Genomic DNA, 72,089 nt, shown 5'->3' with positions numbered 1-72,089 from the left:
TGAGGCTAATCATATCAACTTACTGCTAAGAGATTTGAATTAACCTGAAACTTGGAGATCACGAAATAATAAAAAAAATTCAACAGCAATATTATCGTTTATACTTGAAATATATTCCCAGAATACAAAAGGGATTGTGATCTAATTAAAATGCAATTCCTATAATTATGTCTTTCAAATTCCGAAAAGATACATTCGTCAACGGCCAAAGAGGAAAAATATTTTCACCGCCCACCCCCCACAAAAAAAAAAAAAAAGGAAAAAAAACAGTGCCTACCTTCTATATATTTCTGAAAATAGAGAAGTATTGTTATCTACGAAGGGTTACTCATGCTTCCTGTATTTTTTAGGTCATTAATTAACAGCTCCCTGATCAGCGAAAGCCGAAAGGGGTGACTTCACATTGTTTCCTGAGACACGAAACAAAGGGTAAAATTATACAGAAAAAAAAAAGATAATATATATTCAAAAAAGATAAAACAAACCGAGAAGGTAATGTCACACTTTTTTACCTTTCTGCCTAACGCTAAACATGGTTATAATAAAATGAAAGAGAACTAAGATATTGGCACGGCTCAATCAAAGCAAATTAAAACTCCTCCATTCATAGAGGATTTTTTTATTTATTTGTCTGAGGGAACCAGGCCAATATCAGAATTACTGTTTCATAGGAAGGGGAATCTTGAAGCAACGACTGTTTTATTTTCGTATGATTTATAGGCTACGGGTTCAAGTCATGGAATTAGCAATTGATAATGCAGGTTGTCTACATTATACTCCTTAGAATGCGATCCCTTCACGAACCCTGATGAACTCGGGATGCTTTGTGTATTGGTCGGCCCTTCTTTGTTTCACAGGAAAAAATAATGTAATCATCCAAAATATGACCTAACCCTAAGATATATAACTGTTCTGCGCTAGAAACCCTAGAGAGAAAATATCACTACTATATATAGTCTTGAGTGTGAGACAGAAACAAAAGAAGGTGAAGGTTGAGAGAAATAAAGAGGCTAAGCTAAATTGAAAGGGAATGGAGAGATTGGAGTGCGGAGAAGAGAAGGAAGAGGGTGGAGAATGTCACCGGGGAAAATTTAAGGATGGGCAAGAAAAGAGAAGGCTTTATGTACACTGCACTTATAACTGCGACTACCAAGGCAGAAATACAGGTCCAGTGCATTTAACTCCATTATTCTCTCCTCTCTCACCCGTTAAAGTAATACGGGCTAGCTAGTTTTAGGACTGGTCATTCAAAAATAGTCAGCATTTGCAAAGTTATTGAAATATAGCCACTACTTTGCTGCAATATGGACCGGTCCAGCATAATATTCTGAAGATTGGTGCACATATGTATGAACTTCCAGCATATTGTGCTGGAACTCTAACACGCAGAAAGTTCCAGCATAATATACTGGAGATTATTGTTAGAACATGCGCAGCGGAAGCAAGTATACAAACCAGGCATCAAATACATGTAAACTAGACAATGCTATAATCACAAGATTAGAAGTACTAACCTCTTGAAATCATTGCACAAATCTTCTAAACAGCAAGAATCCAGGGTTGCGGTCTTCTGCTATATGCCTAGTAAAGCCTTGAACGATTTTGCTTTTGGGTGGGCAATAACAATACAACTCTAAAAAGTGAGTTATTGGATGAAATTAGTCTTCCTTTAATGGAGTTATTTTTTGGCCGAAAATTCTCCTCCAAAAACGTGTAGGATTATGCTTTTACAAGTAGAATCCTACTCCAACTCTCCTGGATGACTTTTCTCCCAAGTCACTTTTTACCCAAGTTTTGTCCAGGCTTTTACTTGGTATAGTAGGGACCACAGAAATAATAAGAGGCTACCAATTATAGCATTAATTCGAAATTAGCATGAATTAATTCTTACTATAATTAATTGCAATTTATTCCATTAAAAACTGCAATTGAACTCCTCAATATGAATTTCGAAAATTCAATAATACTTATTTTAACTCCCCATGTTAAGATCTTAAATACCAGTTAATTAAATTAAATTACTACAAATTTAGTTTAATCAACTAATTAAATCTTTTATAATTCCGCTTAAACTATTTCATGTGACGGATACAAAATCCACCAGCCGAGTTTTCACATGAAAACTTATAAGCTTACATAAAGGAGTATCATCAAACTCAAAACCGAGTCATGGATTCTATCAACCAATTATTATTCATAAATATTTTTCGTTATTGTCCAATCTATTATGCATACACTAACTCTGAATAGAGTCGTACCTTTTGATAAATCAAAACAATAAATAAATTGCATTGATCATAATAATTATATCAAGATTAGGAGTATAAGCACATTTAATGAATTAGAGAAAATGTTTTATATATTCAATACAAGAACATCTTTTCTCTACTTGGTCCGTTCAATATACACTGAGTATACTAGCACAAGAAGTCGGAGCAAAACTACTTCCATAATCAAGACAAATTATACTATAATCTTGTGCTATAATCATCAAGATTATTTGTCCAACAATATCTTTGATTGTGAACATAGTTTATTAATTATGAGAACCAACAATTTAATCTTTTGTGCATGAGCAAAGACTCCATACACTAAATTGTCTACTACATAACTAAAAGGACACACATGTAACAAATGATCTATTTAACATAGTACTTTATTGAATTGAATAAATTAAAGAATAAAATACAATACTATGTCTAAACTGCAAGGTTAATAGTATATCCTAACAATCTCCCACTTAGACTCATAACCATGCATCTAGTACTCTAACACCCATTCTGTAGCACCCCGGAAAATTTCGAAGTACTTAAGCGCTATTAAGAAAGTTGATGTGTGCTAATTGTACTATTTTATGTGCAAACGAGGACTATTAATATGATGGATACTAATTGAATATGATAATAAGTGTATGATGTGTATTTGAAGTGATATAGGTCATAAGGAGAGCCCTTGGGGCAAATTAGATGGAAATTATATGGTAGACTAAAGTTCCAAATGAGTACGCACAAGACCTAACTTTGGACGAGCATACCGATATATGTATAAGGAGTTATGTGATTTACAACATATAAAATGAAAGTTCTTTGAGTATAGTTTCTAACGCTTCAAACTGTTTGTCATTTGGATATTCCTACAAGAAGTTATGACTAAATTATCAAAGGCTAGCGGAGGAGCCTGCGGATGCGAAGCATCCAAGGCCGCGTCCGAGGGGCTGGCAGTGAAGTGATGCCATAGCATCCGGATCAGCATCCGAGCTCTTGAGAGGAGTGAAATGGGGATGCGAAGCATCCGAGGCCACATCTGAAATCTGGGCCTATAAACACAATTTCGGGGTCCATTTTCCCCATTTCATTTGGACGAATCTTGGGGTTCTTCTTCACTCTCTCAAGACCTCCAACTCCTCCATCTTCAAGGTAAGCAATCCCCATTATCTTGGTATGAAATTCCATCATTTCTACACTAGTATTGACGAAATCTACATATAAAATACTTAGATCTTCAAGAGATTTCTTCAAGAACTCAAAGGAGGGTTTTGCAAGATTTCTTCCAAAAAGGTAATCCTACACCCTTAGACTTACATGTATGGATTTATTAAGGAGATATGAGTATGAATAAGTATTGGAACTCTTGGTATGGATATTGGAAGCCATAAGTTCCCCATTTAATTACATAACTATTGTAGAGATTGAAAGATGATTATTTAATGGAACTTTGTTGGTTGGGTGTGGATGGATGATCATATATATGATGTTGGAAGTTATAAATTGGTTAATCATGATGGTAGGATAAATTATTAATGAATGGTGGTAGTTGGATAAGCTAACCATATGGTGAAGAGATGTAGAGGTTTATGCCTACAAGGTATTTGATAATATGCCTAAATGGCTTAAGTTATGGAATTTGTTACTAATATTGGTTCCATTGGATGTTGCTATTGTAGATTGAAGGTCCTTAGCGTTGTGGATCATTGTAGACATTGACATGTTGGTGATGTTGAGCATTTTAATCAACATTGGAATGATGGAAGAGGATTAAAAGCTAGTGAATATTAATAAAACGAAAGCGAGGTAAGTTGATTAAAACTTACTCTTCTTGAGGGACTTTCTCTAAAAGCATGTTTCAAGTTAATACTTAAGTTGTTTGCAAATGTGCTTTCATGCTTGTGGGGATAAAAAGGTACGGATGTCTCCATATACTAATACTATATTGCATATGTAGTGTCATGCCGTTTTGTAAAATTTTATTGTAAATCTTGTTGGCTAAATGACACTCAAGGTAAGTGTTATAAGTTGTTATCAAAACTTATGTACTGACAAGGGTATACATGTTTGAGTGCTAAAGAAAAGTTTTCATGGAAAGTATTTCTTTTAGAAATTGATGTGCAGAACAACCCTTGTGGTATCTTTTAAAGATTGATGTTAAATTGCTAAAGGCTTTAGCATGAAAAAGGTTGTTTATTTAAATTTTGTTCAAATGATAAAGATTTTATATAAATGCTATGATTTGATAAAAAATAGATCCTTTGAAGCTACTATGCTATGAATCTATTTTTGAAGTATCAAATGTTTCGGCAGACTTGTGTTCACCAAGATTGACTTCGGATATATGGTATTCGTTGTCATGAAACTACACGTGCCGGTGTAGGCGTAGATGGCCACTTTGTGGTATAGACTACGGCAGAGTGCTCTCCCTCGAGAGAGTACTATTTTGTGCTATTATTAGCATGGCTGAGTCGTTTGTACGGCACTACGATGAGACGACCTGAGCAAGTAGGGTATATGATACTTGCCGCTAGGTAGATAACCTAGTTGACCTACTTATGTTAGTGATGGTATGGTACTCCCAATGAAAGGTAAGGATGAATTTCTTATGATTAGGCCTAAGGAGCCGAAAGCGATTTCGATGACTTAAAGTATATGAAATGATTTTGTACGATTTATCCAAAATCTTGGATTGATATAAATGATTTAAAAGTTTATATTGTGAGTTATATTTCACTTGATTGTTATTTAAAATAATAAGGGTCATGAATTGATAAAATTTCTTATTGTTTTATATCAAATATTGGTGCATTAATTTTTATAAAGTTTGTCCCAAGAACTTAAGTAGAGAGAGTCTATGACACTTATTGAGTACTGACGTGGTGTACTCAGCCCTTAGGGGCCCCTCTCCAGGGCCCTGCTTACTTTACATGTTTCAGGATGATGTAAGATGCATGGCATGCGGTCAGTCAAGGATGACTCTCTTTTCAAGGTATTATGAAGCACCACCTTTATTTCGTGGTAGCTATCATGTTCTTCTTTATTTAATTTTGATGGAATTTCTCCAACCATTGGTTTTATTCTTTGTTATAGAGGCTCCATAGATGGTTGTGAAAGGTTGTAGTAACGGTGTTGTACATGACATTCATGAAAGTATATTTATTTTACTTACTCTCATTGTTATTATCATGAAAGAGCGTCATGTGTGATTTTGAATTGGAAAATATTTTATCATTTAACTTGAAAATGTATATGGTTTTCGAGGAGCTTCCGCAGTTAAATTGGTTTTCATGCATATGATTTGGGTGCATCATATGGGTTAGTTCACTCGGATTGGGTAGTGTGCCGGGTGCCGGTCACGTAGATTTGGGTCATGACACATTCCTTCTACATGCTTGTCAAAAAGATTTTGTGTCAAGCTCTTCTTAAACGGGTCTGCCAAATTGTCCTCTGACGCAATCTTCAACACTCTTGCATCACCTCTCTGAGTTATGTCCCGAATTAAGTGATATTTATGCTCAATATGTTTACTCCTTTTATGGCTTCTTGGTTCCTTCGAGTTTGCAACTGCACCACTATTGTCACAATAAAGTACAATTGGTGCTTGAACCGAAGGAACTATATTAAGCTCTTTCAGAAAGTTTTTGAGCCAAATAGCCTCTTTAGCTGCCTCAGATGCAGCCACATATTCGACTTCCATGGTGGAATCAGCAACACATGATTGCTTGATGCTCCTCCAACTTATGGCTCCACCTCCTAAGGTAAAAACATATCCTAAGGTAAATTTTCTAGAGTCTCTATCTGACTGGAAATCTGAATCAGTATAGCTAGTGGGTGCAAGATCATTTGAGTGATACACCAACATATAATCCCTAGTCCTTTTCAAGTACTTGATTATATGCTTAACGACAATCCAGTGTTCTCGTCCAGGATTAGACTAAAATCTACTAACCATGCCAACAACAAAGCAGATGTTAGGTCTAGTACATAGCATAGCATACATAAGACTCCCTATAGCAGAAGCATAAGGGACCGCCTTCATCTTTTCTATCTCATCAATCATTTTTGGGGATTAATTTTCGATAGAGAGATTCCATGTCTAAAAGGGAGAAACCCTTTCTTGGAATCTTGCAAGCTAAACCTGGTGAGAATAGTATCAATATAAAGTGCTTGGGACAATCCTAATATCCTTTGCTTGCGATCTTGCATAAGCTTGATCCCAACGATATGTGCTGCCTGTCCCAAGTCTTTCATATCGAAACGTGAGGACAACCATTTCTTTACTGAATTCAACATGCTCACATTATTTCCATTGAGCAAAATATCATCTACGTACAAAATAAAAAATGTAACTTTATCTCCATTCCACTTCTTATAGACACAACACTCATTTTCACATTGATCAAAACTGAAGGTTTTAATCGATGCGTCAAAACAAGTGTTCCATACCCTAGAAGCTTGTTTCAATCCATAAATGGATTTCTTTAATTTACACAGCGGGTACAGTATGTTTCCAAAATAGGATACAAATCAAATCATCTCGTTAAGCTCCAATTTCAGTAAAAATCCTTTGAAAAATAACTTTCTAACAGTTTTAATAAAGGTTCAATGTAGTTTATAGTGAAAGTGATGAAAATCATAATCGATACCTCAGGCAAAATAATTCATAAACAGTCATTCTGTAAAACCTCTCGGTCATTCATATACATCACATAACATGAAAATTTCAGTGGAAATAACAAAACCAAATCAGTAATTTAATTCCAAACATCTCGTAAAATTCCAGTTTCAATGAAAGTTGTTCAAAATATTTGTTTAAAATTTTCAATAGAGGCTCAGTATAAAGATGAGTGAAAATAGTAATTTCATAAAACAAGCCCCTAAGGCAAAGCATCACTCGTATACATGTATAAATAGCCCCTCGGGCAAGCCTCTCAGTCACTTGTGACTCAACTCTCATCAATCAAGCACTCACACTTAGCACTCACGCTCAATGGGTACCATATAATAACTGTTGTGGCGTGCAGCTCGAGCCATATATCGCTGCGGTGTGCAGCCCGATCCATATATATAGTCGACTGCGCTCACTAGGGGTGTGCAGACTCTGGAGGGGCTCCTACGGCTCAAGCGCTATATCGCTGTGGCGTGCAGCCCGATCCATAAATATATAATCCTCACAACCAGGCCATCGCCCTCCCTCAGTCATCAACCTCACAATCAGGCCCTCGGCCTCTCTCTCAGCCATCAACCTCACAAGCCACTCGGACTATCTGTAAAACAGAGCGTTCAGCCCAAAATATCATTTATAGTATCAAAACTGAGTAAATAAGGCTGAGTTATGAAATCAGTAAAACACAGCATGACTGGATACAATTATTAAGTCAAAACAGTGAGGAATAGTAGTAAAAATAAGGATCCAAAACAGTTGGCACGAGGCCCAAATATGGCATTCCGCCCAAAACATAGCAATACTTTTCCAAACACAATGATATCAAACAGTTTTCAATCAAATACGCGACTGAACAGTCGTACGGGACGGACTAAGTCACAATCCCCAACGATGAACAACCCCACGCTCGTCATCTAGCGTGCGCGTCACCTCAAAGTAGCACAACGATGTGAAATCCGGGGTTTCATACCCTCAGGACAACATTTACAATCATTACTTACCTCAAACTGGACGAAAATCCTACTCCGCGGTGCCCTTGCCTCTTCGACTCGGCCTCTACTCGTCTCGAATCTATCCAAAATTAGATTCATAACATCAATATACGCTAAGGGAGCAAAGCTCACGCGAAGATAATCAAATTACATCAAAATCCCGAAATTGGTCAAACCCGACCTCCAGACCCACATCTCGGATTTCGATAAAAATTATAAAACTAGAATCCTTACACTCTCACGAGTTCATACATACCAAATGCATCAAAATCTGACCACAAACGACCCCTCAAATCCTCAAATCAAAGTCTCCAATTTCAAGCTCTAATTCCCCAATTTTAGGGTTTAAATCCCACTAATTTCATATCTATTTAGGTAGAAATCACCATAGAATCGAGTATTGAGTTCAAAAATTTTACCTCCAAGTGTTTCCCTTCGATTCCCTCTTCAATCCTCTCAAAAAGCTTCAAAACCGCTCAACAATGGTGGAAAATAGAGCAAAAATCTCGAAGGCAACTATTTAAACATTCTTCCCAGGGATAAACTCCTTCTTCGCGAACGCGGTCAAAGCCTCGCGTTCGTGAAGCACAAAAAGATCACAAATCAACTTTCCACTTACGCGAACGTGAACTCAACCTCGTGAACGCGATGCCTAAATCAGCTTAGCCTACGAGAACGCGTTCCTCCAGTCGCGAACGCGATGCCTTAGGGCCTAATGCCCAAGTTTGCTTCACCTTTCTACGCGAACGCGAACTATGTCACGTGTTCGCGATGCACATTCAGACTCAACCTTAGTGAACGCGGGACCAACATCGCGAACGTGAAGAGTAACTGGCCTGCCTCACTCAATATTTCTTCATGAACGTGAGGACCCTCTCGCGAACGCAAAGAGCAAAACTCTGCAACAGAAACCTGAAGAAATCTACAACTTCCAAAAACAAGAATTTGCTCCGTTAACCTTCCGAAACTCACCCGAGGGCCTTGAGACCTCAACCAAACATGCCAACACATCCCATAACGTTATTCAAACTTGCTCCAACCTTCGGAACACTCAAAATAATATAAAAACATCAAATCACCCTCAGATTCAAGCCTAAGAACTTCAAAACTTCTAAATTTCGCTTTCAATCAAAAAGTCTATCAAACCTCGTCCGAATGACTTGAAATTTTGCACACACGTCCCAAATGACACATCAGACCTACTCTAACTTGCGAAATTCCATTCCGACCCCTATATCGAAATTTCCACTACCAACCGGAAAACGCCAAAATTCCAATTTCTTGAATTCAAAGCCTAAATCTACTCCGGACCTCCAAAATATATTCCGATCACACTCCTAAGTCTCAAATCACCTAATGAAGCTATCTGAACCATCAGAATTCACATCCGAGACCTTTTTCACATAAGTCGACATCCGGGTGACTTTTCCAACTTAAGCTTACTCAAAAGAGACTAAGTGTCTCATTTCTCTACAAAACCACTCCAAACCCGAACCAACCACCACAATACCATATAATACAACTGAAGAAGCAGAAATTGGGGAAACGAGGCTAAAACTCTCGAAACGACCGATCGGATTGTTACATATTTATATATATTGTACTTAAATTTATTATAATCACACTTTACAACAGCAGAAGGTACTTAATTACTGTAAAAACACCAAAGGTGGAAAATTGAAAAAGAAGTTGACAAAAAAAAAAGGAGAACATAAGATTACCCCTGGAGTGCCTGTTTGGCTCATTTCCTTTTGATGCTTTCTACATAGGAAAAGCTTATAATATGGTCAAGAGTAAAGGTGTAAATGTTCCAATGTTATTCGAAATTTCTTAATTTCATCATTATTAGATTTTTAGCTCATTCATATTCTTATCGTTAGCAAATCGTCTCGTATTTACTCTTATCATTAACGAAACTCCAACATGGAATGTGTATAGTGCACTCTACATATCCAAATTCTTTGAAAAATTATCAATATTTACCCCTTAACTATTGACCAATATTTGAAATTATCCTCGGGTTAGAGCTATGTTAGAGTTAAAGGCAAAATTAAGATTCTTTTCTAACGCGAAGATAATATTAGATAAAGATCAGAATTTAATAATGACAAAGTTTCTCAATTTCAAATAGTTTGCATGGGTCATACCTTTACGCTTAATAAGTCTTGCATTATTAGATAAAAAATTTAATAATTGTAATAAAGCAACAGAAGTAGAAGAACAATATTGCAGAGAAAGAGAGGAAATTCTTATTAAATTTTGGGATGATCTACAATGGGGTAAGACCCCTCTATTTATAGGGGAAAAATGACTTAGTCACAAAGTAAAACTCTCTACAAGATAGACATTCACTCTAAATAGAATTCTATTCATAACACTCCCCCTTGAATATCTACTCAATAAGTAATGTGCCTCGTTAAAACCTTAACTAAAATAAAACCCAATGGGAAAAAATTCTAGAAAAGAAAAAAGAGTACACATGTTTAATAATACGCCCTTTTGGTTGTCTCGTTAAAAACCTTGCAAGGAAAACCCTGTGGGATAAAACCTTGCAAGGGAAAAAGAGTGCAACGCGTATTAACTCCCCCTGATGAGAGCATCAATTCACATCCTTGAGCCTTCACATCCCAATCTTGTGCACTAGCTTCTTGAAGGTTGACGTCGGTAGAGATTTTGTGAACAAATCAGCCATATTATCACTTGAACGAATCTGTTGCACATTGATATCACCATTCTTTTGAAGATCATAAGTAAAAAATAACTTGGGTGAAATATGCTTTGTCCTATCTCCTTTTATGAATCCTCCCTTCAACTGAGCTATGCATGCTGCATTGTCTTCATAAAAATCGTGGGTAGTTTGTCACATTTCAAACCATATTTGTCTCGAATAAGATGTATTATAGACCTCAACCCCACACATTCTCGACTTGCTTCATGAATAGCAATTATCTCAGCATGATTAGATGAAGTAGCCACAGTTGATTGCTTAGTCGATCGTCAATATATAGCAGTGCCTCCACAGGTAAACAAATAACCTGCTTGAGATCGAGCCTTGTGTGGGTCAGATAAATACCCAGTATCAGCATAACCAACAAGATCAGGACTGCAATTATTGCCATAAAATAAGCCCATATCGGTAGTCCCTTTTAGATACCGTAATATGTGTTTGATTCCATTCTAATGTCTGTTTGATTTTATTCTAATGTCTCCTTGTAGGAGCAGAGCTATATCTTGCTAAGACATTAACTGAAAAAGTTATGTCAGGCCTTGTAGTATTAGCAAGATACATTAGTGCACCAATTGCACTAAGATATGGTACTTCAGGACCAAGTAGCTCTTCATTCTCTTCTTTAGGTCGGAATGGATCCTTATTCACATCAAGTGATCGAACAACCATCAGAGTACTTAATGGATGTGCTCCATCCATGTAACACCGTTTCAATACCTTTTCTATGTAGGCAGATTGATGAATAAATATTTTGTTTCCAAATGTTCAATTTGCAAACCAAGACATAATTTTGTCTTTCCGAGATCTTTTATCTCGAATTCCTTCTTTAAATAATCAATTGCCTTTTGGAGTTCTATAGGAGTTCCAATAAGGTTTATGTCATTAACATATACGGTAAGTACAACAAATTCCGATGTTGTTTTCTTTATAAAAACACATGGGCAAATGGTATCATTTATATAGCCTCCATTTAATAAATACTCACTAAGACGATTATACCACATTCGTCCTGATTGCTTTAGACCATACAAAGATCTTTGCAATTTGATTGAAAACATTTCTCGGGACTTTGAATTATGTGCGTCAGGCAATTTAAATCCCTGGGGAATTTTTATATATATCTCATAATCAAGTAAGCCATATAGGTAGGCGGTAATCACATCTATTAAATGCATGTCAAGCTTTTCATGGACAGCAAAACTAATGAGATAACGGAACGTTATAGCATCCATAACGGGTGAATATGTCTCTTCATAATCGACACCAGGCCTTTGCAAAAATCCTTGTGCAACAAGGCGTGCCTTATATCTTTGTACCTCATTTTTTTCATTTCTCTTACGTACAAAGACCCATTTATAGCCAACAGGCTTAACACCATTAGGTGTTTGGACTACAGGCCCAAAAACTTCACGTTTTGCAAGTAAATTCAACTCTGATTGGATTGCTTCTTGCCATTTTGGCCAATCACGTCTTTGTCGACATTCTCCAACATATTGATGTTCAAGATCCTCACTATCTTGCATAATGCTAGATGCAACATTATATGCAAAGACATAATCCACCACTATATCCACTCGATTCAAATTTGTCTCAATATCGATTGGATTTATTGATAGTTCCTTATTTTCTTGAGTCTCTCAGTGGTTTCCTCATGAATCTCAGAATTTATTAAATCATGGATTTCTTTATGAGACTCTTTCGTAGTGTCATCTTGATCATTTGTTTTCCTTTTTCTAGGATTTCGATCCTTAGAACCTAATGGTCTACCACGTTTTAGGCGTGCTTTTGACTCATTAACTATGACACTAGAAGATCGTCCAATAGGGACATCAATACGGATTGGAACATTCTCTGCAGGGATATGTGATTTTGTTATCCTTTTCAGATCCGTAAATGTGTCTGGCATTTGATTTGCTATTCTCTGCAAATGGATAATCTTTTGCACCCCTTTTTCACAAATAGAAGCACTGGATCAAGATGAGATAATGATGGATTTTTTCACAAAATTTCCCATTTGGTTTCGCCAACTTCTTCCCCTTATTTTGGGAAAAGTGTCTTATAGAATCGACAGTCTATAAATCGTGCAGTGAACAAATCCCATATTAATGTTTTGAGATAGCAAATAATGAAGGGCGATTCAAACCCAACATATATTCCTAACCTTCTTTGGGGGGCCATTTTGCTGCGATATGGCGGGGCTACAGGCACATATACTGCGCATCCAAAAATTCTTAAATGTTATATATTAGGTTCATGACGCAAAACTAATTGCAACGGGGAATATTTATGATAATTTGTTGGTCTGAGACGAACTAGCATTGCTGCATGTAAAATGGCATGACCCCAACAGAAGTGGGTAACCTCGTTTCCACGAGTAACGGTCTTACTATCAATTGCAGATGTTTAATTAAAGACTCTGCAAGGCCATTTTGAGTGTGAACATGAGCTACAAGATGTTCCACTTTTATCCCAATTGATAAGCAATAATCATTAAATGTTTGGGATGAAAACTCAGCAGCATTATCAAGTCTAATAGACTTAATTGGATTATCAAGAAATTGTGTCCGTAATCTGATTATTTGTGCCATTAATTTTGCAAACGCCAGGTTGCGAGATGAAAATAGGCACACATGAGACCATCTTGAAGATGCATCTATTAAGACCATAAAATATCTAAACGGCCCACTAGGTGGGTGAATAAGTCCACAAATGTCCCCTTGTATACGTTCCAAAAACGCAGCGGACTCAATCCCAACCTTTGTTGGTGATGGTCTAATAATTAACTTACCTTGATAACAAGAAGTGCAAGAAAATTCATTATTTAAAAGAATATTTAATTTTTTTAATGGATGCTCATTTGAGTTTTCTATAATTCATCTCATCATAATTGACCCAGGGTATCCCAATCGATCATGCCAAAGTACAAACGTATTGGAATCAGTAACCTTTTGGTTTACGGTAGAATGTGCCTCAATTGCACTAATTCTTGTTCAATACAGGCCACAAGATAAAGATGGGAACTTCTCAATAACCCTCTTTTGGCCAGAGACATTCTTGGTAATGATGAAATATTCAAGATTACTCTCATCTATTGTCTCAATATAATATCTATTTCGGCGAATATCTTCAAAACTCAACAAGTTCCTCTTGGACTTGGAGGAGAACATTGCATTCTCTATGATAAGTATTGTTCCTTTAGGCAGGGTTATAGTAGCTCTTCTAGAGCCTTCAATTAATTTACTACTACCAGAAATTATAGTAACATCTGCCTTACACATAATTAAATGAGAGAAATATTTCTTTTCTTTGAATATTGTATGTATTGTACATGAATCAACTAAACAAATATTTTTGCAATTGAACTTTGATCCAATTTTGCTTTGAGAGATATCCATATATGCTTAATCTTCTTAAAGAATTTCTTGAGACGGTAGAGTCTCGTGCTGATAACTTGTAATAAAACAATAAAAGTAGAAGAATAATATTGCAGAGAAAGAGAGAAAGGAAATTATTATTGAATTTTGGGATGATTTACAATGGGGTAAGACCCCTCTATTTATAGGGGAAAAATGACTTAGCCACAAAGTAAAACTCTCTACAAGATAGACATTCACTCTAAATAGAATTCTATTCATAACACTCCCTTTCAATAATTAATAGAAAAATTTGGATCAAGATTTTAAAAAATCAAAAAGAGATGAAAGGTCGGCTATATATCTATAGGAGTTAATATTAATAATTGAAAAATGTTTCTTTTATTATCACAAAGAGCATGTCAGGTTTTTTCTTTCGATAAGTAAATTTTAGAAATTTTGAGCGGATCAAATGTATAAATTTGTTTCATTTGTTTGTTGAAAATAAAACCTTGAACTGAGAATATACAGGAAAATACTGCAAATGCAAATCGTGGGGCTGACTGACTTTTTTCTTAAGAATTAACCTAAATAGTCATCCACAGAACCATTTAAATAAAAAGTCGCCAGTTATACAATATACGTATAATTCATGTATTATATATAAATAATTGTATATAATTAATATATAATTTATATATATCGAATAAAATATTTTAACAGTTAATGCGATAGCGGTCTTGAAAGTAAATTCAGAAAAAATTAAGACCTTTTAAGCAGTAATTGTTGTCCCATCTCATAGTCTGGTAAAAATTGCACGGGACACCCTATTTGGTCGCCCCCATTTAACCTATACCCATTTTTTTTTTAAAACTTTTAACTTGTACCCACTTTTTAAACAACTTCAGCCTCAGTTCTCCTCCTTCTCCTCCTCAAAGTTATATCCGCCTTCAACCTCTTGAGATTAAACTTCTACTTCATTTTTCTCCAGGCAAACAATCATCGGCAGGAGAACAATATTATAGATCTCTACGTTCTGCTTCTCAGATATGCAAGGTAAACATATATTTCCATGTTGATAACTTCTTGAGGGCATATTAACACCTATATATGAGTAATTTTTTTTATATTTCTGTTGGTGCTGCCAGTATTTTATCAGAAACTATACCTTTCCACCGAGACTACATTACTTCAAGTGATACAGAAAAGAGACCTTACAAAAAGGTAATTAAGCAGTGTCTCTAATATCTAATTTGTGAAAGTTGCATGTTCATATTTTCAGCCTCATGGATGTTAAATTAATCATTAGTGGGATGTGATTTCAGAAATTACTGGATGTCGTTCGTGAGCTAGAGTCCTTAAGGCCAGAAGTTGAAAAGGAAATTACCAAAGTGAACAAATAACTTCTAGAGCTGAGGTTCTCCAGTTACAAAACAAAAATTTCAGCTCTAGCCAGTTACAAAAACAAAAACTTCAGCTCTAGAGCTGAAGTTCGCCAGTTACAAAACAAAAACTTTAGCACACTTGGTTCAGCACACTTGGGTCTCGTCTACTAGAATGCTGAAGTTTTGCGTGATTGTCTTTGCTACTTCAGCCTCGTATGTTGAAGTTACGCGAAAAAGTGGATACGCTTGCAATTTTTTTTGCAAAGCAGGCACAAATTAAAACGTGATCCAAAAAATGGGTATAGATGCAAATGCCCCATAATTTGTCCTTTGACTTATGGAAAGGGCCCATAGATTGAACCTACGATTAGGTAGATTAGAATGATTAATTCCTAACCAATGAGATGTGATGTTTAAGAGGGAGATAAATGATAGTTTAGACGAATATTTTCAAGGGTAAGACTATTAAATATTTTTTTTAAAGTATATAAAAAAAACTTTTAAAAAAAAACAAATAGCATGGAGCGAATATAACGGTTTGGTAAGGGACCTCGAAGGTTATTAGATTTGCCACATAACTAGCTACAGCCAATACATATAAAGTTAAATGATTTATAGCCAAATAGAATACTATGACAGTCAACACCAAAGGTTGTGGTTAAGGTTGTGGTTAAGGATATTCATGGTTCAATTTGATTCGATTTCCTTTTAAAAAAACAAAATTAATTAAGTCAATTTTTTTAATATCGGAATCAAATCAAACATATTAATTCGGGATTTTATTAGTTTGGTTTTTATCAATTTTGTCGGTTTATTTGGTTTTTATCGATTTTTCTTAAATATGAAACTTACATGATAACATACATACTCTGGAGGCTATATTCCAATATAACACTAGCAAATCAATTACTCTTTGAGAAAATATGTTATTTACCAAGATATCTTAATGTAATGACATTATATAGTGATAATTTTTTTAGGGTCCAATTAAAGATAAGTTACTTATAACATAAAGTAGAATCTTGGACATAGCAAAATAAAAACTACCAATCCAACTAGAATGTAAATGTAATGAATAGATTACTAAATTTGCAAAAAACTAAACTATATACCAAGAGTGCAAATGATTAATATGTGTCACAAAAAAATTACAAATATATATATATATATATATATATATATATATATATATATGTGTGTGTGTGTGTGTGTGTGTGTGTGTGTGTGTGTGTGTGTGTAATATTGTCACGACCCAAAAATCACAAGTCGTGATTGCACCTAACTCGACCCGCTAGTTAAGTCAACAAACACGAAAAACACAATACGACTGAGATAATAAGAAAGTAGAGACTAGCTAATTGAACCCTTACAAGTTTACCAAGACCTGGTAGTACGAATCACGAGGTTCTAAGGTTTGGAAGTTCAAGACTGATACAGATAAATATACATTCTGTTTGAAGGTTAATAAACAGATTTAACAATAATCTAAACTACCAAGAACAAGTGGCAGTTATATCCAAACGCACGAACCTCTTCCGAATCAGCATCCAACATCACTAGCAGCTCCACTCCAAAATCTGCACGGGACATGCAGAAGTGCAGTATCAGTACAACCGACCCCATGTACTGGTAAGTATTTTGTCTCACCTCGTCGAAGTAGTGACGAGGTTTTGAGTTAAAAGATGCTTATTATCATAACATGTACATTAATTTAACAGTAAAAGCAGTTCAAAACATAACAGATAAAAGTATCATAAACAACTCGGCGAGACAGTCAATAACTACTAACAGGAACCACAGAAGAATATTTACGACCTTTCCTGGTATGAGATATATGTCCAAAATGTAAATTGTCAAATCATATGGCACGGTAACACCCTTCGTGCTTTTAACTCATCCTCACCATGTATAAATAAATTTTTGTAACAATTCAATTAGTACGGCAATATCCTTCGTACGTTCAACTCATCTTTCCAAATGATCGTATAACATAGCCAACCATATCACAGAAACACAATAATAGGAATTACTAAGTAGGGAATACGCAAATAGCAACAATGGATAAGGATATACATATGGGCAATGATAAAGAACTAAACGGAAAGCACATGAGTAATAACAACAACTGGAAAGCAAGGAATATTATCTTTAATTAACTAGCACATTGGAGGCTTAAGTACAATTATAACAATTAAGACGGAAACGCATGATCTTTGCAAGTTAACAAGTAAGGGCATGAATGACTAGCATGGAGGAGGGCTTAAACTAAAGTGCAACAGAATAGATACAACATGAGTACAATTATAAAAGCAGAAAAATAGGCATGGTATTCGCAAGTTAAGCAAGTAAAAGACATAGACAGTGCAACAACAATTGAGATAAAGGTCATGTATAGGACAATAACAACAAATCACATAAATACGTAAATACAACAATAACAGCTCAAGGTAAGGGCACAAACGTATACACGGAAAATAGATATCACATAATAATACATGTCCCTCGTCCTCACTTTCACGGAATGACCCTTTGTGCCATGACCTCACCATAACATACAAGCAAAACAATACAAATGAAATGGCACGGCATGACTCTTCGTGCTTTTGCTCTCAATAATGTGGCACGGAATCATCCTTCATGCTTTTACTCTCAATAATATGGCACGGTATCACCCTTCGTGCTTTTACTCTCAATAATATGGTACGGCATCACCCTTCGTGCTTCTACTCTCAATAATATGGCACGGCATCACCCTTCGTACTTTACACTCTCAATAATGTAGCGCGACATAATCCTTCATTCTTTACATTATCCCTCACATGATAATGTATAAACAATGGCACGACATCACCCTTCGTGCTTTACACTCTTCCTTACCAAGCATATATAAAACAAGGACAAGCAAGGCAGGAATAAATGACATCAAGGAGAGTGTTTTTAATAGATATTCCAAATAATTCTCAATCACAACTTTCCAATTCAACAATGGTTCAATAATCCTCAAGAACCGTATTATTCCAATACTTCCACAAATCTCATAAATGGTCCACAACACAAGTATAGAGTCTAGCATCTCAGAATATCGTTTATAGTAATATAGTAATTATTTCGCATAGAATTGGTCGAATTAGACACATTAATGTACTCTTACAATTTTCATCAAGTTTGATCAAGTTATAACAAACTAAGTCTTGATATCTACCACTTAATATTATGTCCTTAATATCTAAGAGTCAAGTAAGGTATTTAACAGAATGTCACAAAATTCTACAAACACAAATATAACATAATCCACCCCCCGAGCATGATTAACCCTGGCACATACATATACGCTCGTCACCTCATATATGTATCACCCCCGCATGTAGTAAACAATGGAAAATAGGAGGAAAAATTCCCTCAACAAAGCTAGGCAAAACACTTACCTCAATTCGGCTATTCCAATACTCAGTTTAGCCTTTTCCTCTACAAATTCATCTCCGCTCATCTCAATCTAGCCCAAGACGACTTGAATACATCACATAATTCAAAAAGAAACAATTCCAATTAATAAAGCTATGTTTTTTATTCAATAAAGGTCAACAAAAGTCAACTCCCCGGGCCTGCACCTCGAAATCCGATAAAATTTACAAAACCCGAACACCTACTCCGATACGAGTTTAGAGATACCAAAATTATTCGTCCTTCAAATCATGATTTTTTCGTTTTTGAAAGGTTTCAAAAAAAAATCACAAATTCCCAACTTAATTCACTAATTAGATGATGAAATTAGCAATGGATTCATGAAATATGATAAGATTCGGGATGAGAACACTTATCCCGATGATTTACTTGAAAACCCCACAAAAAATCTCCCAAAGCCGAGGTCTACAACTCCCAAAATGATAAAAATGGCTAACCCTCGATTTGGGATTATATTCTGTCTGCCGAGGGATTTATGAATCGCGATCTCGGAGATTAGGTCGCGATCGCGGAGAAGAGGATTAAAGATGTCAAGAAATACCCTTCGCGATCGCGAGAGAAGAGACGTGAACGCGATGAACAATGGGCAGGAGCTTACGCGAACGGGGGGCAATTGATGCGAACGTGAAGAGGAAATAGCAAATTGTCTCAGCTCCTAATTTCTACTATGCGAACACGAGGGAACAGATGCGAACACGAAGAAGAAGAAGAAAGCAGATCTTCGCGATCGCGAGAGGTACTATACGAACACGATGAAGGAAAAAGGGGCAGACCAACAGAATACTACGCGATCGCGACTGGAGCTACGCGATCGCGAAAGAGGGCAACAGACACCAAAAACCAGCAATCTGAAACTATGAAAAATCATTCTGAAACCAATCTGAAACTCACTCGAGCCCTCGGGGCTCCAAACTAAATATGCACACAAGTCTAAAAACACAACATGAACTCGCTCGCGCGCTTAAATCATCAAAATAACTTCTAATACTACGAATCGGACGCCAAAATGTATGAAAATCAAACTTAAACTTCAAGAACTTCTAGAATCACAACCGAGCATCTGAACCCTATCAAATCAACTCTGAATGGCGCCAAACTTTGCAGACAAGTTCCATATGACAAGACGAACCTACTCAAAACTTCAAATCACACATGGCAATCTCGAAACGATGAATCACACCTCAAGCCGAAATCAATAAACTTTGGAACTTCAACTTCCACAACTGATGCTGAAACCTATCAAATCACCTCCGATTGACATCAAAATTTCCACACAAGTCACATTTGACATTACGGACCTATTCTAACTTCCGGAATCAGAATTCAACCCCGATATCAAAAAGTCCACTCCCGGTCAAACTTCCCAAAAATCTAACTTTTGCCATTTCATGCCAAATTCAACTACAGACCTCCAAATCACAATCCGGACACGCTCCTAAATCCAAAATCTCCCAACGAAACTAACGGAACTGACAAAACTCCATTCCGAGGTCAAATGCTAAAAGGTCAAACTTGGTCAACTCTTCCAACTTAGTACTCAACTCTCAAAGTTCATCCTTCCAAATTGCTTCTGGATAACCTGAAAACCAATATCAATGATTTATGCAAGTCATAATACATCATGCGGAGATACTCGAGCCCTTTAAATACCAAGCGAAGTGCAGATACTCAAAAAGACCAATCGGGCCGTCACAAATATTAAATTTTAAATAGATATTTTTTAGCCGGTTTCATATGATATTTTTTTTATCTTTTTTGTTTAAAATTAAAACCAAAACATTATTAGTTTTTTCGCTGGTTTGGTTCAACTTTTAGTGTAATTCGATTTTGTATTAACACCCCTAGTTGTCGTGAAGTGGTACTCTTCTATTCCTAATCAGGAATTTCGAGTTCAAACTCTAAGTATGAAATGTCTTTGGGAAGAAGCACTTTAAAGTGAGACTTCACAATGTAAATTTGGATTAGTTGCTACCTCATATGGATATCGAACAACAAATTTATATTTAAAAAAAAAAAAAGAGAGAGAGAGAGAGAATGCTACGACAATCGCAGCCTAACTGTTTGATTACTTATGACATAAGTCCTCCAACCTTCAACTTAATTTAGAGAACGCGTTTTAAATTTGAATAATCAGCTGTCTTAATGACCTAATAATAATCAGTTTTTCCAATAATAAGCAGAAACTACTCCATAATAATACATATATTCTTCCTTATCCCGTCATATATACAACTCAATTTTTGGACTCAACATCCAACTAAACGCGGTCCGAATTTTTCTCCTAATCATAAAAATGTGCGGTGTAACCAACAACTCAAGGCTATCAAGGGAAGGAGTTGCAGGACCGGAGTTCTATCTCGGGTCCACAGGTTCGAGAGCTTCGATCGAAAACCTTTCCTATCTAGTGTCAATTGATCCTTCAGCGTAGAAGAGCCCATATTCTTTCAGTAATACTATGAGATAGATTAGGAAAGACTTCGTTTTCCTCTGCTACTTGCCACTCCGAAGTTTAGGATCTTGTTTCGAATCGATGGGATTTTTCGAATGGTAATGAAGCTTGCCATTCTCTTTATTTGGCCGAATCCGACTCTGTTCAAATGCCTTATAATTAAGGCCATAATAATTTCCTTCTAAGTTTAAGATAATATATTTAAATCTAAATATATTTATGTTTATAACGACCAATTTTTCTCGCTATCTGTATGTTTATAATTTATTTTTATTTAAAAATTACTAAATGTAATGATTAAAAATTTCTATTATATTTACAAAACATTAGAAAAAAAATTAATTTATACGATATTGTAAAATACTTTTGTTTGATGAATACATACTAAAAGCTAGTGACGCTGGCAAAAAGTCGATGTTTGGTAGTTACCTAGTTGATGGTGGTGGTCGATGGTAATAATTGTACTTGTGGTGGTGGGTTTAGGTGGCTGGTGGTGGTGATTGCGCAATGACGGTTGTGAGATAATAGTAGATGAAGTGATAGTAAAATGTCATCTTCACAATTTATTATTTAGAAATCTCATAATTATAATTTTTTTCATTTTTGAAGCAAAAGTTGACCTCCAATAATTGAATGGTTGAGAGTAAATTCAAGAAATATAAACGCCATGTAACACGCATTTGATCCCTATCCAAATAATTTAAATCAGAAACGTACGGTGGTAATAGTCTAACCTATTTCCAATTTCCACAAGCGAAACGGTTGCTTGTAGATAAAGTTGCTTGACGTTCAAAAATATATATTTTAAAAATATATATATTTGCTTGAAGTTGACAACATAACCACATTATTCTCTATAAAAATAATTTTTTAATAAAATTATTATTCTCCATACATACATGTACACGTAGACAGAGAAATAAACATAGAAAAAAAAAGTCTTAAATAGTGCTCTAAAATGGTGGCTCAAAAGTAGGGTCAAGTGCCATTGGCCTTCTTCTCAACTCTCCTTTGAGAGAGACAAAAACAAGTGGTTATTGGTTCTTACACACACATTTACACATACAAAAAAGTTTGAGAAATTTATTTCTTTTTAAGAATTTGATCCGAGAAATAAAGGTTGTTTTGCCTTCTTGGTGTTTTTGGGACATATATCCTTGAGCTGAGGCTGTTCGAAACAGCCTCTCCACCTTCACAAGATCGGGTAAGATCTACGTGCACACTATCCTCTCCAAAATTTACTTGTAAGATTTCACAATTTTTTGTTGTCGTTGGGGAAGATAAAGATGGGTCAATGTGTTTCTACGTTTGCATGTCAAGAAAATAGGAGGACAATTTCTTTGAAGCATGGAAATAAAGATGTTTCAGTATCATCAAAAAGTAATAAAAAAGAAGCCTCAGGGAATAAGAAACATAAAGTTTCTGCAGCTTCAGGTTGCTATGCAATGATCAAAGAGCAACGTTCAAGATTCTATATTATTAGAAGATGTGTTTTTATGCTCATCTTTTGGCATAGGCATAGCAAGATTTGATATTTTCTCTCTCCCTTAATTTCTTCATTGTTGCTTCATCTTCTTCTTCTTCTTGGTATTAATTCAAGATTGGTTGAAGGGGTCGGAACATTGAGCAGGTTGGGCGGATTGAACAATAATGCGTTAAAAGATTGCAGTCAGTTTGATAATGATCGAGTGAAATTACTTCTTCTGAACCGAGGAATCCCTTAGATATGATGCAAAACGGTTCTTGAAGTCTATCCGCTCATATTTCAATATGGGAATAAAACTATGCGGGCTGATTCGAATTTGATGGATGGGTCGAACAATTTTGGGTTGAATTTGTCGCCATTAGTCTAATTTGTACATGATGTTTTTGAACTTTTGGGATAGTACAGAAGGTTTGAAAAGCAATTGTAAATTGTTAGGTTGGATATAATAAAATTAGTTTCGTTTTGGATTTCTATGAATATTTTGACTAATTTTATGATTTTTTTTGTTTTTCTTCTTCTATATTCCATTGACACTCTATACCTAAATATTATATTTAAAATCGCTTCCTATAGGGCAATGCAAACAATTAATAGGAGAACAAGTGTAAAAACATAAATCAATTTCTTGAATTTTTAAATTCGGAAACAAGTGAATTTCCATTCTATTATATTCTTTGTAATTACTCTGAAAACTACAGAGATATCAAAATCGCGAATCAGGACGTCTAAGTCCTGATGAGTAAAAGAGCCTTCAGCAAAATTAGGAGTGGCCTAGGAAAACCAATCCATGCTGATGAGTGTACGTCTCCGGAACCAAAATGTGGTTTTTTTTTACTCAAAATACGCAAATAAGTGTTAAAAAAAAGTTACCAAACTATATATAACGCCACAAATAGTGGCGCTATACAGTAACGTTAACTGCACCGTTACTGTATAGCGCCACTATTTGTGGCGCTATACTGATCTTACATAGCGCCATTAATAGTGGCGCTATACCCCTTAATACAAATCCTCCGTCTTCTTCTTCTTCGTTCCATCTCCCTCATTTCTCACTTCTTACTCCCTTCTGGTCCCCCCCCCCCCTCCCCCCGATTCTGCCCCAATTTAAAAAAAAAAAATTTGGGTCCCCCCGTCACATAAAAGTTGAATATTGGTGGTCCCACTGTCGAGTAGAGCTTCGTGTTATTGTGGATTCACTCTTCCGGAGTCAAAATTTCGATCTATTTACATTCCGAAAATTCTAAATCGAGGTATTTCGATTTATTTTAAGTTGAAACTTTTATAACAATGCATATTACTTGATTTGTATGTGTTCTATTTCGGTTTGTGTTTATTTTTTCCGAAACTAGCATGTTAAATTTTATCCGGATTTAATTTTAGTGTTGTATAAAAATATGTAAATTAGTCTAAAAATGTGTTTGTTAATATCCTCATGTATATTTATGTGTTTTTATGCCGTTTAGTTTAGATTCTTTTTTAGCGTAGTAAATTGTAGACCTTTTTAGCATAGTAAAACGTAGACCCTTTTAGCGTAGTAAAATGTAGAGCCTTGTAGCGTAGTATTGTGTAATAATTGTTTATATCTTATATTCTAGCACGAAACCCATAATTTTTTATATATATATATAATTCTTACAATTAATTTATTAAAAAATATGATTAAAAATTATAAAAAAAACATAAAATTATTAATGATAGTTTGGTACTACTGGGCCTCAGAAAATCTAGCACGAAACCCATAATTATAAAATATATATATATATATATATATATATATATATATATATATATATATTTTATTTTTAAAATTAAGTTATTAAATAAATATGAATAAAAATTATTAAAAAAATATAAAATTATTAATGATAGTTTGGTACCACTGAGCTTCAGAAAATCTAGCACGAAACCCATAATTATAAAAATTATATATAGGTATATATAATTTTTACAATTAAGTTATTAAAAAATATGAATAAAAATTATTAAAAAAACATAAAATTATTAATGATAGTTTGGTACCACTGGGCCTCAGAAAATCTAGCACGAAACCCATAAGTATATATATAATTTTTACAATTAAGTTGTTAAAAAATATGAATTTAAATTATAAAAAACACACATAAATTTTAATGATAGTTATTAAAAATTATGAATTTGCAGTTGACGACATGGATGCACCTATACATCCCGGCCCTCGGACGTCGGAGCTACTACCCCTACAGCCCCAGCATAGATCCGAGCATATATGGGGGGAGAGTTGCTTACGCAGACTTTTCGGGGCAGGAGAGTGGATTTATTGTGGGAGTTTTTGACTCCTCCCCGCATTCTACATCCCCGTGTGGTCCATCACCTGGAGGAGATGGGATTATATAGGATCATTAGCATTGGCCGGATACAGCTCGACTATGCTTTGATCACGTCGTTGATTGAGCGGTGGCGACCGGAGACGCACACTTTCCATCTGCCCATCGGCGAAGCCACCATCACACTCCAGGACGTCGAGATTTTATATGGTCTGTCCACCAATGGCTTGCCAGTTTTACTGCCTGGGAATATGAGATATTTTAATCGGGCTTCATATATGGATATGCTTCACAGGCTCATGGGCTTCAGGTCCGAGGATCCAGATGTAGCAATTGGGAGCAGTCGTATGCAGTTGGTCCCCATTAGAGACCACTTGGTGCAGATCCACGATACTATCACCGACGACTCAGCAGAGGTGGATGTGGAGCAATATACGAGGTTGTTGTTGCTCCTTCTATTTGGGGGGGTCTTGTTCCCGAACACTTCGGGGAACCTAGTGAGCCTCCGTTTTCTACATCATATTGCGGACTTCGATGATACAATCAGCTACAGCTGGGGTGGTGCTGTCCTATCTTTTCTGTACAAACAGATGTGTCGGGCATCCATGGGCACACAGAGAGATGTTTCTGGCTTTCTGCCACTTCTACAGGTGACAATTTATTCAAATAATTTGTCGTTTAGTTACAATTCTACCTAGTTATAGTTAATCTTTACGTCAACTTTGTGTTTTAGGTTTGGGTGTGGGAGCGATTTCTGTAGCTTCGGCCACCTCTACCACAGCTACCGGCTAATGTACATATTCCTGATATCCCTCTAGCTTGTAGGTGAGTATTGCGTCGTAGACTTGCACGAGAGTATCATGGCCATCATAATCTCCCCTTCTGTAGGGATGTGTTGGATTTTCTGGAGGATGCACAGGTGAATATCTAACTAAACTTACCAATTATTGTTTAACTAGGTATTGCGCATACTAACGGTTTGTGTTATTATTTGATAGTTCATCTGGACGTCGTACAGCGAAGAGCTGATAGGTACCTGCCAGCGTATTGCATGCACGACCGCCATATTTGGAGGGCTTCCGTCCCTCTCACGTGCCTCGATATTGTTGAGCATCATGCCTCAGAGCGAGTATTTCATCAGTTTGGATTTCCGTAGTCTATACCGACTCGGCCTGCATGGGATCATTTACATTATGAGAGGGATGATCGGATGAGAGTGGACGACACATTTATTGATTGGCTGACAGCGTAGTTGGGTATTTGGGACAGCCGAGGGGACTTGATCCCAGCTCCGTAACACTTTCCTATCGAAGTTTATATGGCATGGTACCGCACTGTTTCCCGACTTTTTATCGGGAACCCAGTTCATCAGGTAGATGGTTGGTACGTCTCATACGCCGGGAGACATGAGGCTCTGGTATATTTTATGTTATTATCTACATTAATAGTAATTTCTAGTCAAATACGTAGTTTATATTAAAAACTTTTGTGCAGGCGATTGGATTGCATACCGTATATCATATGGGGCAGCAGATGCAGAGTTATGTCCACGATCATGTGATCATGCAGGACTATAGTCGTCGCTTAATGGATGTGGCTGCCCAGACACTGCAGCGAGGCCGATCGGATCAGCGTTTGGCACACCAGCCAGATTATGTTGACCCAGCCACGTACCAGCGAGGTCGTGGTATGCCACGGGGTGGTGGCCGACGAGCTGCTGCTGCTCCACGATGACCTGCTGGTGCTGGATGACGTGGTCGTGGGCGGAGAGGAGGTCCCCAGCAAGGGGCTTTGAGGCTCCTGCTGATGATGTTGCTGCTGATATGGGAGGTGGCATGCATGAGACCGACATGCCGTCTTACAGCCTTGGCATTTATGACACTCCAGGGACGTCGCAGGTGACCCCATCGGGTCAATTCTTGATCACGGGCTCGGATTTTCAAGGAGTGGAGTTGGGTAGATATTTCCCTGGCCCGTCTACCACTGATGAGTCTCGACCGATCCGAGATTTTGATAGTGGGCACCGACTGAGTTATGGCAGCTCATCACATGCGCAGGTATGAGTTTATTAGTATTAATTTTATTACTGTTTTTACTATAACTTATTTATTTTCTTTAACTTTATTAATTTACTTTTTTAGGCTTCATGCGATGCTGCGACAGATGACTACATTCAGGATCCAGACACGATTATGGTAAGACAATATAATTTTTTGTGAATTGTTATGTAGTTTTCTATACTAAGTTTGATATTATTATGTAGCCTTCTACTGGACCTGACAGCACCACCGATACATGTCGTCCTGTGCCGTATACGGCCATAAGGAGACGACTTGATGATGATGATCCTGATAGCGTACCAGGGCGGCAGGGGATGCGCCTCAGGCCAACGGCTACTTTGAGACACACCGGATGCGGGACACATTGATTCGGTCTTCCATTTTTATGTTTTTTTGGTGTAAATAATATTTTTGTATACATTAACAACAATATTTAATCGAATATGACAGTTACTTTTTTTTAGTTCTCATTTCGTTTTATAGTATTTGGTATAGTAACACAACATCAATACGGGCCGTGTATGGATATTACGGGCCGGCAATACGGAAAACCATCAATTGCTGGCTTAACGCCCAGAATACGTAATTGAATATATATTCTGGTTTACCCGGACACCGCTCAAGCTTCCATTCAATAACTGTTCCGGGGTTAAAGTGCTGCAGTGCAGCCATGTACCTAGGCAGATCTGCAAATGACTTATCTCAGTTACCATAGACTATTTCAAACGCTCTTTTGCGCCCAAGATATGCCTTTATTTTAGTAATTGTGTGGCCATATTCCTGGTGGACTGATGTAATGCACTCTTTGATTTTATACCTTATGGACGCTTCGATGTGCGGAATAAGTACAAGAGATATCAAGTCAATATCCAAGTTGAAGTGATTCCCGTTGAAAGTGTCTATTTCGCATGTGTGGGTGGGAATGTATTTACCCACTTTCCAAATACCTGTCTTCTTCTTCGACGCACGCAACATCCAATTACATGGCCAAAACCACCTGCGACAAATAGCCTTGTATACCGTCGGACTTGACTCCGATACCTGCATCTCACGACACTCTTTAACATTGTGCATTTTACAAGCCCTGCTTACGCGTGCTTTATCAGGAAAAAGCATCCCCTTTGCAAGCACCGTTGGTCTAGACTCATCCCACATTGCTGTCCGGATTTCATCAAAATCCCTTGTGAGAGCTTCCACATCCGGCACGGCTGGCAAGTTATCAATATAAGGAATCTCCCTTGAATGAAACGGCACTTCAGACTCGTACACTTTTCGTCTATGGGGGGCTCTCTTCAAATCGGGTCCTTCCTCCTCGTCCTCTTCATCACCATCCTCACGAGCAAATGGTGTCTCGTCTCCCGATTCATCGGCATTGTTATCGTAATCGCTGTTCTCTTCCTCACTCTGTGCATCTGCCAGATCCTGATGTAATACGTCGTTTTCGGGCAATTGAGTGAGTACGGGTAGTTCAACTTGCTCGTTTTCACTGCACATTTCAACAAAAATATAAGCTACTTATTAATAAATGCTTTATATATGGTTGTAGCTTTTCACTTACAAGTCGTAATGTGATGACATTCCATGATGGACGTTTTCAGTTAGGTGATGACTACCGGATGGGCCACTTGTAAAATTCATATCTGGTCGGTACCCCCTATTAAATAAATGAGCATTAAAATTAATTCAATACGCAAAAATATACATAATTAACACAAATGAAAATTGAAGTTTACCACTCTTCTTGTGAATTATGGAAAGCAGGGTATAAATTATTTTCTCGCTGCTCATTCGCCGACGGTGATAAATTTAAATCAAGAAAAAATCTTTCATCCGGAACATGTCCGGCAAAAACTGATCCAGAATAACCACCCGATGACTGGGGGTTATCTCTACTACGCACAACCTCATTTTTTAGAACGTCTTCGACCTTAACGTACATCTCCAACATTGTGATTACAAAAAATTCCCGGTATTCGTCCGGAGTCCTCAAGAAATCACTCAAAGTGTCATCATCGTCGATGTTAAACTCTGAGTAAAAAGTCAACCCCTTGCGGCGTAACGGAATACGGATATCTTCCGGTTACTTTGAGTATCACTGAACATTTTCTCACACTCATTTTTTTGCATAACAACGATATCAATGTTTCGTACTCCATTGAAAGTGGCAATTTAACATTACACTTAGCAGGTAAACTGTAGCCCACAGAGTTATTCTCCATCACAACCTCACCCCCCCCCCAATATAATGATACTCTTATTCTACGTTCTTCAGACATAATGAAAAAATGCTGGAGAATTTAACAACAATAGAAACCAACAAGAGTTAAAAAAATTTTTTGAATGAAGTTGTGGCGATTCTACGATGTTTATATAGGAAATGGCTAGTCGGGGGTTTTTTTTTTGTATATAGCGCCACAAAAAGTGGCTTTATACGCTTTTAAATTATTGAACCCAGAAATTATTGGTGGGGTTAGGTAATAAGGGGTATAGTGCCACTATTAATGGCGCTATGTAAGGTGTGTCAGTATAGCGCCACAAATAGTGGCGCTATACAGTAACGATGCAGTTAACGTTACTGTATAGCGCCACTATTTGTGGCGTTATATATAGTTTGATAAGTTTTTTTTAACACTTATTTGCGTATTTTGAGTAAAAACCCCACATTTTGGTTCCGGATTCGTCAGAGAAGATCTCCTATGCAAGGCTCTTGGTTGAAATGGATGTACCTAAACCTTTGACATGGAGCATAAAAGTGTGTCATCTTACTGGGAAGGTGATTGATAAACCACTAGTGTCCCTACATGCTGCCAAATTGGTCATAACTGCAAACTGAATAAACCCTCACAACCAAATGGATAGAAAATACAAGCTAAGCAGGATAATCAGAAGCAAGAGTGGAAGATATCCGAAATTTTGGATCCTACCACTACTAGAAATCTGGTAAAAAGCAACCACAAAAAGCGACCAAAGTTGGTCGCTTATATGCCTAAAAGCGACCAAAAAGCGACCAAACATGCCTGATCGCAATATTGCCGGTCTCTTTATTTTAGGGACCAAAGTTGGTCGCTAATTAGCGACCAACTTTGGTCTCTAAGGTAAAAGGACCAAATATTCTGATTTTGACTTTAGTGACCAACTTTGGTTGCTATATTAATTTAATAATATAAATTTGGCGACCAAAGTTGGTCTCTACATATGAAATACGTTGTTTTTAATTTATCATTAATCATTAGAAAGCGACCAACTTTGGTCTCTAATCCAAATATTATATTTTAAAATCTGGACAATAAAGACCAAAGTTGGTCGCTAAATTCAAGAATTTAATTTTTTTTTAAAGATAAGCGACCAACATTGGTCGCTATATTTCCTGAAATTGTATTTTTTTTTTAATAGAAATCTGGGCAGGTAGCGACCAAGGTTGGTCGCTATTGCCCAGAAAATTATTTTTTTTATAGTGAAATGCGACCAAATAGAGACCAAAGTTGGTCGCTTTTCTTGGTATATTTTTGGCAGAAACTGCCTGTTTTGGCAGCTACACCACCTGCCAGCTTACCAAACATCCTAAACAGGCATTTTATGCCAGCAACAACAACAACAACAATTAAAAGCAACAATCAATAGAACTAACACATTAAGCTAACAAAACTAAGTTAACGCTTATTACAAGCCCATTCGAACTAAAAAGAACTAACACAATAGAACTAAATTTTTTTGTCTAGTTCAAAGTATATAAAGTACTCAAGGAGTGTTCTTTCAGCATCCTCGTCCGAAAGTTGGATTGCCTCGCCCGATTCATTAGGTGGTTGACTGCGTATGAATTCTCCCACGTCAGCTGCATGTGAAGCGAACCTATATGAAAAATTATATATATTGAATTAGTATTTCAAAATTTATATAAAAGTAAATCAAAATACTTAATGAAAAGTAAAAAACTTACATGTATATAGTCGAGGTTCGACCCTCCTTTCTGAATCAGTCTCTTTCTTCTTCTTTACAATACGAGTTTCATTGAATAGCTCATCTTGCTTCATTGGCATCATAAAGTTGTCTGGTGGCTTTGGTGATTATCCTCGTGGTACTATTACTCGGGATGAACTTGGATACAGAGAATAACTTGGATACAGTACCTGACAGGGTGTGTCTTTGATCAATTGTTGATCTCTATAGCTACAATGATAATGAGAAGGCAACGACATGTGTTTCAAAATAGTGATGGTATAGGTAGGATTTAACATTTCCTAAGTAGATAAAAGAGGTTATAGAGGAATTCTCTACTTCACTTTCCAAGAGGAAAAGAAGTTTGATTGATAGTGACAACGTTGATGAAGACGGAATGTTTTCCGTTGGTCATGACAGTTCCCATAAAGCGGGGATCATAAGACTCTATGATGACAAAGATTATAGGAAGTTTTGTTCTAAACTTTCTTCCAAGTCTGATCCGTACAAGCTTAATATGATATTGGTGATATTTCTTCGGATTCAGACAATGATTTGACCGACAAAAGTATGGAAATGCTCTTAAAAAGAATTAAAGGTAAAATGTTTTTCTTGGTAGAGAAGGATGCTGAAAAGATTTTACCTTTAATTCTTTTTAAGAGCATTTCCATACTTTTGTCGGTCAAATCATTGTCTGAATCCGAAGAAATATCACTAATATCACATTAAGCTTGTACGGATCAGACTTGAAAGAAAATTTAGAACAAAACTTCCTATAATCTCTGTCATCATAGAGTCTTATGATCCCCATTCTATGGGAACTGCCATGACCAACGGAACACATTCCGTCTTCATCAACCTTGTCACTCTCAATTAAACTTCTTTTCCTCATGGAAAATGAAGTACAGAATTACTCTATAAGCTCTTCTTTTATCTACTTAGAAAATACTAAATTCCTACCTACACCATCACTATTTGAAACACATGTCATTGCCTTCTCATCATCATTGTCGCTAATGAGAAGAACAATTAAAGGCACACTTTGCCAGGTACTGTGTCTTAGTTATTCTTGGTGGAAGTTCTATTGCTTGTCTAATAACGTCATCAACCTCTTCTAATAATCCTCTGGCAATCTAAAATTCCAAAACATAAACTAAAAGTTCAATTCATATCCTAAACCTTCAATTCATATCCACAAAAGTTCAAGTCATATCCTAAAGATTCAACTCATATCGTAAAAAGTTCAAGTCATATCGTAAAATTTTAATTTAAGTCGTACAAGTTCAATTCACAAGAACAAAACCTAAAAACTAAAAGTTCATCAATTTTTATCCTACGAGTTTAAACATTAACTAAAAGTTCAATTTATATCCTAAAGGTTCAATTCATATCCACAAAAGTTCAAGTCATATCCTAAAATTTCTATTTATATCCTAAAAATTCAACTCATATCCTAAAAGTTTCAATTTATATCCTACAAGTTCAATTCACAAGAACAAAACCTAAAAACTAAAAGTTATATTCATATCCTACGAGTTTAAACATAAACTAAAAGTTCAAGTCATATCCTAAAGGTTCAATACATATGCTAAAGGTTCAATTTATTTCCTAAAAGTTCAACTCATATCCTAAAAGTTTCAATTCATATCCTAAAAAGTTCAAGTCATACATAAAAGCTTCAATTTATATCCTACAAGTTCAATTCACAAGAACAAAACCTAAAAACTAAAAGTTATATTCATATCTTACGAGTTTAAACATAAACTAAAACTTCAAGTCATATCCTAAAGGTTCAATACATATCCCAAAGGTTCAATTTATTTCCTAAAAGTTCAACTCATATCCTAAAAGTTTCAACTCATATCGTAAAAAGTTCAAGTCATACATAAAAGCTTCAATTTATATCGTACAAGTTCAATTCACAAGAACAAAACCTAAAAATTAAAAGTTCATCAATTCTTATCCTACGAGTTTAAACATAAACTAAAAGTTCAATTTATATCCTAAAGGTTCAATTCATATCCACAAAAGTTCAAGTCATATCCTAAAATTTCTATTTATATCCTAAAAGTTCAACTCATATCCTAAAAGTTTCAATTCATATCCTAAAAATTCAATTCACAAGAACAAAACCTAAAAACTAAAAGTTATATTCATATCCTACGAGTTTAAACATAAACTAAAAGTTCAAGTCATATCCTAAAGGTTCAATACATATGCTAAAGGTTCAATTTATTTCCTAAAAGTTCAACTCATATCCTAAAAGTTTCAATTCATATCCTAAAAAGTTCAAGTCATACATAAAAGCTTCAATTTATATCCTACAAGTTCAATTCACAAGAACAAAACCTAAAAACTAAAAGTTATATTCATATCTTACGAGTTTAAACATAAACTAAAACTTCAAGTCATATCCTAAAGGTTCAATACATATCCTAAAGGTTCAATTTATTTCCCAAAAGTTCAACTCATATCCTAAAAGTTTCAATTCATATTCTAAAAAGTTCAAGTCATACATAAAAGCTTTAATTTATATCGTACAAGTTCAATTCACAAGAACAAAACCTAAAAACTAAAAGTTCATCAATTCTTATCCTACGAGTTTAAACATAAACTAAAAGTTCAATTTATATCCTAAAGGTTCAATTCATATCCACAAAAGTTCAAGTCATATCCTAAAATTTCTATTTATATCCTAAAAATTCAACTCATATCCTAAAAGGTTCAATTCATATCCTAAAAATTCAACTCGTATCCTAAAAGGTTCAATTTATATCCTACAAGTTCAATTCACAAGAACAAAACCTAAAAACTATAAGTTATATTCGTATCCTACGAGTTTAAACTTAAACTAAAAGTTCAATTTATATCCTAAAAGTGGGCGACTCGTTGTACTCAAACAAGAGCCACGCAACGATTCGCTTAAGGCCTTAAACATTAACATTGTCTTGAACTTTAAGAGAAAATCCAAATATACTATCATGTGTCTATATTAAATATCTACCTATAAACTAATCAAGATTAAACTAAAAGTTCAATTTATACCCTAATATATATCTACCTATGAATCAAGTCTTTGACGTTAAATTAGTATCTATTGCTTACTAAAATATTGAAGGAGAAATACTCAATAAAGCCTAGCCTAAATATTCAACCCATACCCTAAACCCTAGATTTCTATAAAATGTTAAATAATGATAAATACAATCTAAACCCTAGGTTTCTATAAAATACAATGTTAAATAATCAATTGAAACACTAATTCTAGGTTGAAACAATAAACAATTGAAACACTAATTGAAACCCTAGGTTTGTAATTCTAACCTTGAATTTTTAGGAGGTGGAGAAGGAGAGACGCAACAGTGGCAGAGGCGACGGCGACGGCGGCAGCTGAGCGGTGGTCGTTGGTGGCATGGGTGGGGCCTGGTGGTGGGAGTTGGAAAGGGGGTGAGGTGTGAGTGTGAGAGAGAAAAGAGGAATTTTGGGAATTTTTTAGAAAGAATGGGAGGGGATCCCGGTTTTGAGAGTTATGTAATTAAAATAGCGACCAACGTTGGTCGCTATTTTGGTGGGTAAAACAGTTTTGAATTTTTAGACATAGCGACCAACTTTGGTCGCTATATTCTGACTGTTTGACCAAAACAGCGACCAAAGTTGGTCGCTATTTCAAATATATATATATATATATATATAAGATGTATTCGATACGCTATTACCTAATACACTTATGTTAGTGCATAGTATAGCGTATGTACATATTATATATATATATATATAAAAGCTATATTCGATACGGTATTACCTCATACACTTATACTTAGTGCATAGTATAGCGTAAGTACATATATTATATATATATATATATATATATAAGCTATATTCGATACGGTATTACCTCATACACTTATACTTAGTGCATAGTATAGCGTAAGTACATATATATATATATATATATATATATATATATATATATATATAAGCTGTATTCGATACGGTATTACCTAGTACACTTATACTTAGTGCATAATATAGCGTAAGTATATATATTGTATATATATAAGCTGTATTCGATACGGTATTACCTCATACACTTATACTTAGTGCATAGTATAGCGTAAGTACATATATTATATATATATATATATATAAGTTGTATTCGATACGGTATTACCTAGTACACTTATACTTAGTGCATAATATAGCGTAAGTATATATATTGTATATATATAAGTTGTATTCGATACGGTATTACCTAATACACTTATACTTAGTGCATAGTATAGCGTGCGTACATATATTATATATATAAGCTATATTCGATACGGTATTACCTCATACACTTATACTTAGTGCATAGTATAGCGTAAGTACATATATTATATATATAAGCTGTATTCGATACGGTATTACCTCATACACTTATACTTAGTGCATATTATAGCGTAAGTACATATTATATATATATATGTATGTAAGTTGTATTCGATAAGGTATTACCTAATACACTTATAGTTAGTGCATAGTATAGCGTAAGTACATATTATATATATATATATATATATAAGCTGTATTCGATACGGTATTACCTCATACACTTATACTTAGTGCATAGTATAGCGTAAGTATATATATTATATATATATATATAAGTTGTATTCGATATGGTATTACCTAATACACTTATAGTTAGTGCATAGTATAGCGTAAGTATATATATTATATATATAAGCTGTATTCGATACGGTATTACCTCATACACTTATACTTAGTGTATAGTATAGCGTAAGTACATATATTGTATATATAAGCTATATTCGATACGGTATTACCTCATACACTTATACTTAGTGCATAGTATAGCGTAAGTACATATATTGTATATATAGACACACACACCCACTTCGTAGTACTATTCATCCCTTGTATTACAAAATTATTAACGACTTACATTTATATTATTTACATAGTAAACACAAAAGTGATTTTTAAATTTGACCATATAGAGACCAACTTTGGTCGCTAACTTTAAATGAATTTAATTTAGCGACCAAAGTTGGTCACTAAATGTACATGAATTTAAATTAGAGACCAAATTTGGTCACTAAAATTTAATCAGATTTATTTATATTTTATATAATATTTAAATTAATAATAAAAATTGTTAAACGTTAGAACTGGGTCCCACATTGGCGACCAACTTTGGTCGCTAAATTTTGAATTATATTTATTTATATTTTATAAAATTTTTACATAAATATATATTTATTAAAATATTATAACTGGGTCCCACTTTAGCGATCAAAGTTGGTCGCTATCTTCTTATCCTTCAGTTAACGACCAACTTTGGTCGCAAGTTTTAAATTATATATATTTATATTTTATAAGTTTTATAAAATAATAATAAAATTATTAAAAAAAATTGTGTGGGTCCCACTTTTGCGACCAACATTGGTCGCTAAACTCAGTGTATCTTTGACCAAACAAGTTTGACCAGTCCAGTCAACAGTTTGACTAAATTTGCGTCCAAATAGCGACCAACTATGGTCGCTAAATTATTTCAAATATTTTTTTTATTATTTTCGGTAGTTTGGCGACCAACTTTGGTCGCCTTTCTTAACAGACCAAATTTGATCGCTTTTCTTAACAAACCAAATTTGGTCGCCAATATTTGGTCGCTTTTTGGCCGAATTCTAGTAGTGTACAGTTGATATCCATATTGATGCTCATGGAAGGTTCATTGAAAGCCTAGTTCATCCCCCACAGAAGGCAGCATGACAACAGGCAGCACATGGAGTGTGGGAACAAGCTAAAGGAAAGTATACTTTCAAAGCTAGTAGGTCTAAGATACCAGACAACAGGATAGTCACAATCAACTTCTTTACACCTTTACATGAGGAAACACAAATGGTGGTTCAGAACAATGGTAATAAGCAAGACAGGGGCCAGAGTGGTGGTGTGGAAAAAGCTGATATGCCTGCTCACAAAACCCCTAGATGAATTTTGTAGCTTGGAATGTGAGAAGAATAAATAAGGTTTATAAGCAGAAAGTGTTTAACACCTTTTGCCAGGAGAATAAGGTGGTCCTAATAGTAGTTATAGAAAATAGAGTAAAAAAATGCTCCAAAACTATACAAAAATAGTAGCAGAATGGCAATGGATTAGCAACTATAATACTGATCCAAGAGGAAGGCTGTGGGTTTGTGGGACCCAAAGTTTATAGAATTCACTTAAAAAGAATCTACAAATAGATTATTCATGGCCATGTAAAGATCCTGCAGCTTAACACAGGTTTCCATCTTAGTGCAATATATAGCTTGCATACCATCAATGATAGAAAAGAATTGTGGCAAGAATTGTAGATTATTGCTTGTAATATGAGAGAGCCTGGGTGATAATGGGTGATTTTAACTCAATCATACATCTATAGGACATGCTATATACTACCCCGGTACAAGAAGTGGAGGTTAGTGATTTCGAAAACTTCCTACAAAATTCTGGAATGATGGAGCTGAAATCTGTAGGTAGATACTATACGTGGACAAATAATCAAGTTCACAGCAAAATAGATAAAATATTGGTAAATACTGACTAGATGCACAACTGGCCTCACTTGAAAGGGGTAATAATGGACCCTTATTTTTTTGATCACTACCCTGTGAGGATCACTTTTGAAATCATGCAAGAAACAGGCAAGCCTTTCGAATTCTTTAACTACTTAACAGATAATCAAGGATTTATGCAGGCTATGAAAGCTAACACCTAGCCAATTCTACTTTATGCAGAAGGTATGGCAGAAATTTAAACATAAGAAAGTTGCAATGAAAGGGCTTGCTAAAGAAGAACCTGATAAGATTGAAGGCAGGGTAGTACATGCAAGAGCTAAGTTGAAAGATATCCAAATGCAAATGAGAGATCATGCTAAGTGTATAGAGCTTGTACAAGAAAAATCAAAAATTAAAAAAGAGCTTTAGAAACGGTTGATGGTAGAGGAGAGTATAGCTAAACAGAAATCTAGAGTGCAATGGTTAAAGTTGGGTGATGCTAATACAGCTTACTTCTATGCATGCTTAAAGAATAGGCAGGCACAAAACCAAATCAGGAGTTTGAAAATTTCTGCTGGTCAGTTGCTACAAAAAGCTAAATATATAGAAGAAGAGGTACTGGGATTCTATAGGGGTTACTTGGTCAAGCTGCTCATCAACTTCCGGCGGTTCAACAAAACATAATGCAAAATGGCAGGATGGTGAATAGAGAATAACAATTGAACCTTATCAAATATGTCACAAAAGAAGATGTGGCTGAAGCAATCAAGGACATTGGTGATAATAAAGCTCCAGGCTGTGATGGTTTTAATGCCTTCTTCTTTAAAAAGACCTCGCCAGTCATAGGAGAGGAGGTAACACAAACTATTATAGATTTTTTCAACTCAGGAAGCATGTACAGAGCTATTAATTATACAACAATTACACTGATTCCTAAGGTCCCTCTACTATAAAAGAGTACAGGCCAATCTCCTATGGTACTGTGCTATATGTTGAAGTTTGGCAAAATGTCAAAGTCCCACATTGGTTGGGAGTTAAGTTTGGGGGGATTTTTCCCCTATAAAAGAAGGCCTAATGTTTAGGATTGAAACACACCTCTCATTTGCCTTCTCATCTGTTTAAGGCATTTGTATCTTCTCTCTTTAGTATTATTTCACTTGTATTTTTGGAGTGAAATAAAATATTGGTTGTGTCCGAGGAGTAGGCAAAATTAGCCGAACCTCGTAAATTCTGGTGTTCCCTTTATTATTGTTTTATTGTCTTATTTATTATTTGGTGGCTGTCATAATTTTTGGTATAGTAGTTGTGACTTATTCACACTATATACATTTGGCTTCCGCAACAATTGGTATCAGAGCCAAGGTACTGTCTAAGTATGCTCTGTGGTTGCAGCATAGTCTGATCTTCCACATCAGAAAAGATTTATCTTGGTAACTGAGTCAAGGTTCTGTCTGAGTATGCTCTGTAGTTGCAGCTTAGTCTGATCTTCTACATCAGAAAGGAAATAATCTTGATTTGTGTCGTCAGCTATTAAATAATATTTGTGTCAAATATGGGGGACAATAAACAAGAAGAATCTACATCAAGTGTCAACAATACGTCATCATTGGCATCTTCGCTTATGACAAGAATTGTGTCAAATGCGAAATTTGCGGTAGAAATTTTTGACGGGTCCGGACATTTTGGGATGTGGCAAGGCGAGGTTCTAGATGTCCTTTTTCAACAAGGGCTAGATCTGGCCATTGAAGAAAAGAAACCAGATGTTATTGGAGAAGAAGATTGGAGAATTATCAACCGTGTTGCTTGCGGTACCATTCGATCCTACCTTGCTAGAGAGCAGAAATATCCATACACAAAGGAAACTTCTGCAAGTAAATTATGGAAAGCACTGGAGGATAAATTTTTGAAGAAAAACAGTCAAAATAAATTGTACATGAAGAAGAGACTGTTTCACTTCACCTATGTTCCTGGTACCACGATGAATGAACATATCACCAGTTTCAATAAGTTGGTCACAGATTTGCAAAATATGGATACAACTTATGATGATGGTGACTTGGCCTTAATGTTGTTGGCGTCACTTCCTGATGAGTACGAGCACCTTGAAACTACTCTACTCCATGGAAATGACGAAATTTCTCTCAGAGAAGTTTGTTCAGCTTTGTACAGCTATGAACAAAGAAAGCGAGAAAAACAGAAGGGCGGAGAAGGAGAAGCACTGTTTGTGAGGGGTCGTCCTCAAAATCAAACGAGGACAAAGAAGGGAAGATCCAAGTCAAGATCCAGACCCAGCAAAGATGAATGTGCCTTTTGTCGAGAAAAAGGGCACTGGAAGAAAGACTGTCCGAAGTTGAAGAATAAGGCCAAACATAACAATGGAAAGGCTATTATGGATTCAAATGTAGCTGATTGTGATGATTCAGACTTCTCATTAGTTACAACAGAGTCATCAACATCATCAGACATATGGTTGATGGACTCGGCTTGTAGCTATCATATGTGTCCCAACAGGGACTGGTTCGTGGAATTTCAAGAAGGAGAATATGGAGTCATCCACACAGCGGATAACAGCCCTCTTACCTCATATGGCATTGGTTCAATACGATTAAGGAACCATGATGGAATGATCAGAACATTGATAGATGTTCGATATGTACCGGATTTAAAGAAGAATCTCATCTCTGTGGGAGCCCTAGAATCAAAAGGGTTCAAAATCATTGCAGAAAATGGAGTGATGAGAGTATGCTCCGGTGCACTAGTGGTAATGAAGGCTAATCGGAAGAATAATAATATGTACCGCTATCGTGGCAGTACAGTTATTGGGACAGCGACAGTAACATCCAGTGACGACAAAGAGGCAGAAGCAACCAAGCTATGGCACATGCGCTTGGGACATGCTGGAGGAAAATCCTTGAAAACTCTATCAGATCAAGGATTGTTAAAAGGAGTAAAGGCTTGCAACTTGGAGTTTTGTGAGCATTGTGTTAAAGGGAAACAGACAAGGGTTAAATTTGGTACAGCGATCCATAATACTAAAGGCATTTTGGATTATGTACACTCTGATGTTTGGGGTCCTTCCAAAACACCTTCATTGGGTGGGAAGCACTATTTTGTAACCTTTGTTGATGATTTTTCCCGAAGAGTATGGGTGTATACAATGAAGAGCAAAGATGAAGTGTTGGGAATTTTTCTCAAATGGAAGACGATGGTGGAGAATCAGACAGGCAGGAGAATCAAGTGTATTCGCACAGACAATGGAGGTGAATACAAAAATGATCATTTCAATAAGGTCTGTGAAAATGATGGCATCATCCGACACTTCACTGTTAGACATACACCACAACAGAATGGAGTGGCAGAACGTATGAACCGGACCTTGCTGGAGAAGGTACGGTGTATGTTGTCCAATGCTGGCTTGGGCAAAGAATTTTGGGCTGAGGCAATTACATATGCATGCCACCTCATTAATCGTCTACCATCTGCTGCTATTGATGGCAAAACACCATTTGAAAAATGGTACGGAAAACCTGCTGTAGATTATAACTCTTTGCACGTGTTTGGCTCAACTGCATATTATCATGTGACAGAGTCAAAATTGGATCCAAGGGCAAAGAAGGCTATTTTTATGGGAATTACTTCTGGAGTCAAAGGATATCGCTTATGGTGTCCTATGACAAAGAAAGTAATATTCAGCAGAGATGTTACCTTTGATGAATTTGCTATGGTAAATAAGGTAACAGAAGATACCAAACAAAATGAAGGTGCTTCTAAGCAGGTGGAGTTTGAGGGAAAATTTATTTTTCCTACACAAGAAGCAGAGGAGGAAACAAATGAAGATTACCCTCTGGAAGGAGAGCCAGTAGAGGAGATTCCAACTCAGGAATCTCAACAACAACTTGAATCAATAGCAACCAGCAGGCCAAAAAGAACAATAACGAAACCTGTTCGTCTCATAGAGACGGTTGCTTGTGCAACCTCAATTGTAGCTGATGATGTTCCTACTACTTATAAAGACGCTGTCCAAAGTTCAGAAGAAGATAAGTGGAGGATTGCCATGAATGATGAAATACAGTCCCTTCATCAGAATCATACATGGAGATTGGCCAATCTCCCGAAGGGAAAGAAAGCAATTGGGTGCAAATGGGTATTTGCAAAGAAGGAAGGATTTCCTAACCAAGTAGATGTTCGCTACAAAGCAAGATTGGTGGCCAAAGGATATGCTCAAAAGGAGGGAATTGATTACAATGAAGTGTTTTCTCCAGTTGTAAAACATTCCTCCATTAGAATTATGTTGGCTTTGGTAGCACAATTGGATTTGGAACTAGTTCAGATGGATGTAAAAACTGCGTTTTTACATGGAAACTTGGAGGAGGAAATCTACATGACTCAGCCAGAAGGATTCAAAGTTGCTGGAAAAGAAAATATGGTGTGCAAACTTGAAAAATCGTTGTACGGATTGAAACAATCTTCTAGACAATGGTACAAGCGATTTGACGAGTTTATGTTGCGGCAAGGGTACAAGAGAAGCAAATACGATCATTGTGTGTATTTGCACAAGCTTAAAGATGGTTCTTTTGTATATCTTCTCCTATATGTTGATGATATGTTGATAGCTTCCAAGAATTTGGAAGAAATTGATAAGTTGAAGATTCAACTGAAGAAGGAGTTCGAGATGAAGGATTTGGGTGAGGCAAAGAAAATTCTTGGCATGGAGATAATTAGAGATAGACGTTCAAAGAAACTCTGTTTATCTCAAAAGGAATATTTGAAGAGAGTACTTCAACGTTTTGGCATAGATGACAAGACTAAGCCAGTTAGTACTCCACTTGCTTCCCATTTTAAGCTAAGTACTACTATGTCGCCAATGGATGAAGCTGAACGAGAGTATATGTCAAAGGTACCATACGCAAATGTTGTTGGTAGCTTGATGTATGCAATGGTTTGCACAAGGCCTGACATTTCACAAGCTGTTGGAGTTATTAGCAGATATATGCACAATCCAGGGAAGGAGCATTGGCAAGCTGTGAAGTGGATTCTACGGTATATTCATAATACTGTAGATGTCGGGTTAGTTTTTGAGCAGGAAGACAATCAGTCTGTAGTTGGATATTGTGACTCAGATTTTGCGGGTGATATGGACAAACGAAGATCAACTACTGGTTATGTGTTTACTTTTGCAAAGGCACCAGTTAGTTGGAAGTCTACTTTGCAGTCAACAGTTGCTTTGTCTACAACAGAGGCAGAATACATGGCTATTACAGATGCTGTGAAAGAGGCAATTTGGCTTCAAGGATTGCTAAAGGAGCTTGGTGTTGAACAAAAAGGTATCACAATTTTTTGTGATAGTCAAAGTGCTATTCAATTAGCGAAGAACCAAGTTTATCATGCAAGGACGAAGCACATTGATGTTCGGTATCATTTCGTACGCGAAATCATAGAAGAAGGTGGAGTCACGGTGAAGAAAATTCATACTACAGAGAATCCTGCTGATATGCTGACAAAGGTGGTGACTGCGGTCAAGTTTCAACATTGTTTGGATTTGATCAACATTGTTGAACACTGAAGATTGAAGATGAAGACACAACCAAAATTTGTTATTGAGAGAGAATTGAAAATGTGGAATTTTGCCAAGGTGGAGATTTGTTGAAGTTTGGCAAAATGCCAAAGTCCCACATTGGTTGGGAGTTAAGTTTGGGGGGGATTTTTCCCCTATAAAAGAAGGCCTAATGTTTAGGATTGAAACACACCTCTCATTTGCCTTCTCATCTGTTTAAGGCATTTGTATCTTCTCTCTTTAGTATTATTTCACTTGTATTTTTGGAGTGAAATAAAATATTGGTTGTGTCCGAGGAGTAGGCAAAATTAGCCGAACCTCGTAAATTCTGGTGTTCCCTTTATTATTGTTTTATTGTCTTATTTATTATTTGGTGGCTGTCATAATTTTTGGTATAGTAGTTGTGACTTATTCACACTATATACATTTGGCTTCCGCAACACTATATAAGATTATTTCTAAAGTGCTTACAACTAGAGTGCAGGGGGTAATGGACCATCTAATTGATAGGTGTCAAACTGCCTTTGTACCTGGAAGACTGATTGGGGACAATATCATTATGGCTCATGAATTAGTAAACGGATATGGGAGAAAGAGCATATCACCAAGATGTATGCTTAAAATAGATATGCAAAAAGCATATGACTCTTTGGAGTGGCCATATCTTAAGCAAGTACTGAGAATGATTGGCTTCCCAGAGTTCTTTGTTGAATGGATAATGGAATGCATAACCATTGTTACCTACTCTATCATCATCAGTGGCAAGACAACTAAGCCATTTGCAGCTAGGAAAGGACTGAGACAAGGTGATCCCCTCTTCTCCTTCCTATTTGTATCAGGCATGGAGTACTTAAGTAGACTGCTGAAGTCTTGGAAGACTGCCCTTGGTTTCAAGTATCATCCTAGGTGTGCCAAGCTCAATGTGGCCCAACTTGGATTTGCAGATGTCTCCTCTTGTTTTGTAAAAGAGATCTCCAATCAGTTAAAGCCACATGACAAGTTTCAGATGTTCTCCAAAGCCTCGGGACTAATAGCTAATTCCACCAAGAGCTCAGTCTATTTTGGAGTGGTCTGCCTGAAAACACAGAGCCAGATTATGGAGGTCCTAAACTTTTCTAGAGGTGAGTTACCCTTCAGGTACTTAGGGGTACCCTAAGCACCAAAAGAGTATCTATATTGCAGTGTGAGCCCTTAATTCATAAGATATTGGGGAGAATAAGCTCATGGACAACCAAGTTTCTCCCATATGCTGGTAGAACACAACTGCTCAAGAGTGTGTTGTTTGCCATCCAAACATTCTGGGCACAGGTATTTATCCTCCCAAAGAAACTCACCTAATTTATTGAAACAATCGGTAGTAAGTTTCTATGGACGGGGAACGCTGAATTCTCCAGGAAATCTCTGATAGCTTGGGACAAAATCTGTGCTCCAAAGGCAGCTGGTGACCTAAATTTATCGATGTCAGTCACTGGAATAAAGCTGCTATAGGCAAGCTACTGTAGCATGCATATAAGAAGAAGGAGAAGCTCTGGGTAATTTGGGTCCACTCGCGCTACATCAAAGGGGGGTTCAAATTGGGATATGGATCCTAAAAGTGCTTCATGGGTAGTGCAACAGATTTTCAAAGCCAGACACTACTTTGAAGCTACAAGATACACCTTAACTCAATTTCAACAAATGAACAGCTACTCAATTAAGCAGGTCTACCAAAAATACTAGGGGGCTTTCAAAAGGTGTCGTGGAGGAAACTCATATGCAACAACCAAAGAGTTGCTAAATGGATCTTTATCTTGCGCTTAGTTGTGTGTGGTAGATTGGCTACAAAGGACAGAATTGCCCAAGGGGGCATCACCACTGATTTACTATGCCCCTTATGCGCTCAAGAGAAAATGAGACCATCCAACATCTCTTTTTTGGATTTGAGGTGGCTAGAAATATTTGGAAGAAACTACTGTTGTGGCAAGGTATAAACAGGAGTAGCATGCTATGGAATTATGAAGTCCAATGGGCACTAAAAATGTGCAAAGGGAGGAGTGCACGGGCTGGCATCTATCGCATTACTCTGGCTGCATCTGTGTATTACTTGTGGCAAGAGAGGAATCATAGAGTATTTCAGAAACAAAATAAGGCAGCAGAAATCACTGTTCGATTGATCATTCAGGAGGTCTATTTCTGAGCGAGCTTAACCCATAAGTTGGCGACTTACATGCAAAAATTGAATTACTACCCTGTATAGAATGTGAATCCAGAAAAATCTGAATAGCTTGAAAGCGTGCGAGGCAGTAGAAGGCTTTACTGAGGCATGTAGAACTGGAGCCTGTTTACTCAGTCTAATGTTGTTTTCTGTATATTTATTTGGAGCTGTAATTTGCTATATAAAATACGATAATTTAATCAAAAAAATATTATTTGTAATTAAAATTGACATTTCCTATGCAAAATTGCATCACCAGACAGTGATACCATTTCAGGTGATTGGTTTGATCCTTCTATAGTATGATTCTTTAATATTCAAGTTTAACCAGATACCTAATGAATATGATTCACCAAGACAAAAACAAGTTATTATATTCTTGTTAATGGCTCATTCAGAATTTAAATTGTGTGTTCTTAGTTGAAAGAATGAATTCTGAAACTATAAAGTTAAGTCTATTTATGCCGCTTTTGGCATAAATTTGGTCCCTACGCATAGTGGGATCTCACCACACCGGACAGTCTTTTTTTTTTTTAAACATAAATTTGGGATTCGAACCAAATATATTGAGTTCTACCGAACTCATTACCCTATTGTTGGATTTGCGCACAAATGGTTCTTGCTCTAGTCATGTAACAACAAAGATATAGGATTCTATTTCGATACACCGAATTCTTCTTTTTCCTCTTATGTTGTTTCATTTCTTAACTTCCAACGTATATAAATCATGGTTTTATTTATTTATTTAGTTTTATAGAAGCATTAACTAGTGACAATTTGCTTGTGACTATGATTTAATTACATTATGTTTGAATCAAATGGAGAGAGCTAGATTGAATAAACCAAATTTATGTTCGTTCGGTAATAATTAAATATGATTTATTTATGAACCAAAAAAATCATAAATCAAACGGAATCAAATGGATTGAAGCGGCTAAACGTACACCTCAATTCAATATGTGTTGATGACAGTAAGTTTGTACTAAAAGCAGTGACTCTCGTAACCTTCAAATCCTAAATCTGCCTCTGAAATATACAGGATTGATCCCAAAACGCTGAGTTCTATCGAAACCCCGAGCGCATTGATGGATTTGCCAATAATTCTTGCTCTAGTGGGAAAAAAACTTTAACTTAAGCCAAATCAAATTTTCAAGAATCCAACCATAGTTATTTATTTAGCTTACGTAATGAATGTACTAAATTCACCAATCATTGAACCAACTAATGTCCTGTTATTGGATTCTCAGATGAATCAACAAACATATCCAGCTATAATTAACACTACAGAATATCAGAGAATCCTTAAGTACATCCAAAAACTTAGATTATCCCTATGTCTACCTTGATTTTCTCTCAAATTTTTTTGTTATAAATATCTTACCCCATCAACCTTTCAAAAAAATTACCAAAACCTTTGTATTTCTCTAAACCAACGACAACAATAACTGCGTAGTCTCAGTTCCGAACAAGTTGGGGTCGACAAAGTATTCTTTAAATGGATCCAAATAATTCATACCTTCCACAAGGTCTAAAGCCAGATGAATCAACACCACAATGGTTAAGTAAAGGAGATAATGCATGGGAATTAACAGCAGCAGCAATGGTGGGCTTACAAAGTGTACCTGGGCTAGTAATTTTATATGGATCAATGGTTAAAAAGAAATGGGCTGTAAATTCAGCTTTTATGGCCCTTTATGCATTTGCAGCAGTTTTAATTTGTTGGGTTTTATGGGCCCATAGAATGGCATTTGGTACACATTTAATATCTATAATAGGCAAACCTGAACAAGCTATGACTCAAGATTTTTTGCTAACAAAACACTCTAAATATTATATTCCAACAGCAGATTATGTATTTTATCAATTTGCATTTGCTGCTATTACTGTGATTTTATTGGCTGGTTCTTTACTTGGTAGGATGAATTTTTATGCATGGATGTTGTTTGTTCCACTTTGGATTACATTTTCTTATACAGTTGGTGCTTATAGTATTTGGGGTTCTGGATTTCTTGAACCTATTATTGATTTTTCTGGTGGTTATGTGATTCATCTTTCATCTGGAGTTGCTGGATTTACTGCTGCTTATTGGGTAATTTTACTAGACATTCTCTTTACCTTTTCTATTTGAAAAAATACAAGTCCTATAATTGAAGGGGGGCCTTGGAGCAAATGTAAAGTTGTCTCCGTGATGACCTATAGCTCACGGGTTCGAGCCATGGAATCAGACACTTAGGCACATGGGAAGAATCACCTAGTATTTTTATTAGCGTTGAAAATGTTTATTATTGTAACTTTTACATAAAAGGGCAGCCCGGTGAACTAAGCTCCCGCTATGGTGGGGTCCGGGGAAGGATTGGATAACAAAGGTCTATTGTACGCAGTCTTACCCTATATTTTTGCAAGAGATTATTTCCATGGCTCGAACCTGTAAGCTCCTGGTCACATTTGAAAAAGTAGAAGTTTTACAATTTTAAGGAAAACAAAAGATGGGTGGATCTACGTACCCCGAGAATAGAAGCTAGAGAACCTAAGTCTGAAGAAGAGTCTTGGTTCGAAGCATAGGGAGAGAGGGAGACCACTTAAATTACAATTTTGAATCATGTTAAAACTATTTTCAAAATTAGTCCATATGATGATATTTGACTGAATACTAAGTTTAAGAAAGAAATAAAAGATTTTTACACAAAAAATATATCTGCAATTTGACAATGTATGTGTTGCCCACATGCAGAAGTTGATCTAGCATTTGAATTTTAATGGTTTAAAGTTTGAGTTTATCGGAAATACGGGTTAAAATTTAAAATTTATTACTTTTTAGGATTATTTTTTGACATATACATCTACGATCTATGTAGAAAATATGGATTCAATTGAACGTACTTCTATCAATATTTAAGCCCGCTTTTTTTTGCGTGTATAATATACCAAAAGTACCTTTATTCGACATGTCAGGTCATATTCTTATAAGAGCATTTCATTAAGATGTCAAATTGGAAAGCTAAAACTAAGGATTTTCGATATATAGAAAGGTGTTAATCTTTCTAGGACGGATCAAAAGGGAAACTATAGTGTCATATAAAACAAAAATAGGAGTAACAAATAAGATGGCACTAGAAAAGATTTCTCAAACAACAACAACAACAACAACAAAAACCTCAATGAGTTCCCACAAGTAAGGTCTGGGGAAGATAGCATGTACACATACCTTACCCCACCCTAGAAGGACAGAGAGGTTGTTTCCATTTATCAAACTATAGGAAATTATAATAATCAATTAAAAAGTCTAATTCATTATTAAAGAAAAATGATCTAAGAAATTTTGTTGGACGATAGAAATTAGAACAAAAAAAAAACACTTACAACCAGGGGCGGATTTAGGGGGGCGGAAGGGTGTTCACCTGAATCTCCTTCGCCGAAAATTTACAATGTACATACAAGATAAAATCTGGTTTTTATCTATATATATTATATTTTGAATTCCCTTGACACACCTCAAAAGCATAGCTTAGTGGTCAAGGGGGATTCAAAACTTTTGTAAGGTCATTGGTTCTATTACCACTAGCTACAACATTCTTAATTTTTTTTCTTTTTTGAACCCCTTAACGGTAATTCTGCCTCCGCCACTGCTTGCAGCATTATTTTGAGCTTACATGGGATGATAAAATAATGATTATTGGGATTTGATTGGCATAGGTTGGACCAAGGCATTCACAAGATAGACAACATTTCCCACCAAACAACATAATTCACATGCTTGGAGGTGCAGGTTTTCTTTGGATGGGTTGGACTGGTTTTAATGGTGGATCTCCATTAGCCTCTGATCTAATCACATCATTAGCCATTCTCAATACTCATCTTTGCACTGCCACCAGCTTGTTGGTATGGCTTTCAATGGACATGATATTTTACAATAAAAGTTCTGTAATTGGAGCTGTCCAAGGAATGATCACTGGCCTAGTTTGCATTACCCCTGGTGCAGGTTAGTAGTTACTAATGCAAGTGCTTTAGCTTAACAATATCAATATTTAATTCACTTGTAAGGGTTCGTATGGTACGAGAGATAAAAGAATAATTAATCTCGGGATTAAATTTGAGATGAGTTCATCCCACGTTTGGTTGGGATAAAATCGCGGTATAACTAATCCCGCGATTAGTTATCCCGGAATTGTAATTTTATTTTTGTCCCTATGAGAGGGTAGGATAACAATCTCGGGATAATTGATGCTAGAATAACTTGTTTTCCAACCAAACGATCCTAAATGAACAAAATGTCCAAGTAATAGGGAATAACGAGGAAGACTTCTAGGGGTTAAGTTCACATATGGTGACTGAACTTTACCCAATATAACAATAGAACCAAAAAAAAAAAAGACAGTTCTGTGCATGAAGCATCTCGCGTTCATGCAGGATCCGGAGAAGGACTGCACCCAAGGGGTGCAATGTAAGCAGCCTATCCTGATGCAAATATCAGTGGCTAATTCCACGGCTTGAACTCACGAGCTATAGATCACACGAAGACAACTTTACCGTAATATAACAGTAGAATCAAAAATCAATTATTTTGTCACATCAAAGTAACTATAGATGAGCAAAAACTTGCATACCAGTACTTTGACAGCAAATGCCTAGAACGAGCGAGTATAAAGAGCTCAGATTTTATCAAATATGAGCATGTAAGCACAACAACAGCTAATACTACTAGTACGGCTCAATCCAAAGTAAGTTGAAGTCGCTATATGAATCCTCATTATTTCTGTCACTCCATTTAAGCTAGTCTCGGCTAATATCATAGAAAAGAAAATATGAGCCTGTTAGTACACTAGTATTAAAATGAGCAAAATGTCCTAAAACAATGCACATAGGAATGGCAGGCGGGGCGGGGCGGGGGCGAGTTCTGTTTGAACCAGCACAATTTCAACCCGTCCCGCATAGGATTTAAACCCGCATTCACCCGCCCCACTCTCCACTCGCGTTCACCTGTCCCGCCCTGCCCCGCAAATTTTTTTAATAAAAATTCTTTTTTTTGTGGGTTTTTTTTGCCAATAACACAGATAAACTCCCACCCTAATCACATCAGGTGACTTGGAAATAACACAGATTCCGACCATTATGTAAGATTTACTTTCTGCTCACTTTCTGTCAAATCACCTTAAGGATTTTGCATATGCAATGATTTACAAAAATATTAATAATGCTTCTCCTGTTAAATGCACCAACATTCATATTCAAAGAAGAAAAAAACTAGTTATGGAAACAACACTTTAACGAACCTTCAACAGGACACAGCACTAGTTAGTTCAAAAAAAAGTAAACCCAAAACCCGCAACCCGCCCCGTGTAATTTTTTTTTAATTCAAAATTTGAACCCGCCCCTCAACCGCAAACTCCCAAACCTGCACCGCCCCGCTAACGCTCAAACCCACACCGCCCCATTGCCATCCCTAAATGCACATTGGCAGGAAGTGGCAGAGCCACTTTAGTCTAAGGGGGTGTCAATTGGCACCCCTTCACGGAAAATTACAGTGTAGCTAGGTCAAAAGAAAGTTTATGCCTATCGTATATGTTAAATCCTCCTAATTTTTTCGTGTATTTACTTCGTTATAATTTGAGCCGAGGGTCTACGTAAACAGCCTCTACCTTTCACCACGTAGAGGTGAGGTCTGCGCACACAGTACTACCCTCTTCCGATCTCACTTGTGGGATTATTATTGTTGTTGTAATTCCGTTATATTATGACGCCCCTTAGTGAAATTTCTGAATTTGTTGGCTTCGCCATGGTTGGCAGGTATAGTGGAGTCCTGGGCAGCAATACTCATGGGAATCTCATCAGGCTCAATACCCTGGTTCACTATGATGGTTCTGCACAAGAAATCAGCATTTTTCCAGAAAGTCGACGACACATTAGGAGTCTTCCACACACATGCAGTAGCAGGCCTCTTAGGAGGAATCCTCTCTGGATTCTTTGCTAAACCTAAGCTTCTGAGGATGTTTTATGGATCAGACAAATATGGTCCAGGCTTTCTCTACAGCATAATTGATGGAGACATTAAGCGAGGGGTTCGCCAAATGATTTATCAGATTCTTGGTGCTGCATTTATCACAATATGGAATGTTGTGGCTACGAGTTTGATATGTATTTTTATAAGTCGAATAGTTGAGTTAAGACTTCATGAGGATGATCTTGAGATTGGAGATGATGCTGTTCATGGCGAAGAAGCTTATGCTTTGTGGGGTGATGGAGAGAGAGATCCACCTCGCTTTAACAGGACTCCTAAAATCCCTTCTTTTTGCCGACGCCAATATGGAACAACTCAATAGAGAGGTGAATTCAGAATCTAGAGTATTAAGAACTTGTTATGCTAAGAGAGGCGAATTCCGAATCTAGAGTATTAAGAACTTGTCATGCTAGAGGAGTATTCGTGGTACTGGAGAATGTGTGAGCCCCATCTAATAGTACAATCAAACTTAATGAGGATTTGGTTATGAATATTCCATCCAAAAGTTTGCTTTTAGTTCAAAACAATCAATATAGAGAATCAAAACAAGTAGCAGGAATATCCACTAAAATCCTTACTCTCTCATCCCTAACCACTCTTCCAAACCACGCAAATTAACTTGTTTGCACATGTGTATTGTCTAATCTATGATAATCAAGCTTTTCCTCACATATAAGGAAGAGGGCCCTCGGCTATTAAGAGGATTCCTATTGTCTTTCTTTTATTTACTGGAGTTTCTTGTCCCCGCGGCCCCGAAACTAAGACCCCCAGTAATCTCTTGAGCAACCAGCTTTTTGTAGACCTTTCTCCTATACTATTACCCCTTATAATAACCACATTAAAATGTTTCTCCTCTGTTCACTTAAAACCCCAATGCCTTTCAAGAAATTCCAGGTCTCAATCTCTACTTTCAAATATACATTGATGTTTAAGGTGATTCAGGCCAGCAGTCAGAAAAAATCAAGAGTTCATGCACTGGCCCTAGGTGAAAACTGGTGGTGTGTGCTTGTCAAGGTTGAAGGAAGGAGATGACAATAGAGTCTTGCTTTGTTTGCATGAATTTCATCATGAATGTGTTGATAGGTGGTAAAGACTTTAGGAGCAACCCATCCTTTGACTATTCATGAAAAATCAAAGAAAACAAACTGATGAAATTGTCCTTTGACTATTCATGAAAAACCAAAGATAACAAACTGATGAAAAGATCAATTTTCAACTTTCAGAAATTTAAAGACCTCTTCCACCATAGGAGGTTACTATTTCACAATATCATGAGTAAGAAAGAAGGCTCTGGCACACATAACCAACATGACATTGCAAAACACAAATAATACTTGACATAAACAACAGCATAATTTAAACAGTCAGCTAGATGTGAGCATATCAGGTGCTACAGCACACATACATTCGTTGATTGGTAGCATAAGACCTAAATATAGTCCAACCAAACTCATAAAGATCCTTACAAACAGCTTTCCCTAATAATTGGGCTACCCGATGCCTTGTCGATGTCCTCCTATCTAGCACCACGAGCATAGTTCCTTTCATAAGGGGAATATGACCTGGATCGTTCCCTTCTTGACCTTCCCCCATAAGGTGAGCGCCTAGGAGAATAATCTCGTCCACCTCGATAAGGTGAACGCCTTGGAGATCTTCGGTGCCCATAGTCATCACGGCCGCGATACCTACCACGGTCACCTCGGTCACCACGAAAACCTTTGACCATACAAAAACAATCCTTCAGGACTTCCAATATTTAGCCCAAAATGACAGAAACTAGTAGAAAATGATAAAAGACTCACCATCACCCCTTGCGTTCTTAAGCCCTAGATAGTGACCAGGCGTTGGAGTCCTCGGGCGTTTCCTCCGAGACTGAAAAATAGACACATGGTTTCATAATCTGAAGTCTAAACACATTCACATTTACATCAAGGAAAAAGATGGAATATCTAGACCAGACAATATACTCCTTGTTTGAAGTAAGCATGAAGATAACATTTCTCTAAAATCCAGCAAAGAAAACAGTTGCTTACCTTCCCCTTACATGCTAGGTAAGGAAGTTGGCAAAACAGATAACTATGTTCTTTATAAATAAATATAACATCATGCTAGTCGTGCAGTAAAGCAGCTTAGATATTTTGGCATGTTCCATCCAAGCAAAAAATTGTGGGAGACAGAGACCAATGCTGGATTAGATTGTTGATAATGACCGTAGATTAGTTGAGAGTAATTGCTGAGGTTGTATAGATGTTGGACAATATAGTTGCTATGTCTAGTTGATCAGATGCATGTGAAAGCTGTTTTAGCGAGCCATTGGTCAAGCTGAGTGAATATAATGTTGCAGGGGAAGAACAGATCATCTTTGATCGCTGCTGACAAAGCTGATGCAATGTCTTCTGAATATAACCAGAAAACCTCCAAGTTAAGAAGACAGAAAAGCAATCTAAATGGACATGGTTCACTAGCTCAATACAAAGCAGCTCACCTTCTCCACAGTTATGTAGCGGCCTTCAAGAACAGACTGATTTAGGTGCTTAATGCAACGCTCAGCACCCTCAAGACTATCCATCGTTATAAAAGCAAAACCACGAGAGATGCGGGAACGCGGCTCCACGACCAGGAAAACTGATTTCACCTGGTGGATAGAAAGTAAAAGAAAACACTCAGAGCAGGTTCATATATTTGAGAGATGGACAAAGGGAAGTGAATCCAGCAAAAATGCCACCACCACAATTCATTGGTGTACATATTAAAGACATTACTCGTACCGTCAACTTAAGAAAACCAAATAAATAAATAAGCGGTTACTCCAAAGAATATCAAAGAACTTTCTTTGGAAACATTAAAATTACACAAATAGGATTATAAAGTGAATGCAACCTCTGCCTCGAGTTTGTGAGATCAGTTCTTAGTATGACCACGTTCATCTTCATGTTTTCTTTGGTTGGAAACGCAATTCAAAAAAGAATTATTTTCTACAATTCTTGAACTATTCGAAAATCAGATACAGAAGAGAGAGTGATACTGGGAGCTCCTGACTCTTACAGCAACTCTAACATCATATTATTTCCAATTAATTGCATACCGTTGGCGTTGTGGTAATTGTTCACTTACTGTCATAGTCAACTTCAACGTGCATGTATTCTCCATGATAACGACAATGAATAAGCTGACAGAGACTTGATCAGATCTTACGACATATATCAATCGAGAAAAAGCAATAAGAGTAAAAGACAAGAGAAAACACAGGGAGATTGGATACCGATATGTGCCCATCTGAAATTGGATTATGGTCGATTTACGAAAAGTAAAGCCTTATATTGATTTGTCTGATCTCCATCCTCTCTAGCTAATTTCTTTTTGTTTTCGTGCTTATTCATCCCTTTTCAGTGAATAGGAATTATTCTCGGAAGAAAAAGAACAAAAGAAAATATATCGCAAAAAAAATTATTGTGCAGTTAGTGAAAACCCTTCAAAGCTATAAAATAGGAATAGGAAAGTGCAGAGGAAACTTTTTGTTAACATCCATTTAGAATAGAAATTTGTAGAGCAAAAAAGGATGAATAAGAAACTAACTTGCATACAAGTAAATACCAACCTTTGCCTCCTTTGAGAAATGCTCCTCAAGGTCCCTTTGTGTCACCCTTGTAGACAAACCAGTCACATAAAGTGTGACACCAGGATTAGATGGTTCATCCCTGAATAAGTTATGGAGCAACAAATTTTAGCAACTTACAACAAGATATTAACACAAAGAAAACATAACACACAGGATATTAAGCAGCACTACAAGAAGAAAGACGGGGGCAGAGAAAAACTCAAGTTTCAACGAACCTCCCATGACTTCTCGACCTTGATCTGGACCTGGATCTTCCTCTTGGCCTTGACCATGATCTAGACCTTGACCTAGATCTTGCCTTTTCCTCCCAAGGAGATGGAGAGCGCGAATACCTAGAAAGTGCAGAAATTGTAACATTAAATCAGTTCAATAACAATCATATAAAGAAACCACGTCTTACCTGCAAATGTAAACCAGGAAAATTTAATATTTGAAATCGATGCTACAACAGAAATACTCAGTACTAGCGTGAAATTAGAGAACTCACTTAAATTAGAAAAGTACAGAAGATGCAACTTTGTAATGGAGTAAATGTTTTTCAGAAATGCTATACTACCGTGATTAAGTTTAAATACAATTATTCCTCAATCATGAGCAAGTTAGGGTGAGCTATACAGTTAAGCTTAAGATGAATGACTAAATACCAAAAAGATAGAGCTTGAATTGTATCTAAGTGAACACCTTCCATCAATCAATGAAACCAGTTATTTTCAGTCAAATCATAGAACACTTCCTTGGGGTTTAACACAAACTCTTCTTTCACTTTGAGAGGCAAAAATCAAAGAAGGATTCATCCTTCCAGGTACCATTAACTAAACGGGATATACATCCACCCAAAAAACATGAATATGTAAGATACCTCCAAAACAACTACCAGCCAACAACAATATCCAATTAACAAAAATCTAACAACTAATTCAAAACTTTTTGCTTCAATATTCCTTATGGTCTACATCTACCTCTTCTTTGAATCTCTCTATCACATTCCTCCACATAATCACAATCGTTGCAAGCCTACGTAAGAGATAAGGATTGCAATAGGCTGAGAGCAGCGTAAAATAGTATAACAACTCCTCTAAAAGCTAAAGGACCTTGGGAAAGCAAAATGGATGCAAAGTATTCACATAGGTGACCCCAAAAAATTTCATGTAGATAATTCCTTCTTTTTTTTTTCACAAATTTTTTTTCTTCAACTGTGCCTTTATTCAGTTTGACCCACGCTTTAACTGCACTTTGCGCTAAAAGGCCCATGTACACTTTTAACCCCTGATAACACCTGCTCCCGATCCACTGGGAACATACCAAAGATATATTAGTCATCTACATAATTAAATTTCCACACAGTCAGTCCTGATCCCTCATACATGACCTTCCTTTCTGACAGGTAAATTCGAGAATCAAATTCCAAGAGGACCAAAACTATGGTTTTCAAGTCCTATAGTTGAAGGTTCCAGTATCATAGGTGGAATAGATTGAGCTGTTCTAACATTTAGTACTATGGCAACAATTAGGAAATAACTGGTTTGAAGGGAGAAAGAATGTTTCCCATCTGTCAAATCATATTAATTCTAGTAGATCCAGATGATAAATGGTAGGGACAAAGGAAGACGGGTTACCTATCAACGAAAGAGCAATAGAAGGGTTCAAATCTGTGCGAAGCAAAGCTAATAACAAGCCACACACTCCCATCTATGTGTCAAATGAAAGCCATCTATCTGCCTAGACAAGCATCTACCTCGCTCGGGAGTAATAAGATACACTTCAATAAGAATTAACCATAGCCAATTCTACATCAACCAAGTCATCCAATTCAAAGCATCTATATTCAAAGTGAAAAATATATTTTTATAACCTAGAAATCCCCGAGAGACCATGGTGCACGGTACGAAACTCGAGAAATCCCCATTCAAGCACCAGGCTTTGTGTGCGATCTTACCACCGGACCAAAACCCTAGGAGCAAAGTAGAAAATACCTTTACATACAGAAAATAACTTTAATATAGCTAAGAAGCATCAAATACAGTAAACAAAAAAAATTACAAAAAAACATCACCCAGAAAATAATTAATAGAACCATTTTTCACTTTCACGTGAAGAAGTAACCCTAAAAAGCACATTCAGCAGCGAGAAACAGATCAGAATTCCTATCTACAAATCAGAAGTGCAAAACGCAGAAAACATCTTCAACAGATATACGAAACGAAAATTAAGGTAAAACGGAGTAAGAGAGAGACGGTAGAGTACCTTTTTCCAGGAGAATCAGCCTGCAAAAAATCATAACCGTCTTCAGTTGTTATATTCGCAATTAATCAGAGAAAATTTCAGATTTATAAATTCATGTAATACACACATAAGTAGATAGATAAATGAGAGAAGAGAGAAAGAGAGCACTTGCCATTTCCGCAGAGACGAGCAAACCCTAAATCGCCAAAACGGAGACCTTGTTTCGCGTGCAAGACCGTTTTTTGAAGAAGGTCGTGCTTTTTCAAGTTTGGTCCCTTCTTTGTTTTATACATACCGAGAAAATGATAAGAATAGTCCCTTCTGTTTTGGAATAGGTCTATAATAGTCTCTCAAATATACACTTGAACAGATTGGTCTTTCAAGTTTATCAAAAGTGAATACTTTTGTTTTCGGTTAAGTATTTAACAAACTCTGGTTGCTCGATTTAAGGAGAACCCGTCTTAGGGTACGTGATGCACGTGAATCATGTCTTAATGAGTATAAATTATTTAAAAAATAATTTTAAGTTATAAAATAAAAGTGTAAGTTCTTAAAGATGATCATGAACATTGGTTGTGTATAATTAACTCAATAATTAAAAAAAATATCTCAGAAGTCCTCAATCATTAATAATTCAATTTAAGATTTGTTCCAAGTTTGTAATTTCATAATTTCAGTTTCACAGCCAAGATCCTTGAAAATGTAAATAATCTTGAAGGATACAACTTATAACATATAAGTAGACAACTAATAATCTTCGAACTTTAAATAACACAAAATCAAAGTGCAATAATATACAAACAAAAAAAAAGACATTAAAAAAAGAAGCTAGTAAGCGAATCTACAATTGAAAGCTAGCTGGTAAACTGGCTCATATTTAGCTAAATATATCATGGATTAATAATTAAGAAATCTCATAAACTATCTTGTTAATTTGTGCATTTAAAACTTTTGAAAGTTTAAAGTATAATATTGAATAAAATTATTGGTGTAGTAGTCTTGTATATTTTTATAAAGTGAAGCTATCTACGTTATTGTCCAAGAACCCGTACTTTTTCTTTCTTAAATCTTTTTATTATTCTTTTATCTATTTTTTAATTATATTTATATCTAGTTTACGTGCAAGACCTATACGAAGTGATATTTTAATAATTTCTAAATATTATAACTTTCTACATGGTTCGAATAAGAAAATAAATTAATAAACAAAATTTTAATTAATTTTAAGCTCTTAAATATTAAAATAATTATTAAATAACTATGAAATCAACAAAAGTAAGTTGTAGAAAGTTTTCAACAAACGTAACCCATGAACACGTTTTCTTATTTAATTAACATGTTATGGTGAAAGCTAAAAATAAAGAGTTTCTTACTTAGTTCAATAAGAAAATATTTAATAACCAAAATTTTAGGTGATTTAAATGTCCTAAATATTAGGAAAGTAACTTAAATTACAATTGTGTCCAATGTTAAATTTATTTTTAGAGCGTAAAAAGAAGAACAACATTCCGCTAAAGGCCTTCGTGTTTTTAATATAGTATAGATAGATATAGATTATGAAAGAAAAAAACTAGCCAAAAATACCAGGAACGTCCCGTCAAATCCGAAAAAATTGCAATACCAAAAATTGAAATAAATGCTAAAAATATAACAAAAATAGTAGAAACTACATCTCAACAACTACACCAAACACCATAAATATACCAAAGATAGCATAAACTATACCTCCAAATGTAAGTTGCCATTGAATTTTTTTTCCACCGTTTCTATAAAATTTTAATAATCATTGTTTGTTAAATACTTAACGCATATCAAAATGTTGTTATAAATATATTATATTATGGATATTCATTTAGTACTCCATTGTAAATAAGCTTCCTGAAGAAGCTTATCCATATGGGATTCCGCCGTAAATATGTTTATCTATTTAGTACTCTATTGGAAATAAGCCTTTTGGAGAAGCTTATCACTTCGGTACCCGATTATGGAAAAACATTACCCCCGATAGAAGATTATTCATACCGGGTATAATAAGTTAAATATCTTGTAGCTTATGTTCATACTCAAAATGGCCTTGCAGAGTCATTTATTAAACGCCTGCAATTAATAGCAAGACCACTACTTATGGAAACAAAATTGTCCACTACTGTTTGGGGTCATGCTATCTTGCATGCAGCATCACTTATCCGTCTTAGACCGACACATTATAATAAATATTCTCCGTCACAATTAGTTTTTGGTCATGAACCAAATATTGTCCATCTATAAATTTTTGAATGTGTTGTATATGTGCCAGTAGCACTACCATAACACAGTAAGATGGGACCACAGAGAAGGATAAGAATATATGTTGGGTTTAAATCACCCTCTATTTTTCGGTATCTTAAACCATTGACAAGAGATTTATTTACTGCTCTATTTGCAGATTGTCGATTTGATGAAACAAATTTCCCATAATTAGGAGGAGAGAAAAAGGAAATCAAAAGAGAAATTGTGTGGAAAGTTTCATCATTATCTCACTTTGATCCACGTACCCCTATATGTAATCAGGAGGTCCAAAAGATCATCCATTTATAGAATATAGCAAATCAAATGCCAAACGCATTTAGTGATTTGAAAAGGATAACTAAGTCACATATTCCTACAGAGAATGTGTCTATCCTAATTAATGTACCAGTAGGACCATCTACTAACATGAGAGCTAGTGAACCTAAAGCACGTTTGAAGCGTGGTAGGCCTTTGGGTTCTAAGGATCGAAATCCTCGGAAAAAAAATCGACAAATGATCAAAACGATACTATGAAGGGATCTCCTGAAGAGACCCAAGATCTGATTAGTTCTGAGATTCCTAAAGAAACCAATAAACCCGAAGCTCATGTAAGTGAGGAACTTTTAATAAGTTCTACTAGTGATGAGATTAATTTAAATCGATCTGAAATAGTGGTGGATGATTTTTTCATATAATGTTGCACTTAATATTATGCAAGATAGTGAGGATATTGAACCTCAATCTGTCGAAAAATATCGACAAAGATCTGATTGGCCAAAATGACAAGAGGCAATTCAATCGGAATTGAAGTCACTTGCTAAAAGAGAGGTCTTTAGACCAATAGTCCAAACATTTGCTGGTATAAAACCAGTAGGTCATAAATGGGTTTTTGTGCGAAAAAGGAATGATAAAAATGAAGTTGAAAGATACAAAGCTCGCCTTGTTGCACAAGGATTCTCACAATGATCTGGAGTCGATTTTGATGAAACATATTCACCTGTTATGGATGCCATAACATTTCGATATCTCATCAGTTTAGCACTACATGAAAAGCTTGAAATACATCTAATGGATGTAGTTATAGCTTATATGTACGGTTCACTTAATAATGAAATTTATATGAAAATCCCTGAAGGATTTAAAATGCCTGAAGCGAATTCAAAATCTCAGGAAATTTATTCAATTAGATTACCAAGATCTTTGTACGGTTTAAAGCAATCTGGGCGCATATGGTATAATCGCCTTAGTGAATATTTGCTGAAAGAAGCTTACATAAATAATGTTATTTGTCCATGTATTTTTATAAAGGAAATGGCATCAGAATTTATTACACTTGCTGTTTATGTCGATGACATAAATCTTGTTGCAACTCCAAAGAGCTTCAAAAGGCAATTGAATATCTTAAGAAAGAATTTGAGATGAAAAATCTTGGGAAGACAAAACTTTGTCTTGGTCTGCAAATTGAACATTTAGCAGACGGGATCTTTATCCATCAATCTGCATATACAGAAAGGATCTTAAAATGCTTTTACATGGACAAAGCGCACCCATTGAGTACACCAATGGTTGTTCGATCATTTGAAGTGAATAAGAATTTGTTCCGACCTCCAGAAGAGGATGAGGGAGGAACTACTAGGTCCCGAAGTACCCTATCTCAATGCAATTGGTGCACTAATGTATCTTGCTAATGCAACAAGGCCTGACATAGCATTTTCTGTTAATTTACTAGCAAGATACAGTTCTTCTCCTACACGAAGACATTGGAATGGGATTAAACATATATTCCGATAAGGGAACTCTTGATATGGGTTTGTTTTATGCTAACAAGGATTGTGCAGATCTTGTTGGTTATGCAGATGCAAGTTATTTATCTGATCCCCATAAAGCTCGATCTCAAATTGGGTACGTGTTTACATATGAAGGTACTATCATATCATGGCGCTCCACAAAATAATCTATTGTTGCTACTTCTTCAAATCATGCTGAGATAATAGCTATTCATGAAGTAGGTAGGAAATGCATATGGTTGAGATCAATAATTTATTTTATTCGAGAAAATGTGATTTGGAATGTGAGAAAAGACCCACAATTTTATACGAAGACAATGCTGCATGCATAGCCCAATTAAAGGGAGAATTTATAAAAGGAGATAGAACGAAGCACATTTCACCAAAATTATTTTACATACACGACCTTCAGAAAAATGGTGACATTGATGTGCAATAAATCCATTTAAGCGATAATCCAGCAGATTTATTCACTAAATCATTGCCAACTTCAACTTTTGAGAAGATTGTATACAAGATTGGAATGCGGAGACTCAAATATTTGAAACAAGGTTTTCATCAGGGGGGAGTAAAATACGCGATGCACTCTTTTTTCCTTACTAAGGTTTTTTCCCATGGGGTTTTCCTTATAAGATTTTTAATGAGGCACCTAGCAATACGTATTACTAAATATGTGTACTCTTTTTCCTTCACTAGGATTTTTTCTCACGTGGTTTTTCCTAGTAAGGTTTTAATGAGGCACATTATCTTTTAATGAACATCCAAGGGGGAGTGTTAAAAATATATTATATTATGGATGTTCATTTAGTACTCTGTTGTAAATAAACTTCCTAAAGAAGCTTATCCATATGGGACTCCGTCGTAAATATGTTTATCTATTTAGTACTCTATAGGAAATAAGCCTCCGAGAGAAGCTTATCACTTCGGTACCCGATTATGGATAAACATTACCCCCGGTAGAAGATTATCCATACCGGATATAATAAGCTTATCCTTTCGATACTCGATTATGGATAAACACTACCCCCGGTAGAAGATTATCCATACCGGGTATAATGAGCTTATTCTTTCAGTACTCCATTATGGATAAACATTACTCCTAGTAGAAGATTATATATACCTGGTATAATGAGCTTATCCTTTTAGTACTCCGTTATGGATAAACTTTACTCTCAGTAGATCCATATCTGATATAGTAGCAGCTTACACAGCAACTTGCTTTCTTCTATATACAGAAGAGATTTCAGTTCATTATATACATCAGTTTGAATTCGAATAATATATTAGTTTCTCTTTGTACTTGTCTTTGCTTTATAGTCTTTATTTTATAACAAATACTCATTTTTAGAAAACTGAAAGAAACAAAATAAAAAAATGGTCTTTAGCCTACCCCGGTCAAAAAGGACTACCTTGGTTATTCTCTCTTCTTTTGCACATATTTTATGCTTAATTATTACTATATAATTGTTAAATAATCATACTTCGGCCTATATTTACAAGAATTTAGGTAAATCCAGTTAAATTACAGTAGTGTGATAGATCAAATTTTTGTTGGAGCTGATCTATTAGGAGTGCAGTTTTAAGTTACATATTTTTTTTCCTTTTTTTTTCGTCGTGTTCTTACAGCGGATTGAAGGGGAGCCTTAGAGCAATAATAAAGTTATCTCTATGTGATATATAGGTCACGAGTTCAAGTCATGGAAGCAGTCATTAATACTCGTATTATGGTAGGTTGTCTACATCATGCCTCTTGAATATGGCCCTTCCTCGAACCCTATGTGAACGGGAATATTTTATGCATCCTATTTTTTTTCTTATAAAAGTTTGAAGTTTTTCTTCAATCAAAAATATTTTATGAAGTTTTTCCTTGCGTGGGGAAATTACATTATTTTTTATTTTTAACTTTGAACCCGTGAGGAGTAAAATAGGAAGAAAAAAATAAGTATAGTATAATTGTTATGAACAATAAAAGAAGAAGAAGAATATTGCATTGAAAAGTAAGGGGAGAGAATTCTTATTTATTTGAGATGATTTACAATGGAATAGAACCTTCTATTTATATGGAGAGGGTGACTTAGCCACCAAGTAATAAACCTTAGAATCTCTCTAAATATAGACATTCACCATAAATAAAATTCTATTTATAACACTCCCCCTTGAATGTCTATTCAACGGATAATGTACTTCGTTAAAACCTTAACTAAATAAAACCCAATGGGAAAAAATTCTAGAGAAGGAAAAAGAGTACATATATCTAACAATACGCCTTTTGGTTGCCTTATTAAAAACCTTGCAAGAAAAACCCAGTGGGACAAAACCTTGTGAGGAAAAAATAGTACAACGCGTATTAACTCCCCCTGATAAAAGCATCAATTCACATCCTTGAGCCTTCGCATTCCAATCTTGTGCACCATCTTTCAAAGATCATTGGTAATGATTCGATAAACAAATCAGTCATATCAACTTGTATGAATATGTTGCACCTTGAAACTATCATTCATGATAGAAATGTAACGTCTTCGTATAATGTTGTGGAATAACCTTTTCAATATCTCCATAGAGGTATTCTCACTATCACATTATCATACTTATAGTTATAACAAGATACATATGTGCACAAATTACACTTAGGATGTAGTACTTCAGGATCAAGAATTGTATATGCTTTAAGCAATTTAAATCCTTCAGGGATTATCGTATAAGTTAAGTCATATAATAGACTTTAATTAGATGCATATCACGTTTTTTGTGTCATGCTAGACATATAAAATACATGAAAGTGATTGCACACACTTATTGACTTTATACTTTCGAGTGTTTGAACAACATAGACAAAACTATATGTCTTTCATATGAAACCAATTCTACTTGAATTGTTTCTCTTCCATTTGGCTAATATTTTTGTGTCTGTATTCGACAGACTTAAGATCTTCATCTATACTTAGCGCTATCATAGATGTCGACGATGAATATTTTATATCGTTTCCAATCTCCTTATTTTTCATAAAGATATAACATAGAGATCTCTTCATAAATATATTCAGGTACCTGAATCTCTCATGAGAATTTATAAAGTGTTATGTCATGTGATCTTCTAGATCACTTGTTGTCACGACCCTAAACCCGGACCCGGTCGTGCCTCTCGTGAAGACAAGGCCATCCGACACTTACCCATTTCAGTTTAAGCAATTAACAATGATAATTAAGCCTAAAACATGATAAATGACCCAATATTTAAGCAGTCAACAGTACAATATGCGGAAGAACAACCCAACACAGCCCGATACCGGGGTGTCACTAGTCATGAGCATCTATCAATCCTAATAGTCTGAAAAGTCTATAAGCTATTACAAAATGTCTGATAAAAAGATAGAAATGATAAAGGGAGGAGAACACGGGACTGCGGACGCCAAACAGCTACCTCGTGGACTCTGAAGTCTGCCGGGAGCTCTCAACTCGCACTGGCAGGATCAACAACGCCTGAATCTGCATACAGGGTACATGGAGTAAAGTGAGTACTCCAACTCAGTGAGTAATAATCATAATTAAAGACTCGAAGTAGAAAATCACGTAAGGCACATTGCAGGCTATAACGAAGCAGTAAAACCAGTAAAACAATAAATCAGTAAAGATATGTGAAAGTCATTTTAGTTCAACTTATACTTCATGAAAAGCCCCTTTCAACAATTAAGCAGGTAAAAGACAAGCAATTAAGAAGAATAAACACATAAAGATTCGCCCCTCGGGCAATATCTCAGAATAATACCAGCCCATCGGGCTACATCTTACATCACATGGGTACCCGCACTCACTGGGAGTGTGTAGACTCCTGAAGGGGCCCCTTACGGCCCAAGTGCAACATCAAGCCATCTCGTGGCATCATCACTAGGCCCTCGGCCTCATATCAACAAACCATCTCGTGGCGTATAAATCTCAGGCCCTTGGCCTCGTAATCATAGTCAATGTTTCCTCACCACATAAGACCTCGACCTTACTCAGTCAAAATCCTCACAAGCCACTCGTGCAATAGTAAAACATGATATCTCAGCCCAATTATCATTTAAAAGATCATTTAAGTGTTAAAATATAGTAAACATGGTTGAGTATGAAAACAATGAAATATAACATGACTGAGTTCAAATATAAAGTCAAAACAGTGAGGAAATATCAATAAAAATCCCCGAAGGGTTCAAATAGTTGGCACGAGGCCCAAATATGGCATTCAGCCCAAATAATGATGATAACAAGTAGATTTCAGTCAAATACGTGGTAAATTAATCATTCGGGGCGGACTAAGTCACAATCCCCAACAGTGCACGACCCCACGCTTGTCATCAAGCGTGTGTGTCACCTCAATATAGCACAACGATGTGCAATCCGGGGTTTCATACCCTTAAGACATCATTTACAATCATTACTCACCTCAATTTGGTTAAATCTCTAGCCCGCGATGCCTTTGCCCCTCGAATCGACCTCTACTCACGTCGAATCTATCCAAAATCAGAATCACAACATCAAAATATGCTAAAGGAATGAAGCCCAAGTGAAAATAATTAATATACAACACAAATCCCAAAATTACTAAAACCCGACCCCCGGGCCCACGTCTCGGATTCCGATAAAAATCACATCAATAAATTCTTTATCACTCCCCGAGTTCATACATACCAAAAGCATCAAAATCCAACCATAAATGACCCATCAAATCCCAATTTTTAGGTCTCCAATTTCAAGCCCTAGTTCTTCCATTTTAGACTTAATTTCCATGATTAATTAGGTAGATTTCACATTAGAATCGAGTTTTAAGTCCATGAATCTTACCTCCAAGTGATTCCCCTTGAATACCTCTTCAATCCCCTGTAAAAAGCTCCAAAACGCTCAATAATGGAGGAAATAAACCCCAAAATCGCGGACAAGACGACTATTTAAACATTCTACCCAGGCCTGAAATCGTTCTTCGCGAACGCGGTAAAAGCCACGCATTCGCAAATCACAAATAACTTTGACCAAAATTCCTCTTTCGCGATCCCGTCCTGCCCATCGCGAACGCGATGCTTCCTCAGACTAACCCTTTGCGATTTCGTTGCCCTTCTCGCGAACGCGATGAATACATCCCCTTGAAGCTCAGCTGCCCATTTTCTTCTACGCGAACGCGACACCACCCCGCGAACGCGATGCACAAATACTCAACCCTTCGCGAATGCAGAGCCTTCCTCGCAAACACAAAGGCTTAAATCCCAGCTTCTTCAACTGACCCTTCGCGAACGTGAGGACCCACTCGCGAACGCGAAGGTCATTTCTCTGCAGCATTGACCTGCAATTTTCTGCAACTCCAAACATTATGAAATGGTCCGATTGACCACCTGAAACTCACCCGAGGGCCCCGGGACCTTAACCAAACATACCAACATATCCCATATCCTCATTTAAACTTGTTCCAACCTTCAGAATGCTCAAAACAACATCAAAACACCAAATTCGCATCGAATTCAAGCCTAAAAATTCCAAAATCTTCTAAATTACGCTTTTGATCAAAAACCCAACCAAACCATATCCGAATGACCTGAAATTTTGTACACACATCCCAAACGATAAAACAGAACTACTGCAACTCTCGGAATTCCATTCCGACCCCTATATCAAAATCTCACCTATCAATCGGAAAACGCCAAAAATCAAATTTCGCCAATTCAAGCCTAAATCTACTTTGGACCTCCAAAACTCATTCTGATCACGTTCCTAAGTCCCAAATCACCTCCCGAAGCTATTCGAACTATCGGAACTCACATCCGATCCCTCTAGCACATAAGTCAACATCCGGTTGACTTTTCCAACTTAAGTTTCTTCAAAAGAGACTAAGTGTGTCAAACCTTACCAAATCCTTTCCGAACTCGAGCCAACCAACCCGATCCTATATAGAACCGATAGACAAAGAAATAAGAAGCAGAAATGGGGGAAACAGAGCGATAACTCATGAGACGACTGGCCAGGTCGTCACATCCTCCCTAACTTAAACAAACATTCGTCGTCAAACGAGTTAAGAAACATAGCTGAAGCCTCAAACAAGTGAGGATATCTGCTCTGCATCTCCCGCTCGGTCTCCTAGGTAGCCTCCTCCATGGGCCGACCTCTCTACTGCACTTTCACTAAAGCTATATCCTTTGATCTTAACTTTCGAACCTGACGCTCCAAAATAGTTGCTGGCTACACATCATAAGTCAAATCACCATCCAACTGAAACGTGCTAAAATCTATAACATGAGACCGATCCCCAATATACTTCCGGAGCATAGAAACATGAAATTCCGGATGCACACTCGACAAGCTGGGTGGCAAAGCAAGCTCATAAGCCACCTCCCCAATCCTCTAAAGCACCTCAAAAGTCCCAATGAACCGAGGACTCAATTTACCTTTCTTCCCAAATCTCATAACACCCTTCATGGTCGAAACCTTCAACAGAACCTTTTCACCAACCATGTAGGACACATCCCGAACCTTCATGTCAGCATAACTCTTTTGCCTCGACTGCGCTGTACGAAGCCTCTCCTAAATCACCTTCACCTTTTCTAAAGCATCCTGCACCAAGTCTGTCCCCAATAGCCTAGCCTCACCCGGCTCAAACCAACCAACTGGAGTCTACACCGTTTCCCATACAAATCCTCATATAGAGTCATCTGAATACTCGACTGGTAGCTATTGTTATAAGCAAACTCTTCAAGTGGTAGAAACTGATCCCATGAGCCTTTGAAATTAATGACACAAGCACACAACATGTCCTCTAATATCTGAATAGTGCGCTTGGACTGCCCATTCGTCTGAGGGTGAAATGTTGTGCTCAACTCAACCTGAGTACCCAACTCTCGCTGCACAGACCTCCAAAACTGCAAAATAAACTGAGTGCCCCTATCTGAAATGATGGAAACTAGGACACCATGCAAACGAACAATCTCCCTGATATAGATCTCTGCCAACCGCTCTGAAGAATAGGTAGTATACACAGGAATGAAGTGCACGAACTTGGTCAGCCAATCCATAATCACCCAAATAGCATCGAACTTCTCCAAAGTCCGTGGAAGTCCAACTACAAAGTCCATAGTGACCCTCTCCCACTTCCACTCTAGAATATCCATCCGTCGAAGCAAGCCACCTGGTCTCTGATGCTCATAGTTCACCTGCTGACAATTGAGACACCGAGCTACAAACCCCACAATGTCTTTCTTCATTCTTCTCCACCAATAATGCTGCCTCAAATCCTTATACATCTTTGCAGCACCCGGATAAATGAAATACCACGAGCTATGGGACTCCTCCAGAATCAACTCCCGAAGCCCATCCACATTGGGCACACAAATCCGGCCTTGCATCCTCAACACTCATCACCAATGGTCACATCCCTGGCATCATCATGCTGAACTCTGTTCTTAAGGACAAGCAAATGCGGATCATCATACTGGCGTTGTCTGATGCAATCATATAAGGAAAACCAAGAAACCACACAAGTCAATACCCGACTGGGCTCCAAAATATCTAACCTCACGAACCGATTGGCCAAGGCCTGAACATCAACTGCGAGAGGTCTCTCCCCAATTGGAATATAAGCCAAACTCCCCATACTCACCGCCTTTCGGCTCAAGGAATCGGCCACCACATTGGCCTTTCCTGTATGGTACAATATAGTGATATCATAATCCTTAAGCAACTCCAACCACCTCTGCTGCCTCAAATTGAGATCCTTTTGCTTGAACAAGTGCTGGAGGCTACGATGATCAGTAAACACCTCACAAGACACACCATACAAGTAATGCCTCCAAATCTTCAACGCGTGAACTATGGCAGCCAACTCCAAATCATGAACAGGGTAGTTCTTCACATGAGGCTTCAACTGACGAGAAGCATAAGCAATAACTCTACCCTCCCGCATCAAAACACAACCAATACCAATTCTCGAAGCATCACAATACACAGTATATGAACCTAAAGCTAATGGCAAAACTAATACTGGAACTATGGCCAAGGCTGTATTAAGCTTCTGAAAGCTCTCTTCACACTCGTCCGACCACACAAAGGGAGCACCCTTCTGAGTCAACTTGGTCAAGGGCGATGCGATAGATGAGAATCCCTAAATAAATCAGCAATAATAACCTGCCAAACCAAGAAAAATGCGAATCTTTTTGGCTGAGGACAGTCTAGGCTAACTCTGAACCGCCTCTATCTTTTTCGGATCAACCTGAATACCCTCGTTGGACACCACATGCCCCAAGAAAGCCACTGAATTGAGCCAAAACTCACACTTGGAGAATTTTGCATAAAGTTTCTCCTCCATTAATCTCTACAACACAACTCTCAAATGCTCCATGTGCTCCTCCTAGATATGTGAGTATACCAGAATATCATTAATGAAAACTATGACAAACGAGTCGAGATAAGGCCGGAACACACTGTTCATCAAATGCATGAACGCTGCTGGGGCATTGGTCAGCCCAAATGACATCACCAAGAACTCATAACGACCATATCGGGTCCTGAAAGCCGTCTTAAGAATATCCGAGTCCCTGATCTTCAACTGGTGATAACCTGAACGGAGATCAATCTTGGAGAACACTCTCGCTCCCTGAAGCTGGTCGAATAAATCATCAATGCGAGGCAAAGGATACTTGTTCTTAACCGTTACCTTGTTCAATTGCCTATAATCAATGCACATCCTCATATTGTCATCCTTCTTCTTCAAAAATAGAACTGGCGCACCCCAAGGTGACACACTAGGTCGAATGAACCCTTTATTAAGGAGTTCCTAAAGCTGCTCCTTTAATTCCTTCAACTCTGCTAGTGCCATACGATTCGGAGGAATAAAAATAGGTTGAGTGATCGACACCAGGTAAATGCCAAAATGAATATCCCTATCTGGTGGTATGCCCGGCAGGTCTGCAAAAAACACATCAGGAAAATCCCTCACAACTGGAACAGAATCAGTACTAGGAATCTCAGCACCGACATCCCTCACAAAGGCTAGATACGAAAGACAACCCTTCCCAATCATACACTGGGTTTTCAAGAATGAGATCACTCTATTAGGAACATAATCAGTCACACCTCGCCACTTAATCCGTGGCATACCTGGTATAGCCAATGTGACTGTCTTAGCATGACAGTCTAGGATAGCACGACATGGAGATAGCCAATCCATACCCAAAATGACATCGATATCCACTATACACAATAATAAAAGATCCACATGGGTCTCTAGACCCCCAATAGTCACCACACATGACCGGTACACATGGTCTACAATAATAGTATCGCTCATCGGGGTAGATACATGAACAGGTGAAGCGAGAAACTCACGGGGCATACCCAAATAATGAGCAAAGTATGATGACACATAAGAAAAGGTGGAACCGGGATCAAATAATATAGAGACATCTTTGTGGCAGACTAAAACAATACCTGTAATAACAGTATCTGAAACAATAACATCGGGTCTGCCTGGAAGTGCATAGAAGCGGGCTTGACCACCACTTGATCGACCTCCCCCTCTGGGGTGACCCCTAGCTGACTGACCTCCACCCCTAGCTGGCTGGGTGGGTGATGGTGAAGTAATTGGTGTTGAAACCGATGACTGACCCCTTTACTGAGATGAACCTGTAAGTCGACGAGGGCACTACCTCCACATATGGCCCATCTCTCCACACTCATAACAACTCCCAGGTGCTGGAGAAGGGGACTGAAGGGAACCCCTAGCACCAGAATCACTAGCAGATGCACTCGGCATAGAAGAGCCCTAAACTGATGGAGCACGGGACAAACTCTAAGCTGGAAGAGCACTAAGTGATGACTTGCCCTGATATGAACTATGAGAACCATGAACCGATGACGCCCCAAGATAACCTGGGCGAGCTGGCTGAGCATGCCTGAATGGACGGCCTTTGCCTTGCTGAAACTGACCTCTCAAAGGAGTACCAATGTAACTACCAGATCCTCGAGGCCTCTTGGCCTCCCTCTCGTCTCGCTTCTGGCAACGAACAGACTCAATCTCCCAAGCAATGTCTACAACCTCCTCAAAGGTAGCACCAATCACCCTCTCCCTGGTCATAAGATTACGAAGCTGATAAGTGAGGCCATTAAAAAACCTCCTAATCCTCTCTCTATCTGTCGAAACCAACCAAATAGCAAGACGAGCTAACTCGGAGAACCTCATCTCATACTGCATCACCGTCATCTCTCCCTGACGCAACTACTCAAACTGCCTGTGCAGCTCCTCTCTACGAGACTGCGGCACATACTTCTATAGAAAGAGAACGGAGAACTACCGCTAGGTAAGGGGTGTTGCACTAACAGGCCTACACCTCTCAAAAGTCTCCTACCAAGTTAAGGCAACTCCAGAAAATTGATAAGTAGTGAAAGCGACCCCGCTGGTCTCCAGAATACCCGTTGTATGAAGCATCATCTAACACTTATCTAAGAAACCCTAGGCATCGTCGCCCTCTGCACCACTGAAGGCCGGAGACTAAAGTCTACTAAACCTCTCCAACCTACGCTGCTCGTCCTCTGTCATGGCAAGAACTACATAGTCCTAAGCAGCTGCAACCGACTAGGCTGGATGTGCCCCCGATGTCCAAAGTCCCTGCACGACCTGCTCAGGTGTGTGAGCGGAGGGAGTCTGAATGCCTCCCCCGGCCTGAGAAATAGCTGCGGCTGTAGTGGCTGATACCATCTGAGCTAGGCCAGTGCAAACTGATAGAATCTGAGCCAAGGCCTCCTGAAGACCCGGAATTACAATGGGCACAACTGGTGCCTGAGTTGGTGCTGATGGAGCGTCCATA

General features: G+C 36.9%; 2 protein-coding genes, 1 long non-coding RNA gene and 1 pseudogene across 3 annotated transcripts; 3 read left to right on the top strand and 1 right to left on the bottom strand.

Annotated features, from left to right (window-relative positions):
• Positions 1-22,248: 22,248 nt before the first annotated feature.
• Positions 22,249-23,259, top strand: LOC104238181 (uncharacterized). The gene is made up of 2 exons (XR_011402277.1): positions 22,249-22,506; positions 22,903-23,259. It is a non-coding gene; the product is annotated as an uncharacterized lncRNA (long non-coding RNA).
• Positions 23,260-25,074: 1,815 nt separating this feature from the next.
• LOC104225577 (uncharacterized) lies at positions 25,075-27,581 on the top strand. Its single transcript, XM_070156249.1, has 6 exons — positions 25,075-25,741; positions 25,825-26,010; positions 26,090-26,508; positions 26,586-27,148; positions 27,233-27,286; positions 27,355-27,581. The coding sequence occupies exons 4-6, from the start codon at positions 26,822-26,824 to the stop codon at positions 27,517-27,519; spliced, it is 546 nt and encodes a 181-aa protein (XP_070012350.1). The 5' UTR covers positions 25,075-25,741; positions 25,825-26,010; positions 26,090-26,508; positions 26,586-26,821; the 3' UTR covers positions 27,520-27,581.
• Positions 27,582-46,872: 19,291 nt separating this feature from the next.
• Positions 46,873-51,945, top strand: LOC104245690 (ammonium transporter 2 member 3-like). The gene is made up of 3 exons (XM_009801342.2): positions 46,873-47,466; positions 49,071-49,356; positions 51,162-51,945. Exons 1-3 carry the CDS (start codon positions 46,873-46,875, stop codon positions 51,692-51,694), a joined length of 1,413 nt encoding a protein of 470 aa, XP_009799644.1. The 3' UTR covers positions 51,695-51,945.
• Positions 51,946-52,663: 718 nt separating this feature from the next.
• On the bottom strand, positions 52,664-57,501 carry LOC104245689 (serine/arginine-rich splicing factor SR45a-like; annotated as a pseudogene).
• Between the last annotated feature and the right edge of the window lie 14,588 nt (positions 57,502-72,089).

This window comes from Nicotiana sylvestris, chromosome 9 (genome assembly GCF_000393655.2).
Source record: "Nicotiana sylvestris chromosome 9, ASM39365v2, whole genome shotgun sequence".
NCBI lineage: Eukaryota > Viridiplantae > Streptophyta > Magnoliopsida > Solanales > Solanaceae > Nicotiana > Nicotiana sylvestris.
This window is presented reverse-complemented; position numbering and strand designations above follow the sequence as displayed.

Excerpts from the sequence above, each read along its gene's own strand:
- LOC104245690 (XM_009801342.2), top strand. The coding sequence starts at position 46,873 with ATGGATCCAAATAATTCATACCTTCCACAAGGTCTAAAGCCAGATGAA. Across the intron at positions 47,467-49,070 it reads GATTTACTGCTGCTTATTGG|GTTGGACCAAGGCATTCACA; the intron begins GTAATTTTACTA and ends TGATTGGCATAG. Across the intron at positions 49,357-51,161 it reads TTGCATTACCCCTGGTGCAG|GTATAGTGGAGTCCTGGGCA; the intron begins GTTAGTAGTTAC and ends CATGGTTGGCAG.
- LOC104225577 (XM_070156249.1), top strand. The coding sequence starts at position 26,822 with ATGACCTGCTGGTGCTGGATGACGTGGTCGTGGGCGGAGAGGAGGTCC. Across the intron at positions 27,149-27,232 it reads GCAGCTCATCACATGCGCAG|GCTTCATGCGATGCTGCGAC; the intron begins GTATGAGTTTAT and ends TTACTTTTTTAG. Across the intron at positions 27,287-27,354 it reads AGGATCCAGACACGATTATG|CCTTCTACTGGACCTGACAG; the intron begins GTAAGACAATAT and ends ATTATTATGTAG.